The sequence below is a fragment of the Azolla caroliniana genome, unplaced genomic scaffold, assembly GCF_043228905.1.
Source record: "Azolla caroliniana isolate FFs.n. ecotype wild unplaced genomic scaffold, voAzoCaro1.0.p SCAF_7, whole genome shotgun sequence".
Taxonomy (NCBI): Eukaryota; Viridiplantae; Streptophyta; class Polypodiopsida; order Salviniales; family Salviniaceae; genus Azolla; species Azolla caroliniana.
This window is the reverse complement of record NW_028230442.1, coordinates 2,387,273-2,459,361: the sequence shown is the minus strand read 5'-3', so window position 1 is coordinate 2,459,361 and position 72,089 is coordinate 2,387,273. Positions and strand designations below refer to the sequence as shown.

At 38.0% G+C, this 72,089-nt stretch overlaps 6 protein-coding genes across 7 annotated transcripts in view; 5 read left to right on the top strand and 1 right to left on the bottom strand.

Annotated features, from left to right (window-relative positions):
* The first annotated feature begins 12,048 nt into the window (after window positions 1-12,048).
* On the top strand, window positions 12,049-31,752 carry LOC147861512 (uncharacterized). 2 transcript variants are annotated; one of them, XM_087322083.1, is made up of 16 exons: window positions 12,049-13,806; window positions 14,302-15,202; window positions 16,973-17,128; window positions 17,204-17,442; window positions 17,528-17,664; window positions 18,888-19,166; window positions 19,937-20,095; window positions 21,235-21,495; window positions 22,028-22,168; window positions 22,246-22,560; window positions 24,274-24,444; window positions 27,068-28,234; window positions 28,441-28,542; window positions 28,631-30,100; window positions 30,201-30,405; window positions 30,708-31,752. In XM_087322083.1, exons 1-16 carry the CDS (start codon window positions 13,311-13,313, stop codon window positions 31,715-31,717), a joined length of 7,209 nt encoding a protein of 2,402 aa, XP_087178209.1. In that variant the 5' UTR covers window positions 12,049-13,310; the 3' UTR covers window positions 31,718-31,752. The 2 variants fall into 2 exon arrangements, with proteins under 2 accessions (XP_087178209.1, XP_087178208.1); XM_087322082.1 differs by having other exon boundaries at window positions 19,931-20,095.
* A 9,017-nt stretch (window positions 31,753-40,769) lies between these two features.
* On the top strand, window positions 40,770-42,681 carry LOC147861511 (UDP-glycosyltransferase 85A8-like). The gene is made up of 2 exons (XM_087322084.1): window positions 40,770-41,359; window positions 41,611-42,681. The coding sequence occupies exons 1-2, from the start codon at window positions 40,795-40,797 to the stop codon at window positions 42,564-42,566; spliced, it is 1,521 nt and encodes a 506-aa protein (XP_087178210.1). The 5' UTR covers window positions 40,770-40,794; the 3' UTR covers window positions 42,567-42,681.
* Window positions 42,682-45,720: 3,039 nt separating this feature from the next.
* LOC147861510 (UDP-glycosyltransferase 85A8-like) lies at window positions 45,721-48,481 on the top strand. The gene is made up of 2 exons (XM_087322085.1): window positions 45,721-46,260; window positions 47,334-48,481. The coding sequence occupies exons 1-2, from the start codon at window positions 45,762-45,764 to the stop codon at window positions 48,287-48,289; spliced, it is 1,455 nt and encodes a 484-aa protein (XP_087178211.1). The 5' UTR covers window positions 45,721-45,761; the 3' UTR covers window positions 48,290-48,481.
* A 5,002-nt stretch (window positions 48,482-53,483) lies between these two features.
* LOC147861509 ((R)-mandelonitrile beta-glucosyltransferase-like) lies at window positions 53,484-56,142 on the top strand. Its single transcript, XM_087322134.1, has 2 exons — window positions 53,484-54,066; window positions 54,851-56,142. The coding sequence occupies exons 1-2, from the start codon at window positions 53,535-53,537 to the stop codon at window positions 55,801-55,803; spliced, it is 1,485 nt and encodes a 494-aa protein (XP_087178260.1). The 5' UTR covers window positions 53,484-53,534; the 3' UTR covers window positions 55,804-56,142.
* Window positions 56,143-57,840: 1,698 nt separating this feature from the next.
* On the bottom strand, window positions 57,841-58,998 carry LOC147861508 (pentatricopeptide repeat-containing protein At4g18520, chloroplastic-like). Its single transcript, XM_087322400.1, has 3 exons — window positions 58,961-58,998; window positions 58,492-58,506; window positions 57,841-58,315 (listed from the first exon to the last, which is right to left on the bottom strand). The coding sequence occupies exons 1-3, from the start codon at window positions 58,996-58,998 to the stop codon at window positions 57,841-57,843; spliced, it is 528 nt and encodes a 175-aa protein (XP_087178526.1).
* Window positions 58,999-70,661: 11,663 nt separating this feature from the next.
* The window catches only part of LOC147861507 ((R)-mandelonitrile beta-glucosyltransferase-like), a 2,258-nt gene continuing 830 nt past the window's right edge, over window positions 70,662-72,089 (top strand). Inside the window, exons 1-2 of the mRNA XM_087322135.1 lie at window positions 70,662-71,241; window positions 71,960-72,089. The exon at window positions 71,960-72,089 is cut by the window's right edge and continues 830 nt beyond it. Coding sequence (XP_087178261.1) covers window positions 70,728-71,241; window positions 71,960-72,089 — 644 coding nt within the window. The 5' untranslated portion in view covers window positions 70,662-70,727. The remainder of the gene's footprint in view (window positions 71,242-71,959) is intronic.

Below are 72,089 nucleotides of genomic sequence, written 5' to 3'. Positions count from 1 at the left end.
GCAAACAATATTCGAGAAAGGTAGTACTTATCCAGACCTCCTCACTCTTTCAAATGCAATTGTTGTTAAAAACAACGTATTATATATCTAAAATATGCATGTTCAATCTGAATACAAAATCTTATTCTCACAATAAAAGGTTGTGTTTCCCAATTGCTATCTTCTAGATCATTTAATGTACCATGAATCCTTCCCAAATGAATGCATAACACTTGAAAACACTCTCTAATTTGTCTAAATCTTTACCATAATACTTTGTAGTAAACGATTGCATGAAAAAATTATCAATCTTTTTATATATCTTTGACATAAAGAAATCATTGGAGCATGTCACATGTTACAAGCTTCAAGGGTATGCACTTTATCAACTTTATGCATTAGACTCACATGTAGGCAATGTCAATTGAGAAAGGGCTTCAATAACAACAATGGTGAATCTATTATTGTTAAGTATCTTTTCTCATGAAAAGCCCAGTGTGAAATACATCTATAGCAAATTTATCACTAAAAAGTGACAAATAGGAAGTTTCAATAGTTGATTTGAGAACCAATATGTTCTTCAATGTTAATAATATTTGGAAGTGACTCTAGAAATTTACTATTCAAGATGTCATACAACTCTCTATAGTGATAGCAAATCAACAAAAATGGAATCGACGTTAATGGAAACTATTTTAATTACTTACAGTATAGATAGTTTTCTTTTTATACTAGATAATAGTTTAATTTAGTAGTATCGAGGACAACTTTGAAATCATGATATAATTAAATGTTTGATACATATTGCAGATATTTTCTGATGTACTACTTATCTCTAGATCTTGAGATTCACTCTTTTTAATTACTACCATAGATACAAACAAATATAATCATTATAATCATTATATAGTTGAAGTATAAACCATATCAAATATGAGACATTGACATATATTTTTATGGTTTGTTTTGGATGAACACTTTATAATGTTATGCGTCTATGTATGACAAATGTAATTTCTCTAGCACTAATGTTGGTTGTGTCGTGTGGATACCTTTCCATGGGTGGAACCAATGGGGTTATGATCTAGGAGACGATTGTGACCTACAAAATAGTGTAGAGGAACGTGTAAGAAATGTTAAGGAAAATATTATTTAAGATAAAAATTACTCGTGAGAATTCAAACCAATCACCTCAAAATGTCCTCATTGGGGAAGTATGGCTAAGAATTGACACTAAAAAAAACAAGATGAGTAACTAATAAATATGTCACTAGTGAGTGGATTGTTTATGAGTTTTTCATAAGAGGTGTTTAGTATTTACATATCCTCGTACATGTTTCATGGATATGTCTACATGATGCAATTTGATGTTCATGCTTTTGGCTTAGATTATAGACTAAGTTCAATGTATTTCTGCATTAACTTTCCATCATCTTCAAGACTTCATCTTTTACAACTACACCCCTATCTTTCTTTTCTAACAAATTTACCCTTGTTTTTCTTTTCAATGTCACACTTATTTTTCTTTTGGACGTTATCACTCAAATAGTTATTAATATCAACATGAATATGAACATCATCATCCATATCACTAATCACATCACTATTCAAATCAACATCAATCGCATCATCATGCACATAACTCACACCATCCACATTCTTTTTTTTTTCCAAAAAAAAACTCATTCCATTTGTTATAAAATTTTACAAATGAGACGATTATGTACAAATCCCTAAAGGGACGCGATAGTTCCATCTAATGTGGAAGCCCACTGACTCAAGAAAGGGAGAAGACGACCATTGTTGGATGAAGGCTATGCGTTTTCTTTCAACTCCCTCGGAGCCACCTTTAAGGCCATCATATTGGCTCTTTAGAGTGGCTACAATTTCACTCCATATCTCTTGCAGTAACCTTGTTGGATGGGCGGTTTGGTTTGAGAAGACTCGCCTACATCTTTGTTTCCATAGAATCCAAAGGGTTATTGGGCTGACCAATTCCAACACCTCTTGAGATTTGTCATTAAGAGGAATAGAGTGGACATTGCCGTTGGAGGAGAAAAGGACCTCTTGTGCTTTTATCACCAAAGTCATCCCCTCCTCCTGATGCTCGTATCGGCCAATTGCAGCCTGCCACGATAGCCAACATATATTTCCCCACTTGATTGAACCTTGCACCTGGCATAATTGCAACAAGTGGCCAAACCCCCGCCATATTCTATGGGACGTTGGGCAGTCCCACAAAGTGTGTCGTATGGATTCTACTACATGTGGGCACTCTGCACGATTAAGAGAGCTAAGGTTCCCACGTTGTCATGCTCCCACCGGTAGGGACTTATGTATTAACAGCCATTGGAAAGTGGTAATTCGCCTCGTGTGTTGTTGCTTCCAGATTTTTAGCCAAAACTTGGTGATTATTGCGGAGGGAACTTGAAATGTGTGTCAGACCTTTGCAGCAGCCGGTTCTCGGGCGGCTTGAGCAGCTAGAATGTGGTGACCCAATCTAGTTGTGAATCACATCTTACACAACACTTGTATCATTATCCACAACCACATCAACATCACACATATAATCTACATTAATATCAATTGCTTCCATTGTCATTCATTCAATGATGACTTCCCACTTCAGAGATCCTCGTTGGATGCTCTCCATCATTCCATCACCTATGTAAGATTTAATGTGGCCTTGTAGAATTCTCTCAAAGTTGATCATCAAATGACTTAAAACATATATTGTCATATGAAACAATTAATACCTCTATCACTCTTGATCTCTCCCTCCTACATATGCATGGGTGGAACAACCATCAAGGTTCTTAACTATGAGACAAGTGTCACCTACCAAGATGTCTCAAGGTAGGCATATGAAAGGTCGAGTAAAAGATTATATGAGATCAAACTTAGCTTGTGAACTTTGAATGTGCCATCTTGACATGTTGCAACCATAGATAGGCACATACATATTCATGATATATCACAATATTTGAGAATAAGAAATGGCCCCAAGAATATTTTTACATATAAATTTATTTAATTCACTATAAAATAATTAATTCGCTAATAGTTAATTAGTTAGGGTTTCAATAAAACCCTTAGTTTGTAGGTCAAGAACAAGATGTAGGCGTTGCAGAGAGGATGCATGGGGAGGCAAGGGATGCAAGTTGTGAAGAGGAAATATGGTTGAAATCAGGGTTTTGATAAAAAATAGGGTTTTCAACTGAAACCCTAATTTGCAAGCCAAGAACAAGATGCAAGGGGAGGCGACGACCCTAATTTCTCACCTCTGAAAGAGGTGTTTATGTACCCTCATATATGTTTAAAAGATATATCTATATAAGAGATGTTTTCCCTCGTATATGTTTAAAGGATATATGATCATATATCTATATTTTGACATTTGTTGTTCATGTTTTTGCCTCTCATAACATATTATGGTTAATGTATTTATGCATGGACTTTCCCGTTAAACTTCCTTTCATGTCGCCTCAAGGTGTCTAACGCCAAGGGCGTGTCTATATTTTCCACAAGAGGTTCTCTTCTCTTGTTGAAATTTTGTCTTAATGAGTTTAGACCATTGTATACCTTAATGGCAATGATTCAGACAGGGATAGATGTCAATTGTCCTCGAGCTGCTAGAATGTCTACCCTAATTCACATCGCTCATGCAATAGTTTAGATAAGACCTTTCAACTAATGCCTCATTTGGACTTAAATGTTAAAAATTACTATCAATAAAATAAAGTCAATAGTAAAATGATAACCACGTTGTCGCAAAGATCCACCATTAAGGTCATGAGGCAAAACCGTTATGGTTTTGGACGGGAAGGAACCCAAGTCACAAGATGAACATACACACGAGAGGAAGGCTCGCACACAAGGCATGAATGTTCAAACGTCTTTGTGAAAAGGAGAGGTGCATTGGCAAGCCTAAATCAACCCCAAGTCACAAGACAAATGAACATGCGAGAGGGAGGTTTACACACAAGATATGGTTGTTTGAATGCCTTGTGAAAAGGGGAGAAGCTTGGGCAAACTCAAATCGCTCCCCAAGTCACAAGACAAACGAACACACAAGAGGAAGGCTTACACATAAGATATGGATGTTCGAATGCCTTTGTAAAAAAGAGAGGATCATGGGCAAGCCCGAATTGCTCCCCAAGTCACAATACAAATAAACACACGAGGGGGATGCTTACACACAAGATATGATTGTTTGAACACCTTTGTGAAAAGGAAGGAGCATGGGCAAGCTTGAATCGCTCCCCAAGTCACAAGACAAACAAACACACGAGGGGAAGGCTTCCACACAAGATATGAATAACGTTGGCTAAAAGAAACAACACTTGATCACAAAGCAAGAGCACCCTTTATAAATATAAGTTTTTTCAAGTTACAATGGATTCTTGTTTATAAGAGAGATAGTTCGCAAATATAAGGGAAAGAAAATGGAGTAAAGAATTGAGTGGGACAAAAGAGGGGAGATCCTTGAGTTTGGTGAATAGACCCAACGATCGGCGACTTCATTGCCTCTTCTCGATGTTGATATCTCATGTTCTCTTGATTGAGATTCCTCTTCTAGCTCTTCCCTCATTCAAAACCAAGGAGCTCACACATCCTATTCCCCTCTCTTCCTTTTGGTAAAGAATATGCTCTTATTTATAGGTAACTTTTTGGTTGCGTTTTTTTTCTTCTTAAAAAATTATTTGAGTCTATGTAAGGCATTTTTTTTATATCACTATTTCTCCTTTGTAATCTCAAATTTAGCAACAGTACATTTTTGGAAATCTCTAGTAACAATCGGCAACGGTTCGGTTCGGTTCGAGAGAGTCCAAACCGAACCGTTTAAATTTTTTGAAACCTGAACCAAACCACAAAACCGTTAAACCGAACCGTTAAACATTTTTCAAACCGTAAAAACCGTGGTTTCGTGGTTCGGTTTCGGTTTTCAACATAAATCAAAATTTTAATTTTTTAAAATTTATAATATTTTATTATTTAAAATTTTTACAATATTTAAGATATTCCTAAAATGTGAGAATATGGTCTAAAAATGAAAAGATTGTTTAAAAACAAAATTTTTTTAAAATTACAAATTTTTTTTATAAAAAATAAAAAAGCGTTAAACCGTTCAAACCACGATTTTTGGTTGTTAAAACCAAACTGAACCGTTGAAACTGTTAAGCAGCGGTTCGGTTCCGAACCGTTGCCGATTGTTAATCTCTAGTTGTTACCTTTTTTATGAACATTTTCTTTCGAAATTTGGATATCGGATGAAAAAGTTATGAGCTTTTTTCACTACCTAGATTGTCATATCCACGTCTTGGTTTTTTTTTCCTACTTTTATTCTACTTTTTTCTGCTTTTAAAAAATGTTTCTAACTTTATATCCCTTCAAGTTCCTTCGTTCTTTGAATCTTTCATATCCCGCTTTATTCTTAGACATCTTTGCATCCAATGTATTTAGTATTTACAACGTATTTTCTCATGAACAAAATTGACTTCACAATATCGATGTACCTTGCATGAGTTCATCTTTGTGGCACGTTTGGTTTATTTGAACTACTATTTTATTTCCTATCTAGGGTAGTTTAAAACTATGTGTCGAAAACATCACCACAACGCGTCAACTGAGTTAAACACTATGTTAAATATGTCAAACATTACTATTCGTAAGATGAAGTCAATAATAAAACGATAATCGCACCTCGATTGAGTTGAATACTTAATCGTAATCACTCATGTTTTAATTAAGGGAAAAGAAGAGAATGAACAATCTAGATTAGACGATAGGAAAGGGACTCTAGAGTTATGTTTGCCGAAAAAGAAACTAAAAAGTTGGAAAAGGTGACTTTTATAGCTTTTTTTTACAATTGTCCCCTTCACATTAGACTGGCCATTTGGCATAAAACTTTATGAAAAAATATGTTATATTGCCCCCATTTCTTAGTATTGCCCTTAGTGTAGTACCCATGTGGATGCACATATATTCATAGGTCATGCAATGTATGACGAACATTTAACATCCTCCCCAACCTAATGAGTGCCCACTCCTAGTTCCATTATACTTAAATGTTGACCACATGGATGGATAAGGTTTTAGAGGAAAGGAAGAAGAAACAAGGTTTTCAAGTGTGGAGGAAGAGGGAAGATTGTTGAGAATTGGTTTGTGGGAGAGGTAGAGGTGGGTGGTGGGTAATTTAGTGAAAATATGGGTGAGGGAAAGGGAGACACATTGATTAGGCAACAAGGAGCACTATATGTGTTTAATGTGGAGGAGGGAGGGAGGAAGATTGGGTGTCTGATATGTGTGTGGTGATTGTGGAGGGTTATGTCACCTCGAAGTCTTATTGGTATAATGAGGGTCGATGGTTAGTTGTGTCTAAACACCGATCTTGGGATGTTAAAGGGCACTTACTAAGGACGAAGGCGAGGCTCCCACTGAGGTGGTAAGATGTTTGGAAGTGTGGAGTGTCATATGCAAATGACAAGTTGGTGCAATGTCAAGAAATGAGGAGTTGCATGTGAGTCATTGTCAATGATCACATTAAAGGTGTTGATGGAGTCCATTTTGGCACAGAGCCTCTTATCTTCACTACATTCATGGTCACACAAACATGATAAGCTTGGCCAATGAAAAAAGAGGGTTGGCTACAACCTCATGGAGTTAAGGTAGTTAGGCCAAGACCAACACGGAGGGAGAAGGTAGTGAACATGGTTCCAACTGGCGGTGGTTCGGGAATCTTAGTAGACCGGGTGGTCATTGAACCGATATCCAAAACAACAAAGATATTTAAAAAAAATAAGTGAATGATATGCTTAGTTATGGATTTATGAGTCGTGTATTTATGACAAGATATGTCTAATATGATTATGGGTAGGTAGTAGTATAGGGAGTATGATTATTAGTAGTAGGAGTACAACATTTAGTATATTTAAAAATAGACTTATTATTACCAAGATTGATATTTATATTTGTATGATTAGGACTAATGAGTGACTCTACTTTACATAAGGATATTTTATGATGGTTAGGGAGTGATGCAAAGAAAATAGGGTAGGGGTGTGTAAGAGGTTTGTGTTGCTTGGGTGTTGTTCTTTGTCTATTTAGTTTGTGAGTTGAGAGCTCTCCTCTAGAATTTTGGTGGACGATATCTTTTCTCTGGTTGTCTACATATAGTCTCATCATACACTCATTCTAGGGGTGCTTATACACTAACTTGACCCATTTGTTATATTTGTAACTCGAGTTTTGGGTTTCAAACCATAAGTGACATTCGTGAGCCCTTGTTGTGGGTGTTCATTACTTAGAGGGGTGTGTCTGGTGCTTATGTTCTCTTAGATGGAGATGCATGTAGTGGTGGAGATGAAGAGGAAGATGGAATTGAAGATGGGGATGGAGGTGGAGATAGAAGGAGAGTTTATAGGAGATGTGAGTGCAACAAGAGAGCTAAAGATGTGAAATTGAGGAGTGGCAATAAGGATCGAAAAAAATGTTTACCCAATACTATCTATACATACTATGTATAAAGGGATATATTCAAAGGTCGAGGTAGAAAACTTAAGTGATATACAACCTAGTATACGCAACAAAAATGATATATGTACACAACCCTATACATTGTACATCCATGGGTAGAAGTTAGCATGAATAGCAGACATAAGGAAAACTTGGACTCGTGTGAGGGTGTTTTTGAGGGGAACCAATCACAAGGGCCATTAAGTCACCGAAAGAAAATGGTGGCTATTGAAACTATTGTGGTTGAATACCTTGGGAGTTGTTTAGCCTAGGTGACTCTTCATGGGGACCTTGTGGTGGTGGGTGGACCTTGGTCGAGGGATTTAGAAATGGTTTAGCTCATAGGTAGGCATTGACCTACGCCTAGGTCACTCACTATGTGAATAGATGTTTATGGTGGATGGACTAGCTTGTTGACCTTACACACACTACATACAAGAGTGCTTAATGGTAATCACTAACTCTTAAAGCGAGTAAACGAAGAGAAGATAATGAATTTTCTAGTTTCATTATAAGAAAGGGGCTCTAGACTTAATCACTCTTATTTCTAAACTTACGTAAGGAAAGTGATTAAAGGTTTGGCTAATGAATGCTTAACCTTACATTTTCACTCTTAAAGTAAGTAAGGGGAGAGAAGAGAATGAACACTCTATTTTAGACTATAAGAAAGGGGATCTAGACTCAATCACTATCCTTTCTAGACTTAAGAAAGAATGGTGATTAATGTTTGGCTAATGAGCGCTTAACCTTAATCAACTCATTCTTAAAGTAATGATATAGAAGAGATTAAATTGCAACAAAAAATATTCCAAGAGAATAAATGGGAGTGAGATGTTGATGCTCCCATTTGAGATTCCCATTGCAATTGATTAGACGAAAGTTGTTAAAGAGAATAAATATGGGTGTTACATGGACATCAATTGCATATGCACTTCAATAACCATTATTTTGGACATCCCAATGCAATGGTAGTGATAATAAGGGCAATTCAAATTAGTAACCTAAATTAATAAAGACATTTATGCTTGTAAGAAAGGGGCTTGTATTCAACCATATGGATTTCACTATTGGGTGCTTGTAGGAAATGGGGAAATATGAAGCTTGGGAGATTTTGTTTTGATCAAGCCATACAACTAGATAATAATGGTGTGGCGGCATATGTTCTCATGGCTGATATATTTGGAAGTTTTGGTATGTTAGAGGATGAAAAAAAATCAAAAACATGATTCTTGGACAATGCAAAAATATGAACATGCCATGGATGTCTATGCCAATGAGCATATTATGGATGCCTATATTGATCATGGATGAGTTGATAGATTTGGTGGGTTTTATCAACACATAAACATGAACATAGCATTAATATCTATATCAATGAACATGTCATGGATATATTTACTGATGAGATTAACATGGATTTGTATATCGATGGTGGTTGTATATGAGGGAACCTAAATTTGCAACCTATGAACATGCAATGAAATTTCTGCCCATATTGCATATATCAAGGGGAACTGGAGTTCACAAATCAAGGGTCATGAACCCAAGCTCAGGGCTTGGAGAAAGCAAGGAATATTGACATCAATGTACAAAAAACTATGTGTGGTTATTGTATATACACATCAAATCGGCCATGTTGAGAGTACAAGGGAATCGGTTGGTATATCCAACACAACATTTGTATTTCTTATGATTTTATAATACGAGGGTGTATCTTTTTGTCAAAAAGAAAGAAAGAAAGAAAGGGGTTAAAATGTTATGTGAGGATTTGGAGGACGTAGTTTTGATCATTTTCGAAACTCATTTGGGTTGCATAAATCCTTGAGTGGAAGAGGCAACGAAAAAGTGTATGGAGGGAAAAACTCAACGCTCGTTGAAATTGGTTTTCGTGCATAGGATTTGTAAATTCGGAAAAAGAAAACCATATGCATATTTACAATAGTTCTCTTATGACGAAAAAACATAGTTCATGATTGCACATGGTTTTGTATTTCCGAGAAGAACAAATCGAGTTCCTACTTACTCATCCATAGATTCTCTATTTTTAGGAAAACAATTAGAGTTCAGGGTCACATAATATGGTTCTCTAATTTTAGGATAAAAGCAAAGCTCGTGCTCAGACATAGGCTCTCTAATTTTAGAAACAAACACGAGGTCACGTGACATGTAGGCTCTCTAATATTAGAAGAAAATACAACTTCATGCTCACACACATGTAATGTTAAAAAATTTATTTGCAATCTAAACAATTCGTCATATGTCATTGTAACCTTATCTCCTCTATATTTCCGTTGCTTATTGTCACTTGCCACTCTTGAGCCAGCTTGTCAAATTTAGTCCATTGATTAATCTTGCATGAATTTTATCTCCTTCTCAATGCTCATCTAACCTTTCAACCATCCCTTGATCACGATAGATGTATATCCTCTAGATAGGTCTTCTGATGTTCATCGTGATAGTGTATGTGTGCGCTCACAAAATATAAGTCAATAATCGACACATAATATTATTAAGGCAATAAGTTAAAGGAATAATGGACGAAGTCAACATGAACTTAAAAGAATGATTGTTACAACATGTTGTTTTCATGTGTTCATCAATAGAGTTATATTAGTTACGAAAAGAAAACTACCATATATAAGTCAAAGACAATGATTTTGGGATCTCAATCAAGATCCTAAAGGCATTAGAAGTTGCGTGTCGAAAAGGCCAACACAAAATGTGAGTGTGATGCCTTTGCAGCTCACATATTTGTATATCCACAAGTGATAACATCCCAAATGTTTCCAACAACATGATTTGCCAGAGTAACTCATCTTTCCATGGCCTATGGATTTGCATTTGTCCCCAAGATTGTGCCTCACATATGAAGGTGTTACACATACATGCCATAACTTGTGTCACCTTGAGAGCTCAAAAACTAATTGAAGTGCAACGAAGGGAAACTAGAGTCTGACGTAGGGAAAGAAGGCTCATGGGAAGAAAAAGGGTCTGGGTGGGGGTTGGTTGGATTATTGGCCATGGAAGCCGAAGGCGTAAAAAGATTTTTATCTAAATAATAGATGTCAAACTTATCCATTTTTTGTCTTTAAAATATCATGGCCGTTTTTGGCATGCTCAACCACCAAGATGGGTTTATTTATTTATTTGTTATATAAAGATATCTTGTCATTAGTATAACCAATTTACAAGATTTTAAAACCTCAATGTGATCGGCGGGGGAAACAACCATTTCGGTGGCTGAAAATGCCAATAAGGAGTGTCGTAATTGGATGTCATGAATGGAGTCGTTGTCCAGATAATAAGAAACTCATTCCGTTGACCAATTTTAGCCTTAGAATCTCCAACTATACCATCCCATTGACCCTTCAAAGTATGAACTATCTCCAACCAAATGTTTGAAACCACTTCACTTGGTGGTGTTTCGAGTTGATGAAAAACGAGAGAGCACCAAGCCTTCCAAATGTGATATACAATGGTATTACTCAGTATCTCCCATACTGGCTGGACTTCCTTCCTTACTCTTGAAAATTGTAATGATAGCAGTGGTAATGTATGAAGACTTCCATATTTAGTGTAAAACCCATGGTCCATAGATTCATTGTCATAATGGAACGCATCACGGACAAGTGATGTCCAAACCACCATGCCCCAAGTGAAAACCAATGGGGGAAAATAATTAGCGAAAACTCTAAGGAGTCGTTGCCATATCTATTGAGACTCAATGCATTCCCAAGATGGGTTGTTCCCCTTGCCATCAATCAGTCTTGATAATTACAATCTAAGTATATCTGACTATACTAAATTACACTGTAAGTATATTTGTTTATACTAATGAATGGATATCCTTAAACGATAAAATAAAAATTATACGAGTCTTTAGCCTCTAATTAATACATACAAACCTCTCAATTTTCCCACTCTCTCAAAGAAAAGCAAGAGAAGGAGCATGTATGTATCTCGCTACACATATGTATACATACATAAACATAAACATAAACATACATGTACATACATCATATGCAATACACGCATACATACATACATACATACATGCATGCATGTGTACATATGTATATACATGTACCTACATCATACATACATACATACATACATACATGGATACATACATAACATAACATAACATAACATAACATAACATAACATAACATAACATAACATAACATAACATAACATAACATAACATAACATAACATAACATAACATAACATAACATAACATAACATAACATAACATAACATAACACAACATAACATAACATAACGTAACCATACTTATACATACATCATATTCACCGCACATGCACGCACATACATACATACATACATACATACATACATACATACATACATACATACATACATACATACATACATACATACAACACATATATACATGCATGCATACATACATACATACATACAACACATATATGTATACATACATACATACATGATGTATGTAATCTCTGTGCACATGGATGCATCACCTCACATGGCCATATTTATAAATTTGTTTTGGTCATTCTCTGTGCGAAGGCGGGCGGGCGGACGGACGATCGATTGATCCATGGTGCCTGCATGATTTTCCACAGCAACCACTACGGCCATCGCCATCGCCAGACTTTCTCAGAGAATCTCCGTGAAGCATCTGTGAAGCAGAAGAAAGCATAGAAAGAAAGCAGAGAGACGTTTTGTACAGGTTTTTCGTTGCTCTCCATAGCTTGATTTGTTCACAGAGTTCCTTAATACATCCTTGCAACAGACAGAAGAAAGAAAGAAAAAGAAGAAAATAAAAAGAACGCAATAAGAAGGACGGATGATATTTATCTGGCAAGACTATCAAAGGTCTTTTCTGCCATAGCCAGATGTCCTAGCAGAGTTAAATTAAAAATTTCTGGAGAAAAAAGAAGAAAGGAAGAGGAAACGAAGATGCTTTTGCAGGTTTTTCTGGAATGTACGATTCAAAGGTCTGTTTGCCATTGGGAGATTTGCTCACGTAATTCCTTGACATTCCTGAAACCGAAATAAGAGGGATGAAAGGAGACATATATACAGGTTTTTCTGGAAAAGACAATTATAGGTCCTCTCGCCTCAGGCTCACTTATTCAAAGAATTGCTTGTGTTTCTGCTTTCTGGTGGAAAGAAAACGCACCAGATAAGATTGAAGTTTGTTTTTCTGTTCCATTCACTGAGTACAAATCCTGCGTTTGCTCCCCACAGCCGTACTTGCTAGCACAAATTATTACATTCCTGACACTAACAGGAGTAAAGGAAGGTTTTTTTTTCTTTTCTGTAAGAAGCCTTCATGATTTATATCCTGATTGGACGAAACCTAGCTCAAAATCTTCGGGCTGCCAGGAGTATGATTAAGCCACATCAGAGCAGGATTTTCGACAGCTTTTTCACTGGATACAAATTAAAACCTTGATATCCATAGCCAGATATTCCCACAGAAATCCTCAACGTATTTTTCTCGTACTCCTGACGTTTTCTTGCCAGAAGCTGTGCCAGAGAAAGATTTACCCTGAAGAAATTGTTATATGCTCTGCAATATTTAGGATTTCTGGGGATCCTTCAGTGCGCCAGGTTCCCTCTTGCAGCATTGCATTTCGTTTTGCTTCATTTCCTTGAGTGTTCAGAACCATTTCTGTTTCTTCTGTTATTCAAATGATTTTACTTCCATTGATCAAAGATTGCCGAGAAAATGGAATTGTGATTAATTTGAACTAGAACTATACTTCGTCATTTCTAGTTGTGAGAAACTCACACAGTTTGCTTGCCCAAATAGAAACCATGGCTCGGCAGCCTGAGGCAGAGGATTCTGCTGGAAATGTGTATTTTCTGCACGGTTGGAGGGATGATGAGGATGAAGATGTGAATGTGGAGAGCTCGAAAGGAAGCAGTAGGGATGAAATATTGCCGAAGTCTGTTGAGCCAACACCAGTTAACTTAAGTAAGACATTGGATTCAGCAGAGGTTTCAGGTGAAGAAGAAAATGCCGAAGGAGGAGAGGATGAATGTGATTCTGCTCTCATAAAGACACGATCATCGAACATAGCAAGAAAAGGAAGTCTCAATTTCTCCAAGAGGAAAATTGTCATTGATGACAAGGTTACAGAAGATGCAGGAAATACACGGGTTTTACCAGAAGAAACATCAAAAATGAAACTGTTATCAGAGCTGACACAGCAACAGAAGAAATTGAATGAGAGGAAAAGGTTAGATGCAAGGAAATTCAGGAACCATTTTGCAGCGAAACTTAGCAGATCCAATAGATCTAATATTGAAGGTAAGTAAGTCGAGAGTCTGGTATTATGACATTATGATGATCTTGCATTATAGTTGTTATTGTAAGAAGCTCGATTTCTCATGCTCTTACAATACTGATGTGAGGACCATGGTAGTCCGGTTATACTACCATGTGTGTACATGGAGATTAGGGATTAATATATAATCTTGGTACTAACTTTTAGTGAATCCCCACATGTGAATGCTATGTTTAGAAATAGGGCTTGCGGTGGATGACTACATATTGAATATGGATGCTTGGATTAAAGTTGGTGTCATCTGTTAGGATAGTGATGCCTATATTGATAGGGTTATCATGACTATTTTTTCAGATACTCTTTATAAGCTTTGTGCCATCAATTTTGGATGGACGATATTAATTAGATTCTGTGAAATACTCAAAGATTTTCTTGTTATTTCGTATAGAAACTGAAAAACTTTACATTTGAAACTAGGGCCTTCTTTTCTTATGAAATGCCATGTGGTAATGATGCAGGTGAAAAGCAGGGTGTTAGTTCAGCTGAATCTGGAAAAGTTAAGGGTTCTGTGGACGTATCAGTAGGAAAATCTTTTATGGTGACCAGATCAATGCCCCAGAGAAGTAGCTCAAGTGAACAAGAACAAGAAGCATTGACGTTGCATGTAAATCTCACAGTTGAACAGGACAAATCATCTGATCTAGTATGTGATGTGGACTCCGAGGAAGATGGAAATAGCAAAACTGCTACCAGAAAACCAAACCAAGTACGCAGAAAAGAAATACAGGGTAGAGAAAATATTCAGGTTGGAAAGACAAGAGCGTCTGCTAGGAAAGCTGGATTGGACCCTGAAATAAATAGAGAAAATATTGTCAAGTCAACTGATTGCTATGAGAAGTTTGAAGCGAATGTGTATGGGCGCTTAAAGCGGGCAAGGAAGGATAACAAGCAGAAAGGTTATATTCCATGGTCAGATTTTGGAAGAATTTCTCTGGAAAAGGGTGTATGTCCTAAAGTTGAGGCTGTTGAAGACAGTATATCTGGTACAGAAATCAATATTAGTTCCAAGGAATCAAGGGAAGGTCTTGACAAAAAAAAGGTGACTATTCCAGCCAATTGTCAGAATGGTGGATCAGTGGATGTTAGTGATTTTAACGATGTCGTGAACTTGGATGATGGTCATGATATTAAAGCTTTGAAACTGGGTACTGAGGCTTTATTGCAGCTTACTGAACAAAATACAAGTCCAGAGATCCAAGATCATGTGATGCAATGTAGTGAATCTCCAGAAGCCACAGAAGCAGGATTATTAACTCAAACTGAAGTATCAGGGCAGAAGAGCGATATCTGTTTGAAGGATGGAGAAACTGAAGAGATATTGTCTGATAACCAGAATGAGCATCCTCAGAAGCATTTTAGGTAATTATTCTTTACTTACCCTATTTTAGTTGTTTGAGTGCATACTTTATCTTAATTATTTATTGTTTTATTATTATTATGTATCCTTCATGACTTATTACAAATGATTATGAGAGTCTCGTTTTAAATATGATTGAAATTTTGTCTTTCACTTACTTGGCTTCGAAAGGAGGACAATGTTTCCCTGATTAATTATTTGCATACATTTTTCTCTTATATCCCCTTGGACACGGAAAAGCTTAAATTCTTGTTGATCATTTAAGATAAGAATCTTAGGGGACAAAAGAGGTGCTTGGGCCCTAAGAGTGATTCTAAATGCATCTGAATCTAGTTTTTGAAAGAGGCTGGGATGTGCAATCCATATGCCTACAGGATTTCCTTTGAAACATCACAATTGTACAAAATGTGTGCTTGAGCCCCAGAATTGATTCTAGCTGAAGCTGAGTCTAGTTTCCAAAAGAGATTGAGATGCATCATGCCCATGTGTGTGATATTTCATTGGAAATATCACAATTGTCCATAATTACTAATAAATAAAACTATTTTTCAGAATTTTTGTAGCGAATTGTTTTTGTACTCCAGTATGATAAGGGATCAGGAAATTTATGTGTCAAGCATATGCATCTTATGCCTTCTTTCTGAAATCTATTCTAACTTCATAAATCAGTTGAGCAATTTCACGTATTACAGTCATCAAAATATGCAATGACAAGAAGTGATACATATATGCCTTTGTCTTGGATGAGTTATGGAATATGATAAAATAAGACAAGTTGAGAATTTTGATGCAAGTACTGGTCACATATATGGTACCCTCTCTTGGCATTGACTAATTGATGTTTTGATATGCGCTTTTGAGGCTACCAAGTTATTCTGTACAAGAAAGATCTAATCAAGAGTAAAACCACCCAAGTTTACACCCTCCATGAGGTATGTCTTAGTTGAGCAAATAATAAAGCTATTGAGTAGGGTAAGGAAAATGCTTTGAGACTCAAGCTCAAAAACTGATATAAAAATGGACCATTCATGGTTCTAGGAGTTCTTGTCAGTACAGAATTCTTGCATATTGGACCTATGAGTTGCATTTCACCTTTATTGCCGTATGATGAAGTCGGAGGCGTCTACCCTTATTACTAGAAATTTAACAGAGGAAGCATCAACTTAAAATTTGCAGGAATCTTGACTAATCTCATAGCAGCAACCATAAACTGAAACTTCTTATACAGAATACTTAGCTGTACAGGTTCCACGAAATATCAGATCCAAGACAAGGATCTCTACATGTTCAGACTATTTCAAAATCCGGGGATGCCATGGACAAGATAAATAATACGGAGTTTGAGAAGAAGCATACCTTTTCTACATGAGCTTTTAGAAATCACTCATATTGGAAAAATACAAGTTTGGTTTGGAATGACTTTTTTGACACTAATAAACAGGCAAGAATCACACAGTGCACAATATTCGGTACAATCTCTCCCATGCCAAATATGGAGCCATGTGTGCAAAAGGGAAGGTTTAGATAACAAAAGTCCAAATTTGTACAATAGCAATCTTAATTGTATGTGCTTGAGTCATTGTTATACTTGAGTTGATGAAAGATTCATCATTGCCAATATACCTGTCTTTTATTAACACCTCATTATTTTTACTATCTTAATCTCCTTGTATATTAATATTAATATTTATTGAGTATCACATTTTAGATGTTTTCCAACAATAACCCTTGCATTTATTTTACAACTTTTGATGGAGGAAATTTTTCTACAGGAATAATTCACCAGTAAGAACAATGCTGAAAACAGAGTCAGGAAAGGAAACAGGATTTGACAGTGTACAACCTGGAATTCAGATTATTCAACAATGGGGTGTCAGAGATAATCATGACAGTGTCTGTAATAAATGCAAACAAGAAGGAAAGCTCATGTAAGTTTTCTCGTTTGTTTCTTTAAATAGGTATAATAGTAGTCCATGAACATACTGACTGAAAACATTATGCAGATGTTGTGACGGGAAGGATTGTAAAATAACATTTCACATAGGATGTTTGGATCCTCCTCTGAAGGATGTACCCCCAAATGATTGGTATTGTCCTGATTGTGCTTATAAGAGGATTGCTTTTGGAGTGCATTCTGTTTCAGAGGGTATAGAGTCGATTTGGGATGTAAAAGAAGATGAAAGCTGCATCAGTGAAGGGGAAAACAACATACACCAAAGAAAAATAAATGAAAATGTTCCTGGTATCTACACGACTCCTCTTTGTTGTGCTTTACAGTTCAAAAGAATCATTATTGTTCACTGAAGCACATTGTCTGCATGAAACAGAACTTGGTAGCACTGTATATTTTGTGAAGTATAGGGGTGTGTCCCATTCTCAAAACATATGGCTGGCTGAGGCCACGGTTCTCAAAGAAGCTCCCAAGCTTCTTAGCAGTTTCAAGAAAAAGCTTGAACAAGGCAAGGTAATATGCGACTGCATTTTATGTGGATTCTTTGCTATGCAAAATATTTGAAACTTCAACAGCATTTACAAATCGTTAAGATGATGGCAGTAACTATATGAGGTCTTAGTTTCTTCTTTACTGTTCGTTGAGTATGATAAACAACTACATCTTGTATTTCAAGTTCCCTACTCTAAAAAGACAAATAATCTCAAATGGTAGTATCGCTAATAACTTTCTCTGAGTCTATAGTGGGATATGTGAGTGTAATTATTGCTGGAATTTCATAGGTATTTCCATTTTTCTGCATTATTGCAACCATTTGTATATTTGTGATGAACTGATTTACTATTGTATATTTGAAGAGGCTGATATTTTCATCATATGCCATCAAATCTGTATTGGCTGTTATCTTAGAAAATCTGTAGTTATCTCTTCCTTTGATGCTTGCGATTTTCGTATGAATTTTCATTTAGAAAAAGCTGGTGCAACATGTGGCACTTTGTATTACTGACTTCATATTGGTTTAAAAGATTTAATATGCTTATTGAAATATGAATCTTAATGCTACATTGTGCGTGAGCGCTGTAATAAGTATGTGCACCCCACGAGTTGAACTTCTCATGTTTAGGCTTGTATATTCATCTGTGTGTACATATAATTTATTTTCTTTGATTAATAAGTTTGAGTGTGCTTCCTCTTCTAATGTTCGTGGTTTCATGTAAGCGAATCTGTATTGATTTAGGCTATTAACCTGCATGTATTATATATTTGTTTTACACAGCTAAATTTTGCAATCAGGTCTTCATAAACTGTTTTGTTCATTGCCCCCTCCCTCCCTAGAGGCATGGGTAGTCTTCTTGTCTTGTCTTATAATTACAAATGTTTAGACTTAAATGATGCTCTTCCACTCCCATTAGAGAACTGCATCTGCCAGCTTTGAAATCATCATATATGTCATTGCCTGGTTCAATTAGAGATGACAGATATATTCCAGCATTTTTAGTTTTAATGATCAGGCACTGAAGCTGGGTAGTGTTGGTCACACCTGATCACATATGTTCAGCTGTTTAGTTTTAGAAGCTAGAGGTGAGCTATTATTCTTTCGCTACAGCCATTGATAGAGTTGTCAACGATTGTGCGTTTCATAAGCTCTCATAGGCCATTCTAGATTATTTAGTCATATAAAGGTATACACTAAGGGTTGAAAGTGCTAGAATAATCATTTTGTCTGTTTTCTACAGACGGCCAAGTGGGATCCAGACTGGGCTAACCCAGACAGAGTAATTGGAAAACGAATAACAATGCTCTCCAAGAGACTTGAAGAACACATCGGAGAATCTTCTCTGGGTGAATCTGCCAGTTGTGTGGAATGGTGCATTAAATGGAAAAATTTGGGATATGAGTTCTGCACTTGGGAATTTGCAGACAGGACTCCTCTTGATAGCATCCAGATGCGAGAGTTAATAAAAGACTATGAAGCTCGATCTGGGAGAGTAAGAGAGCGTAACAAGTCTGTGAAGGTATACATGATTACTATTTCGGTATTTTCAATTGTGCTCTAATTACACAGCAAATATAGAGAAATGCATTAGGAAGTTTGTAAGAGTGCCTTAATGCTCATGCTAATGCATAGTGTTGATGCTTAGTTCTTCATTTATGAACATCCATTTAGCTTCATTATCAGAATTTGTCTACCCATATTGTCATATCTACGTTGTGGAAGCCGAAAATTTGCCAAATGTGACTAATAAGAACCACTAATGTCTATTTTAACTCGTGCTCATAGATAAGATAATAGATAGATGGAATTCAAAAATAGCGGTTACCCTAATTGACAAAACAATGAATATGTGTCATCAACACTGAAGATCCTTAAATTTTAGTGATGCTAGACTTATTTACTTATATTGTTTCAGAAAATTGAGAATTATGACACATTGGAATTCAAATTTCTTTTAACGAATATGAGAAATATACACATCTAAACCAGTGGTTAGGCATGTAAACAGCCTCTGATACATGTGTCATAAAATTTTCACACTTCTAAATATGTTTTATGTTCTTCACCACTGCACCTTCTCAGAAATTGCTGATTCATGGTAATATCAGTGGTATATGCATGAGATGGACTATACTGCTTCAATTTTTAATGATCTCTTTAAAATTTCCAGTAACAAATTCCATAAAATTATCCTTGTTGAAATGTTAATAAGAAAACTTAATGGTTACTTGATCTCGGAAGAGCTTGCACTCTAATTTTATAGCTGATCTAGTTGACTGCTAGTTGCAGAGTGGGAATCTGTCTGCAAGTGCTCTTTCAAATCTCCGAATACAATATCCTTGGATGAGGGGAGAAAATTTTCAACATGACCAAACAGAGATAATACCGAGGCTCTGTCGTTTCTGGCAAAAACGCACACATGGCATTTTCATGAATGAGATACAGCAGGTATGTTTTAGGGTGTGTAAATGTAAACTAGCTTTTCCACAGAAAAGAACTTAAAAGCATAGAAGCTGTATTTAGTATTGTCTTCCCACATCATAAAGTGGATCAATATTATCCCCATGAGTGCTGGGTCTTGGTTGTTCAAGAAGATCTAGGAGTGCAGTTTCTTTATCTAACAATCATGCAATGAAGCATATTGGTAAGGGAACATGGAAAGTTTAATATTTCCCTGGAATCCTCAGAACTCATGAGATACTTGCATGTCATTGATTCCTCACTTTTTGGATGAGAATTGAGCTTTGCATTAAAAGACCTGCACAAACCAATGTCTCATGTATCACATGTTTGTACATATACTCTGTGCATGTGCGAATCCCCTGGGGCACATATTTTTCTTGTATGTTTTCTACATGGTCACTAGCATTAGCATGCGCACATTCTCACCCATATAGTTTACAAATGCATACTGTCACAAGGGTCAGAATGTAACCTCCTGCAAACATGCTCGACACTTTTAGAGACACTCAAGCAAGGCTAACACCTGGACCCAGTAAATTCAAAAACCGTGGCTTAATGCATAGAGGTCTCTATACCATTAAAAACTTTTCTTTTAAAACTGAAATTTGCTTTTGTGGCACTTTATACCACCCATTGCAGTTAAGAGTCAGAAGTTGAATCTGGGAATGAGAAATGAGAAAAATTTAATGAGTGAAAATATTGCAGCTTTAGGTAGTTGAGTATCCCAGGGCTGAGATGCAACAAAATATTTGAAATTGTGAGGATGTGATATACAAGAAATAGTAGAAATATGTAGACTATATCTGTCTGTGGAATACTGCCTGGGAATGCAACAAAATTGTTTGTTAATGGGGGAGGATGTTCTTCCTTACGCACATGCATTTGGAAACATTTGTGCCTAGAATAGAAGCGATCTAGGGGTTAGTACATAGAGGGATATTAACATGAATGCTCTTCTTTAATGAGTACTGATTGCATATAATTGTATGTAATGCAAACTGCTATTTCCTAGAGAAAATATTAGCATGAATACAGTTATATCTAATGACGTATTTCATCTGACTTCAGTAAATTCTGCTTGTATACATTTTTGTTTATGACACTATGTGTTTTTTCTTTTATAGGAGAGAATCACGGCAACCCTAGGGTTTCTGTTGTGCTTACTAAAAGAATTTCAGGTGGCAAATCCTTGTTTAGTTATTGTTCCACCACCTGTCTTGGAACAGTGGAGTGATGCTTTTCAGAAATTTATGCCAGCAGCAAATGTTATTGTATATGCTGGATCCAAAGAGGCACGGGAAATTATTCAAAGATATGAATTTTATAATGAGGATGGAATCTGCATGGTGCAGATTGCTCTTACGACCTTTGATACTCTGAATCTGGTAATGTACAAACACTAGCCTTGGTAAAAGCCTTTTCTTTTAAGCTCATAATACTAATTTGCGTACAGTTTCTGAACTTGAATGACAGTTAATTCTGTGATTATGATCGTGTACCTTCTCCTTAGGTGTTATCAACTTCTCGTACATGTTCTTGAAGTACTTGCATTTTTAGATTTCTTTATGTGTCCTCAAATATTCACCCAATTTTTTATATTTATACCAGACTGGCAATTTATGAGTATTGTCCAATTTCTTAAAATCCATCATCTCTGCCCACAATTTTGGTGGAATTTCAAATCATTGATTTCTTAGAACTGAGCTACTGGGTAGGGAACTTGAACAATCCCTGACAAATTTGAATTATGTATCTTATAACATTTTGAGCTCGAGCATGTCCTATTTGTATTTCAGTTTCTTTGGTTTAGTTTTGCAGGTTTATTCTTGTTTCTTCCTTGTGTATTTTGATCTAATTTTTCCCCCAATTATTTATTCTATCACTGATTTGTTTTTGGGGTAATATTTTATGTATCAGGATGTAGAATTCTTGAAAGGACTGGATTTTGAAGTTGTGATTGTGGATGAATCCCAACGTCTGAAAGGAGCCAAAACCAGTAAATCTCTCCGGCAACTGGCGTCTGTCTTCCGCTTACTTCTTTATAGTGAGCCTATTAAGGTCAGAGTTTTGCTTCTAATCTATCATCATTGGAAAAGTTAAAAAAATCTCAATTATTGGTTGGTTTTCTGGAACAGGAAACTGTAGATGAGTACCAGCACTTGTTGTCTGTTCTCTCTAACTTGGCAGGTGCAGCAAAAGAAAAGTCACATGAGGAAGATATGCTAGTTGAACTGAAGGCACGGGTAGCGAAACACATTGTGTATGAGTCTAAGCAAGACAATACTGAACCAACATATCCTAAAGAATTTTGGGTTCCAATGAAAATGACACTGTTTCAGCTGAAGCAATATTGTAAGTTCCTTGTAGAAAAGGCGGATACACTCACTCGTAGCAAACGTGGCAGTGATATTGTTTCAACACCAAACGAACTTTTGTTGAAGCTTCGTGAGGTACTTTCGCAAACTGACTTATGCTGAACCTCATCTATACAAAAGGAGTTAGTTTAGCTGCACAAGGCTTAGTCTTTTAATTAAAAGCCTATAATCACCCCAGCTGGTGGCCTGCTGCTCTTCTAAAACATCTCTCTTTTTCTTAAGTGAACATATTTTCTCCTGCCTAGATTTTTCATTTATCAAATGTGCTTCAGCAAGCTTTACATTTGTCACCACGTTTCCCTTCCTCATATCTAACCATCAGCAACTAGCATGGAGTGTTCCACTACATCAGCTCTTTAACTAACTCTTCCTTAGTTGATAACTTGATTCATAAATGTGAGAAATTTATCAGTGTAAACTTTACAGTTTCTTTCACCTCATCCCTAATGATAAAGTTGGAAGCTCAGATGGATATGATACGACTGACTTATTGGATTCATAAGCAAACAAGTTGCTTTCAAGTTTCCAACACTGTAGATCTGAGGCTGCGAACATGTTGCCATCAGTTATACGTCAAAAGCTTAGAATCATATTATTTAGTGGTAGCAAACATGGAGGAACATGGGTCAAAGCATTTAAAGTCATATAAGAACATTTCTAAATTTTGACAAATAACATGAAAGTGTTAGAAATATTGAGAATCGATTAGATAGGTATATAGAGTTACAATTACAGAGATGGATATATGAAAACAAAATTTCTATTACATATGAGAGTAGCTCACAATGGTAGTTTACCCATGCGCTCACACCTTAGAGCTTAGATAGGATATGGACCAACTCACTACAAAATTAGTGGGGACTGATGATCAATCCAATCACTGTGTAAGAAAGTGGATTATATTCTATGTTTGGTCTGAGTATAACATTAAATGTGCAAGTCAGTTGATAGTAGTGGAGATATTCCTTTTTTGTCAACTGACTTGTCATTTAATATGATCCAATTCCCTAGATATAGGCCAATGCTAGATAGTACTTATCTTGAAGTCAATGGCACATACTTCAAGACTAAGTACATCGTAATTTGCTCACAAAATATTCTAGTTGACTTGATTAGCCAATCCTATTACCTATTTCGCTCTTTCCTAAATACATTGTGTCCTACACATCTACGGTTTCCTAGATTAACACCTTATCAACCCATATGGTCGAGTTGCACACTAGCCACTCCTCATTTGGGGCGCTATCACAAAATGTGCACTCTAAAAGCACATTTGGGGATAGATTTACAACTTTAGGCTGATCATTGATTATATCTAACAAAAAGGCCATAAAATGAATAACAAGAAATTTAATAATAATAATTTTTTGAAATTTAATAACTCTAATGATAATAAATTAAATGATAAAATATATGATATAATGATAATAAATTGGATATATTGTAATGTGGAAGCTAGTAGATGCTGAATATATGTATCCTCACACTTGGTCACACCCCCTACCCCTCATGGCGGTACTCAACTTGCCCCAGCCATTTTGCCAAATTTGAAGTTCCTGTTCTCTAATTCCGTTTTTCAATGTGACAATGCATGCCGAGTTTGAATTTCACATTTTGATTTTCCATTGTAATGAGAGAGAGAGAGAAAGAAAGATATATTAACGTCTTTTAAGAGAGAGAGAGAGAGAGAGAGAGAGAGAGAGAGATTAACGTCTTCTAAGGCCAAAATTGGCCCATGAGTACACTGAGATCCTCTGACTAAATTCAGTGGCCATTTTGTTTTGGCAGTTTTGTAACCATCCTTTTTTGGTGAATACATCATATCAAGAGACTCTACTTAACCTCACAGCAGAGCAGTTACTGGATTTTGGAATTGAAGCGAGTGGAAAATTGAAACTTTTAGATAAGATACTTCATGCAGCAAAATCTTCAGCAAAACGAGTGTTGATTATTACACAGGTTAGATAATAGATCAGAATAACTACATGCAATAAAGTATGACAGACAAAAATATTTAGGTCATTATTTAAATACAGAATTTTGGATTCTTTTTCTGTGCTGTGCTTTATGCTGTTTAGGAGGTTTGATATTTTCATTACTGTATTTTCATTCTACCATAAACCTATTGTTTGACCATGCTCGATCCCTCCGGTATCTTAGTGAATTTCCATTTGGTTTTCCTATCCAGGGACAATAACACTACCATTAGCATTGTGGTTTACATTAGGTATGTTGTGGTTTATATTAGGTATATCCAGGGTTTACAACACGATTGCTTTGATGTTGCATTCGAAATATATGGCTTTACAACATTGTGCTACATTATTAAGATGAAGCGATGTCATTACTGACATACCTTACTCGTAATGAATTTCACAATGCACCCATGTCGTCTCCAAACATAGGTATAACTTTATTCTCAGGTATAAGCCTCTGGCCTTCAATTCAAGGGGCCTGTAACTTCAAGATACAGAAAATGAAGTCAACAGTTAGGAGATCCTGAGAGATCTTATAGGTTTTCATAAACGGTATTTTAACTCTTCATAAAATTCTTGTGAGACTGTAAATCTTAGTGACCTTATGAAATATACATTCACCGGACATTTCTGAGAAGTACTAGGGGTATCCCATCTTGTGGAATCCACAATTCAGGAACTTAAGTGAGTGAGGTATATTGATTCTACCGCTTTGTATCATAGGTTCCATCACAGCTGGGAAAGGGGAAAGAGTTTCCAAAACTAGAAATAAAATGGAGACACTCTGTTAACTTCTGGATATATATAGATATATGTATATTTGCATACATATACACATAGGTACACACATGTACCACATATAGTTAGCGCAATATACATATAATATGTGCTTATATTTAACTACCTGAGAATATTTAAAATGAGTATATATTCTATAGATTAGTTGGGATCCTACATCATATTCTTCATATGCATCATGTTTTTCAAATTCTGTGTCTATCACATACAAATTCAGGGATTGAGAGGAGTGGCATATATTGGTTCAGCCACTTTATATCATTATACATAGAGCTTCCTTGTCATTTCAGGTTGGGTCTAGAGTCTTAGTAAGTTTGTGAGTTTGGGCAATACTTCATGTTGATATACTCAAATGGGATTGTGGTTTGACTCATTTTTTCAGCATAGATAAACCACCTCACAAGGTCTGCACCACATCACATTTGTTGGAGATAGAGACTCAAATATAGGAGTGCATATGAGGAGCACGAACTATGCCACTGCACAATTTACTATGAGACCTGAGGACACTTTACTTCTTTAAGGAGGGTGATGGACTAGCCTTGTTGCACCTTTACTTTCCTCATTGTGAATGGGCAGGGATCAGCTTTGCCACATCTTTCACCTAGAACTCAACGAGCTCTCTTAGTGGGGTAGGGTATCCACAAGAATGATCTCCCTACCTTCACAGATGAAAACCACTTTATGAGAAATCTTCCACAGTCCACTCGACGAGTGTATTAAAAGATATCATATTGGTGGGGGACTTAAATGCTTGTACAGATAATAGTTAGTCATCCTTTCAGAAGGCAATACTACAATTAAATCACAATTTTTGTGGCAGATAAGAATAGATAGATTTCAAGAGTTTTTTTATTGATTCAGGCTACTTTCTACCACTGGAGTAAAAATGTTTTCCACACATGAAGTCCCTGTGCTCTACATTCAATAAGTATATGATAAGATATTCAAGGATGGAGACCTCTTATTGATGGGAAACTTCAATACTTGTACATGTAATAAATCAGTCATCCTTTCACGCTACCATATCATGAATATATAAATTGTTCATGATTTAATCACAAATTTGGCAGCTCTATTTCTAACTGTTGAATCACCATGTTCGTTACAGCCTTTATTTTGGATAGGTATAATACTTATCTAAATATCCTGCTATATCAAATTTAAAGATTCTAAAACATCTTAGAGAAAGCATCTAAAAATATGGTTGGCCAGCTATGACAAAAACATGACATTACATTGCCTTTATGAATCATATCAGAGACTTTGGATGTTTTATCAATTATTCCGAAAATTCAAATTCAAATATACATACATACATACATACATACATACATACATACATACATACATACATATATATATATATATATATATATGCTGTGTAGTTGTATCAGGCAAAGCTTTTCCCTTGCAATATTAAGGTTGCATGCTCAATGTTCAAATTCTGGGCAATAGGTTATTATAAAAATGCTATTATTATTGTTTAAGTTCATAAACACTACTAGTTTGCTCCTGAAAATGGCCCTCCAACATTGACATGCTAATAACAAGAGAGAAAACATATGGATAAAAGACCAAAGAAAACATTCAATAAAAAATGCAGGTAAACATTTTCTGATTCCCACATTGTAAACCCTCTGGAATGTATCCGGAAACTGTTATATTATAATGTGTTTACCCCCTTACGTTGCTTGTACAGTTCCTCAACACAGGGAAATATCTTTTTGCCATAAATGAATTGGCGCTTGAATTTTAATCATTGTCCAAGAATTATAGTTTTGATAAAGATGATTTTCATGATGCAGATACATTTGAGAAGTGGAAAAGGCAGTCAAATGGACATTTTAGATGACTATGTGCGTCAGCAGTTTGGAGTGAACTGTTATGAACGTCTTGATGGAGGTCTTCTTAGCAGCAAGAAGACAGCTGCCTTGCAGCGCTTTAATGCTACCGAATCTGAATGCTTTGTATTTTTACTTGATAGGAGGGCATGTGTACCTTCTATCAAACTTCGTTCTATAAACTGTATAGTAATATTTGATAGTGATTGGAATCCTCAGAATGATGTACATGCTCTCCTGAGAATGTATTCAGTTAGGGACTTGGAGCATGTTCCGATATGCAGGCTTTATTGTCCTCACACAATTGAGGAAAGAGCTCTCATTTCAGCTAGAAGGAACTCAGAACTTGATTCCAGCCACTATAACTTTACACTTGCATTGTGCCAAAGATTATTGAGATGGGGAGCTCAGAGGAACTTTGAAGTACTTGATAAACACAAGGAACAGGAATTACCATCTGAGGAGTTAGCTTACCCTATAGAAAGCATAAATTTTCTCCTTGGGATTGAAACCTGTCAATCAGGGATTGAAGTTGGTCCACATTGGAAGACTGGAATTTATCCGAGACAAGCTAATCAGTATAGTAAAGGACTTCCTCTTTTTGGAGAGAATGAGGAGGAGCTTCTAGAGGAAGAAGTTTCTCCTATAGAGTTTTGGATGGAATTGCTGAAGGATAGGCAAGCTGAAGCTACAGATGGACATGTTAGGGGACTGAGGACTCGAAAGAAAGTGCAATACCGGGAAGATCCTGTTGTCATTTCACATAACATGGAAGATTCTCAGGAAGAGGAAGAAGAGTCTCAAAGAAAGAAGCGGAAACTTGCTGACCCCCTCGAGCATAATGCAGTGAAAGGCGTGAAAGGGACTTCTGGTGAGACGGATTTACATTCTATAGATAATGAGTTGCATGAAAATTCAAGAGTGGGGAGCACAGGTGTAGTTAACACAGTGGTTGATAATGAAGAAAGAGGGGCTCAGGGAGTTACAGCAGGTGGTATCAATGGTGAACCTATTTCAAGTAGTGATGGCTTGAGTGAGACTGGTGTTGGTGGTGGAAAATCAGAACAGCAACAGCTGCTGCTAAGCATGAAGCCTGATCTTGAAAAGCTCTGTCTGGCATTGCAATTCCAGGTACTATCACAAAAGTATAGTTTGGGTTATATCTTTTTTCATTTGGGTGAGATTAGATGAGTGTTGGGAAGATTTTAACCATCAACAATCTTCTTCTAGTCAATATAATGCTTCAGTTCCTATTTTACAGTGTTACTCTGTGTTGAAGAGAAGAATTGAATGAATAGTAAAAATTCTTATGATGTTTGGTATGTTTCGTTTCCCAGTCAGACACTGCAGTACTTGTGGAGCAGCTGCTTTATTCAGTTGGGAGTTTTTTCAAGCTCCCCAAGGAGAAGAGTCTTTTACATGCTATTGAGTTATCACTGGTATTGGGTTATAAGTGATTACGAGCTTTCTTAACTATGGTTCTCCTTCATATTGTAATTCACATGACTGTTTATGTTTGTTAATCAGTGTTGGCTAGCTGCTGAGCGTCAACATTATTCAATAGATCGACATGCTACATTGGAACTAGCAGAGTCATGTTTTGGAGTACAACTTGATAAAATCGACACTGTTTATACCAGGTTAGAAGAGCGATTGAAAAAGTGGTTTGAACATGGAGGACACCAGTCTCAGGGTTCTAAATTGCGAGACTGTGATTTGGCTGTGGGAAAGATGAACCAACGTCCTCCATTGGATCAGCAGCAGCCCATGATGACTGAATGTGTGCCAACTGTCTCTAATTCAAGAGAACAGATTCCGCAGACATGTATGGTATCCACTTCTCAAGATCTGGGAGAGATTCTTGTTGATGCTCATAGACCTCAAATAGAACATGAGCTTCTGCTTTCTCAAAAAAGAGCCGCTATGCAAGAAAGAAAGAGGAGTCAACGACTGCAACTCCTTATAAATGCCCAGAAAGCTCAGATAATGAAACTAGATTCTATTGAGCAGTCTTACAAGGATAAACTGAAACGATGGTATGAAACAGCATGTTTCAAGGCAAGAACATTAAAGAAAGGAATCTCTACTGAGGCACAAATCTCTGCGATGTTTACAAGTGGTGTTGCAATGCTAGAAGCTGCTTTTAGGGCTACTCGGATTAATTTAGTAAATAAACAATATGAAGAGCGGGAAAAGGGTAACAAGGTTCTTGTTGCACAACATGATGAAGATGAAGATCCAAATATAGCTCTGGAAACTGGTGTAAGAAAGATCAATGAGAGAGAAATCTTTAATTCTCTTCCTCAGGTTTTAAAGGAAGTTTTAGAGAGTGGTGAGTCCTGTGGTGTTGATCAAACTGTCATTGGTTCCACAGTTGCAGGAGCTCGTGCGAGTAGCATTATATTAAACCCTAGAGGTGGGTCCAATGCATCAGTGCCATCATCACAACCTCAGCCGCATCCACCTCCACCTCCACGGCCATCATCACCATCCACACTACCTCAAGCCCAAACCCACACCCCACCTCAACCTCAACCTCAACCTCAACCTCAACCTCAACCTCAACCTCAATCTCAACCTCAACTTCAACCTCAACCTCAAGCTCAAATCCAACCCCAGCCTCAGCCTCAACCTTCACCTCCACTTCAACCTCAATCTCTACTTCGCTCTCAATCTCAACCACATTCTTTTACACGACAAACTCAGCTGTCACATGAAATATCTCAAGCTTCACCTTCTAATGTGAGGCAACATCATTTGAATGGGCTTCAAACTCCATTGGATTCCTCAAATGAGAGCACTCGAACTTTATCAAGTAATTTAACCTCTGTTCCTGCAATTTCACGGGTTGCTTCTAATAGGAATGTTCCAAGTAATCGAGTTTTACAAACTGTTCAGCCACGGACAACCCAGACATACCAAAATGATCCTTTGGCGCAAGAGTTTATTAGGCTGAGAAAAGAACAAGAAAAATTAAGGAACATCCATGAAGCAGAGGTGGCTATCTTGTTTAGACATAATGCTTGCTTTCATATTTTAAATCACTGGCTGTAGCTGATGATCACTCTTCTCTCTTTTTTTTGATGTGCTGCCACAGAAGGATAGAATAAAAGCGCAGTTTATGAAGGAGTTAGAACTCCTTTCAAAGAAGTATGAGGCTATGTTGCAAGAAGAAGATTCGACGTACACAAACAAGGTATCATCTCTGGAAGTCAACTTAAAGAAGGTAGAGATGAATCGTCGTTTGGCAGAGGTTTTTCGGCTGAAAAACTCAATGGACTCGTCCCCAACCACTACAACAGGTTTGTACTACCAAACTGTTCTGGTGTGTAGGTGGTGTCCTGTTTACTTAATTATGTCTAATATTTGCCAAAAGCTATAATTCAAAGTGTTTTAAAAATTGTTGGCTATTATCTAGGAAGAAATTAACATGTTTCTGGTTTCATTCATCAGCAATGAGATGAAAATTGGAGATCTTAGCCCAAAAATTCTGTACTTCGAGTTCTCGTAATAAATCAAATTGCCCAATCATTTATACTCACTAAATCTTCAAGGTTAAATTTTTTCCCTGCTTACCGTGTGCACTGTTGCTTCTGTTTTGCAGCTGCTACTGTAGTCAGTCTGACACAGAATCATCAGCAAACTCTGCCTATACATACAAGGGTCCCTTTGATAACACAGAGTATGGTGACAGCACCTGTTAGTAGTGGAGACCAAGGAAGGTTCATATTACCAAGTGTAGTGCGACCATCATTTGCAAATTCCACTATATCTCAGGGTGGTACTGTAGGAGTAAGTACAGGGACTGCAGCTAATTCACTTCAACCTCAAAGGCAAAATATTCAGCCTCAGTTATCCTCCTCCCAAGCCGTTCATGTGGCTACAACACCTGGTATAGGTTTTGGTCAATCAAGGACAAGTTCATATTCACCACATGAAACTAGAAATAGGGTTACAGTGCCTCTACCCCATAATCACTCCATGCAGAGATTGGTTGGACCTGTTGCTGGAGTGGTTATCAATAATGTGCCACAACCACCTTTGGTTACTACCAATGTAACTCAAAGTTCTTTGTCTACGAGTCATCACTCCAGGGGTGGTTATTCTCACCCCACATCAAATCAGATTGGTAGTGGCAACTCATTAGTTCAAGATTCCACACACAATGGCACTTCCACTTTCACGACGGCAGGTACACCTCATTGTAGCACTAATTCCCAAATGGATGCAGCAGCTGTTGGCTCTCTCCCGAACTCTAGCAATGCAGTGATTCCACAAGAAAACCATGGATCTTCAGGTGTAACCATTTTACCAGAAATCCCTTCAAATGCTAGTGAGAGTGAAAGGCCTGCATGTGACAACATTATTGTAGAGAATATGGCAAGGCCACCAGATTTGAATGTTGAAGAGGTTCTCCTAGCTCATGAAAACAGGTGTACAATATCAACTAGGCAAGTTATATTTGAGCATGCTAACCAGGATACCCTTATACAAACATCAATGCCATCACCCAATTTCCAGCCGAATGTAATTAATGTGATACCCCCTCCTTGTCCTGAGGCTAATAGGAACAACACTATTCTTGATGTAATTTGTTTATCAGATGATGACTAATTTAATGCAACCATTTATGGAATGTATTTTTACCATCTGTACCCAAATTAAATTGTAGGTTCTGTAGTTATCTTAACAGGGGAATGCTTGGTCCCATACGCCAATGAAGGTAGACATTCAATTATTTGTATTTTTTTTCTCTCCATGCTTTGTACATACAAGAAACATATGTAGATTAAATGGTAGAGAGTTTTGCAGAATGGAAAAGCGTGGAACTGAAAATGACCTCTTGGGAAAACTCTCGGGCACAATTTGTCCAATTGAAAATATAAACGTATATTTATGTTCATAAAGTAGTCATGGATATACAGCTCCATTTCCCTGTTCAGCTGAGCTAGTGTAGAGGGGTGAAAATTATAATTTATAACCATTTAAAAATGACTCCAATATAGCCTTTGTTGAAGGGGTTGGATTGATGGTATAATTGCTCAACTAGAATGTTACAGGGGGTGGAGCAAGGACAGTTGCTGAAATAAAGAAAAAGAGATGTATGAGAATATGCTCTATAAGTGGTACATAATACTATTTTGTGTAAGCTGTTGTAAGCCCATTTTATTGCAAAGTTCATGATCAGCCTAATGAAAAAACACATATGTGATGTAGATGTGAGGAGTGTATTATAACTACAATATCTGCATTTGAGCATGTGATGGAGCTGGCCTTTTTAGGTATACCTTAAACGACATACCTTTAGTGGCTTTAGAGACATTTCTATGGCATTTAACGCTAAGATATACATATTGTGTGTTGGAACTGTAAACAACATATATTGCATTGTTTATATATACATCAGTAAAGTGGAGCACTTTTGTATCATGCGTTAAGGTTGTAATGAACCGATTCTTGTTATATGTTTTGGCTCTCCATCAAATAATATCTTTCATTAGAATGTTAAGAGCAAAAAATAATACGCTATCAAGTGAGCCACTGAATATCAATGTTTGGATGCTTGAGATGCTTATGCACTTTTGGATAAAGATTTCTATAGCTTAGAAAACCTTTGTGATGAAGTATTTTTTGTGACCTAGAAACCAAGTGGCAATGTTAGTAAACTTCTCAATTGCAAAATGTTTAAATTCAATGATGTTGAAGCACTTTGGAAAGTATGATGCACTCCCATGATTCAACTTGGCATCATATAGTAGGACTAGAATTGGAATCTTTTAGTGTTCACAGAGAAGCCACTTAGATTTAAAATGTTTTGGCATCCACAAAGAGGCCATTTGGAATTAGAAAATTTTGGCGTCCCCTATCTAGAGCATGAGGGGTGGGAGATTATGCCTCAGGGCATAACAAATGGTACCATAAAGTTATTTAGGTCTTATGTGAGTGGTACTATAAAGCCATTATTGAGAGCATAACAAATGGTTCATTTGTAGAGGTACTTACTTAATGGGGACACCATGAAAAGACACATAGTAGTCTATAGAATAACTTTCAGATTAGTTTTTCCTCTATTTTGGAGTACATAGATTTGTTTCCTTAACCATCGTCTTATAAAGATGAGTTGGGAAAAAATATTTTGTATGTTGCAGTTGTTATGACTTTTCTAAAAACTAATGGGAGGATATTTTGGTTTTGGTAATAAAAAAAGAAGAAGACACATAGAAGCTCAAGTCAATGTAGGTGCATCATTCTGTTTTTCGTTATGTTTTTCTCTCTGTGTTCTTCCTCTTTCAGGAAGAATTTCAGTGGTCTCCTCTTGGTCATTTTTTATGCTGACCCTTCTTGTTATGCTACTTGTAGTTGTAATCTTTGTCCTATCCTTAGTAAGAACTATAATAGATAGACAATGCACACATAGTGCCATATCCATATACGGTAGAATGCACATGCACCCAAGAACCTTCTCACTTCCAAAGACATCTCACATTCTTTCATATCTTGTGAATGGCATCGATTTTTTCCACAGGACAACATAAGGTCCGCATAAGTGTTCAATGAATGATAAGGATTGTTGATCGGATAAATGCTAACTTCGAGTTAGGCGTGCTTCATTGAGCCTCTCCAATACCTTCTCACAATTGGACATGTGATAAGCTTATAGGAACTTTTGACATACAAATCAATCTTGGATCTCTTCCTTAACTAACTTTGCACATCCATTCATAGGGAAGTTGTTTAAGGATGATATTATTATGACCGAAATGCAATCAATTCCTTGTACTTCGTTCATGATGCTCATCATATTAGTGAAAACATTTGTTCAGTCCTAGTGGTAGATTGCACATTCACACTAGCCTGATTGGACCTTGCATTGTCATAATGGCACAATTGTTTATGGCTAGATTGGAATTGATTTTAGTTTGAGTATAAATTGATGTTCACCTACATAGCCCAATCCATGAATGACGCGTCTACAATCGGCTCAACGATTCAATACTCTTAGGAATCATAACCATCGGTTAGAGCATGGCACATTGGACAACTCAAGAATTTCCATCATGACATCTTCTTCTAATAGTCGATTAGCTTCAGATATCACATGTGAGCTTGAATGATAGCCCTCTATTTTGCTCCTCACATGCCATTGTGCTCATTAGGTCTAGCACCAATTCATCCTTCTTCGATGTGGATGTCCCTACCTCATACATACCCTTTGTTCTCGAGGTTTTTATTGTGACCATGAGATTCTTGCTCAATTGTTAGATGTGGCCAAGATGATGCCTTGGGCTTGTTCATCTATGTGCAAGGATTTTGCTTCAACAATGTCTTTGTTGGCAAGGTTGATGCCTGCTTTTTGTGGGGTGAGAGGGTGGGAGTTGTGCATGTGTGGAGCAATAAAATCTTTGTATGGTACACCTTGTGGTGGTGTTGGGACACGAGAACTCTTCTGGATGACAATTAATTACATGTTCATATGTTTTTCTTTTTTCCCAATCCATCTTGACCAATACCATTGAAAATGGTGCTCAAAATTTTGATTGAATCCTCTCTATTGAAATATGTTTAGTGCCATTTACAAAGGTTAAGAAACCTACATAACACTATAAATGTTTTGACGATAATCGAAATACCCATATATTTTGTGAAATGACCAAAATAACCTCCAGTTTGTCAGCTCGACAAGAATGATCAAGAATACGCCTAGGTTTTTTAATATGCATGAAAATCACCTCAACCATTGACTAAATTTACTCGAATACCCCTGCGTTAGAGTTAGATCAAAATAACGTCATTATTACTACTATTATTATCATCGCATTATCAACTTGCATTTGCTTATTATGATAAATTATGAATCTAGTTCCCTGTTAATGAAAGTAACATTCTCGGGTAAAAGTAAAATTTGACAATTCGAAAAGTATTGGTTTGAGACTTACAAATGAAGAGTTTCAAGAGAAAGAGTAACTTAAAACTTATAAGTTACTTATTTTATGTGTGAATGGTAGACCGTAGCTACATCATGAGCCTATTGGGAATAATTTAAAGAACCATATTAATTTATAATCTTGTATACATGAAGTGCCACATCAATAATAGAGATCACAATTGAAGAGAAGGGTCAATGTGCAGGTGGGATGCGATCAATAACCATAAGTTTTGAGATTGCACCAATGTGTAGGTCGGGGCCACGTGTCAACGTCCTTGGCCAATGTAAGGGTGATCTGGCGTTTCGTTGTCACGTATGCTTGGCCCATGTGTCAGCGGGTTCCTGGCCACGTGAGCGATCTGGCGGTTTGCTGCCACGTATGCTTGGCAGCGCAGCAGGCAGCCACGTCAACATCTGGCCTTTTTCCTTGGGCATGTGATGAAAAGAACGAGATGTGGAAAATAAGGAAATATGGAATGGAAAGGGAGGGAGAGGGAGAGAGAGAAAGGTAGGAAGAAATTTTATTGAATGATAGTTCCTTTTGTCTCTCTCTACAACCAATGCACCCTATTTTTGGGGTGCACCTTTTCATATCATTTAACTTTTCGTCTTATTATTTATTTATTCTAAACTAATTAGATTATTACAACAACCCCCCATAAACTAATTAGTTGTGAATCATTGTAATCCTAAATTTTCACAACAAGCTTCAAATTTGTCCGGAGGGAGAGCCTTTGTTAGAAAATCAGCCCACATATGATTTGTTGATGTAAACTCTAAGGTAAGCTTGTTTTCTTCGGCAAACTCTCGTATAAAGTGATATTTTAAATCCATGTGCTGTTTTCTCTGAGTGCTTTGGATTCTTTGTTAAGTAGATACATGATATATTGTCGCAAAAGATTTTTTCAATTGAAGCGGTTCACATAGTTGGAGTTCTTTTAACACTGTTTGCAACCATAGTCCTTCTTTAGCAGCCAACGCCATTGCTACGAATTCAGCTTCAACAGATGAGAGTGTCACAGACTCTTGTTTTTTGATTGCCACGTCATTGCTGCTCCTGCCATTATAAAAGAAAAACCAGCAGTAGATCTTCGAGAATCAACGTCCCCCCCCAATCCGAATTAGACCAACCAACAAGTGATTTGATTGGTCTTTCGGATTGGGATCGTTTATATGTTAATCCATAGTTAGATGTGTGTTTTAGATATCGCATAACTCGTTGAAGTGATTTCCAATGCATAAGGCCGAGGTTATGCATAAAGCGCAATAGATAATTAATTGCAAAACAAAGGTCAGGACGAGTTCCTGTGACTAAATATCGAAGTTTTCCTATTAATTGTTTAAAGGGAAATTGTTGGACCATCGGATATGCTTAAGTTACATGTTAGTGATAAGGGAGTAGGGCAAGGTTTAATGTTTTACATTCCGAAGGATTTCAAAATTTCATTAATGAATTTATTTTGATGAATGATTAAGGTGCCCATACTACGATTAAGCGTAACTTGCATGCCCAGGAAATAAGATAGGGGACCTAAATCTGTTATTGAAAATGCTCTGGAAAGTTCTAGCTTTGCTTGAGTAATTTCAGATGGTGTTCCGACTATAGGAATGTCATCCACATATAGTGCTACCACTAACAACCGATTAGATGTATGATTATGCCTAATGTATATATTTGGTTCTGATAACAATCTAGAATAGCCATGTAAGAGCATAAAATTGTTAAATTTTTGAAACCATAACCTAGGAGATTGTTTGAGTCCATAAAGTGACCAATGTAACCGACACACATAGTTTGGTTGAGAGTGTGACTCAAACCCAGGAGGTTGTGACATGTAGATTTCTTCGGATAAATCACAAAGTAGAAATGCCGTTTGTACATCCAAATGATGTACCTCGAGGTCAAGAATGGTGGCCAGAGCCATTAGGAGCCGAAAAGATGCCATGCGAAGAACGGGTGAGAATGTCTCAGAATAGTCAAGTCCTTCAACTTGAGAAAAACCACAAGTGACAAGTCGAGCTTTGTAACGTGCAACAATACCATTAGGGTTTAGTTTTTTCTTCAACACCCATTTGCATGAAATAGGTGAGCGTCCCATTGGGAGTGGTACTAGGGTCCACGTTTTGTTGGCCTCAAGAGATTCAAGTTCTTTTGCCATCGCAGCTTGCCATTCATTATGATCTGGACTTTGCAATGCCTCATTGATAGTTAAGGGATCATCAGAAATGTCTGATGTGGTTGAGGGGGAACCAAGAGCCGAAAATGCAAACTTAGGTTCAAATTGATGGTCCGCAACAAGAGCCTCTATTTTTTTTGTGCGATCATAAAGATCTTGAATAGTACGAACTTTCTTTGAAGTAGATGTAGAGCTAAGTGAACTAGGTGATTTCGCAATGTCAGAACTACTTGTATGTTCTACATGTTGATTATTAGTGGAATATGAAGTCTTTCTACATCCTATTTTAATTACTTTTGCATCATTGTGACCAATGGTTTTCAATTTGACATTAAGGCGTGAGGATCGTCGTAGTGGAATAAGGAGATTTTTGATAGGATGGGAACATGAATAATCAATATGAGTTAGTTGTGTTCCATCTAAAAGTTTTTCCTTATGAGTGCTATGGTGATTATTAAGGCTCTTTTTACTTTGGTTAGGGTTACTATTTAAAATTGGAGTATGTACATTAGTTTGTTGGGATTGTTTGGTTATTAGAGGCAATAAGTTGGAGTCATTGGTTGAACCTGCGACTTGTGGGCGGATCTCTAGAGATGAGGGCATTAATGGAGGAGAGTTAATTGTGACTTGTTGAATTTCCGAGGACATTTGTGGAGCCCGTCAAGAATTAGTAGGTGATGATATTACTTCTTTATTGGATTCAGTGTTAGACATGGTAGTCGCGTCTTGTATCTTTTCATAGCCATGATGTGAATGAGGATTAGATATCAGTTTGTCTTCATCAAATATCACTCGTCGGCTAAATATAAATCTTTTTTATTTTGGGTCGTATAATCAATAACCCTTATAGCCCTGAGGTTCGCCATACCCAACAAATATTGTGCGAACTGCGTGATTATCTAATTTTGATTGAGTTTCTAACGGTACGAGTGCATATGATGGACATCCAAAGATTCTTAGATGTTTATAATTTGGATTTTTTCCAAACCACAAGGAAAATGAAGTTGTCCTAATTGATCGACTATATGTTCTATTGAATATATAACAAGCAGTCGAAACAGCCTCTTCCCAGTATGTTCGGGGAAGGTTTGCATCGGCGAGCATGCAACGAGTGGCATCCATATACAACCGGTTTCGTCGTTCAACCCTTGAATTGTGTTGGGGTGTATATGGAATGGTAAACCGTTGTTGAATCCCACGATTTTGGCAATACGTTTGGAAGTTTTGGGACTTGAATTCTCCACCATTATCTGATTGGAGTACTTTAAGGGGCAATTCTTGTTGATTTGTTGCAAGTTTATGATAGGCTTTGAATTTCTCAAGGACTTGATCACTACATTTTGTCTTGAGAAATATGACCATCGTGAAACGAGTAAAGTCATCGATAAATGTTAAGAAATATACATTTCCAGATAGGGATGGGGTAGACAAAGGACCACATATATCTGTGTGCACTAGTTGGAGGGGTTTAGTGGTCGTTGTAGGATGGGATGGAAATGGTGAGTTACAGAGTTTTCCAAATATACACCCTTCGTAAAGGGATAGTTTTGATTTACTTGGAAGAGTAAAACCAACTGCTATATGTTGTCAGGCCATGTGAACCATTGTTTGATTGTTTAAGTGGCCTAATCGATAGTGCCATAATAAGGTCATATAGTTGGATGTGTTTGAATCATCCATGTGGTGTGCTTCTTCGGCAGGTACCACAGAGTGACCTAAAAGGTAAAGACATCCTTGTCTTGGACAGTTAACGACATAGCCTCGTCCAGAGGGTGTCTTATGACGAATGATACAATATTTGTGATAAAACTCGACGGATGTATTATCATTTGTGAGTTTATTGACAGATATCAAGTTTTTTGCTATGTTAGGTATATAGTAAACTTCATTGATTTCAATGAAGTTCCCATCAGAAAGTTCAAGATGGGCAGTCCCATGTCCAAGGGCATATTTAACCCCATTGTTCCCAAATCTAACCGGGAAAGGATGCTCTAAGACCTTATAATCTTTGAGCCATTCAACTCTTGAGGTGAGGTGACATGTGACACCTGTATCAAGAATCCACGTTGAAGTGGGAGAGTTGTTAAATGAAGTGAGGGCCATGAAGGCAATGAAAGAGACTTCATTATCCTCATCGGAATTTTGGTCACTATGACATATGTCATTATTTTGATCGTAGTCATCATGTGATGCATTGTAAGATTGGTCTTCTTTATATGTTCTTTTCCCATTGTTAGGATTCCTATAACAATCTTTTGTTTCATGTCCACTCCTTTGACAATTTTTACAAAAGGATCTAAGGAACCTAGATTTGTTATGATTCCTTGAATCATTAAATTTAGAAGTCCATGAATAAAATTTGGAGTTATTAGGTTGGTATGTTGATCTAGGTTTATTGTAAGGTTTTTTATTGTAATTTGGATGTTTGATATAAAGTGCGGTGTGATTTATTGCCCTATGAAATATGTTTTCTTGTGAGATTGATGCCACTAATGTTGGGACACTAATGTTGACTGATGTGGATTTTGTACTTATAAATGGTTGCCATGATGGGGGTAGGGCGGCTAACAAGAGGGCGGATTGAACGGAACTTGGCAAACTAAGTCCTGAAAGGATCACATCATCAAGTCGGTCTCCAATTTTTAACAAATGTATCAACATCATCATTTTCATTCATATTCATATTTATTAAAGTTTTTAAATTTGCAACTTGGGACGTAACGTTCGTATGGAGGTAATCAGCCTCTAATCTATCCCATATTTGTTTGGAGGTAGTCAAGGTTCTCACACTTTGCTTAAGTGTGTCCTCCATATGAAGGAGAAGTTCTAAGCGAGCGTTTAAATCACGTTGCTTCCATGTTTGCACGTCAAGCACATTTGTGGGGACATTAATGTCGGGGCACATGTCGGTTCCATTCGGCGATATTTAACAAGTCATGTTGTTCTAATATAATTTCCATGGTCATACGGCATGGTTTATAGTTTTTATCATTTAATTTTTCAATGTGATAAGTGCGAGACGATACCTGGGCGGCATTTGTAACCACATTTGCTATCACTCCACCTTTTGACATGGTCGAAAAACGTTTCTTTAATTCACACGTTCGTTATTAACACCACGACACAATTCTTGGTGGGGTTGGACTCCTTCACCGCTCTAATACCATGTGGAAAATAAGGAAATATGGAATGGAAATAGAGGGAGAGGGAGACAGAGAGAAAGGTAGGAAGAAATTTGATTGAATGATAGTTCCTTTTGTCTGTCTCTACAACCAACCGACCACACAACCAACCGACCACACAGAGAGGAAATGTGGTTGTTATAGATTTTTGGGGTGCACCTGTTCATATCATTTAACTTTTCGTCTTCTTCTTCTTATTATTATTTTATTTACTTATTCTAAACTAATTAGTTTATTACAACACGGGTGGTGAATTAGCACACGCAGTTGGCAAAGAAAGTGTGGCTCTCATCATGTCACGACAGCTGGCGTCCTTGTCGTTGTTGTTAAAGCCCTGCTTTCCACAATGTCCTTGCCAAGGGAAATGGGCGGGCGGACAAAAGACAAGAGAGAGAGAGAGAGAGGATGAAGAAGCCTCATGCCTTGGTGGTGGCCTTCCCGGCCCAAGGGCACATAGGGCCATTCATGGACCTCTGCATAAGCCTAGCCACAATGGGCGGCTTCCGAATAACCTTCGCCAACTACCCCGAAAGCCACGCCGCCATACGCCACTTGGAGCCCCTCCTCCTCCTCCTCCACTCTCGGCATCATCCCGGGACCGGAGGAGGAGGAGCTGGCATCCACCTCATCGAGATCCCGCCCAATCCGTCTTTGTCCGCCCCGACACATCAGCCTAGTAATGCGGTGCCCGGCCGGGCCGACCAAACACCCAGCCAAAGGCACCTCCTCCTGGCCCAAACTTGCCAAGACCTCCGAGACATCGGGATGCAAGGGCCTTTGGTCGAGATCGTTAGATCTCTCCTCCGATCCGACCCGCCCCTCACTTGCATCCTCTCCGACTTCTATGCGCCTTTCACACTCGCCCTCGCCCGCTCCTTCGGCCTCCCCCGCATCGTCTTCTGTCCGCAATCGGCCGGAACCCTCGCTTCCTACATGTCTATTATGCGGCGCGACCCCCGGCCGTCTCCAGGTATACACATATACACCGCCTAATAACAAATCCTCCGTTTTGTGGGGGGGTGTTATTTAGTTTTCTTATCGGTATTTTACGCTTCTTCCATCCCCCCAAAGGGGTGAACCTGATTGTCCGGCCGTACGACTTCGTCTTGGTCTCGTAGAGAACAACAATGTTGATAGATATCCTTGTGTAGTAATCGATCCATCGGCCCGATTTGGGTTTGGTGTTGTTTACTGACCGGATATGCATATCTTATTTTGCAGGAGATGTGATCGATTATATCCCCGGAGTGACAACACTTAAGTGGAATGAGATCACAGCTACTCTTCAATCTGGTGACCCAAATGATCCCAAGTTCCAATACTTATTTGAATGCTTTCACACCCTAGAAGACACCCCTTACATTCTAATGAACACATTTCAAGAGCTGGAGAATGTGTCTCTATCGAGCCTGGAGGAAGGCTTGAAGAAGAAATTGTTCTCTATAGGGCCTATATTGCCTCCGTGGTACTTTGATAATGTCGGGAAACATAATGTACACGAAACGAATAAAAGAATGGCAGCTTCATTATGGCAAGAGGACTACAGTTGCTTGCAATGGTTAGATGAACAAATAGACAAGTCAGTATTGTATGTTTCCTTTGGAAGCATCACAATTCTCACATGCAAGCAATTCGTTGAGATTGCATTAGGGTTAGAAATGAGCCTGAAGCCCATTCTTTGGGTTATTCGGCCCAACCTAATGATCGAGGAAATGCCAGTTGCTTTCCCAAATGGTTATCTCGAAAGAATGCATGGTCGTTCGTGTTTTGTTTCTTGGGCTCCACAAAAACAAGTCCTTATTCATAGATCGATTGGAGGGTTTTTCACACATTGTGGGTGGAATTCCACTCTTGAAAGCATTAGTGCTGGTGTTCCTATACTTGGGTGGCCTTATTTTGCAGACCAAATGCTCAATTGTCGACAATGTGTCGATCGATGGGGGATAGGGCTCGAGATTGAGACCAATGAGTTAGGATTTGTTACAAAAGAAGAGGTATGTAAAAAGGTGAAAATGCTTATGCAACCGTCGGAGATACTCGTGAGAGAGAATAGTCACAAATGGAAGAACAGTGCGCACCAAGCAATTGGACAAGGAGGTTCTTCACATAGTCATTGGAAAGAATTTTTGCAAACTTTCTCACAATTTGCATCTAAGGAAAACCAATTGCCTCCATAACTTGGTTGTTGTTCCATGTAGGGAGGTACTATGGAGGCACTCATAAAATGTTCATGATGTGTATTTTTATCACTAGAACCTTGTGCCTTCTTCATCTACAAAGGCAAATTATAATGTCAAAGCGTTGTAGACGAGTTAAGGCTAATGGAAAATGTTCTTTTCGTCAACTAATTGAAATGTTTGCCATACCCTAGATCTTTGCTGAAATATTTAGTGTGTGCAAATCGTTGTTTTTATTCAATATGAATGAGTTTCACAAAACCCTAGTTACTTGCATAAAGAATAAAGTCTATTTTTTCTTAAGGGAGTAGAGGAGGGAATTATTTTTGAGATGGTCGGTTCTAATCAGATTCAAAGCAATCATTTACAAATTCTATCGAGAATCAAGTTTTAAAAAAACAATTTAGATTCTTGTGTTTTTGTATTCATGCTTACATTTTATTTTTATAGAGATGCCAACTAGTTCTAAAGTCTTTTCAGTGCTTATTCAATACTTCGTGATGTAATTGTGTTCTAATCATACGGTGGTCTAAATAGGTTCTCAATGTGCTCTATAGTCTTGTGGATATGATTATGTTCTCTATATTCTTGTGGATATAACTATGTTTGTGCTCTATTAATAGGTTTCTGAATAGTTTAGCCTCCTTGTTCAAGCAATCCCGTAATAGATGCCCATTTTATTCAATTGATTTTGTGCTTGTCGATCATGCAAGTATCAATTGAATCCATTAGTTACCAAAGGAAATGCTTTCAATGTAAAAAGAATCAATAGATAAGATGTAAAATTTGAGTTAAATTTTGAAACATGGATGTAGTTATTTGAAACCAAATAAATGATCATTGTATTAACTTAAGCAAAATGTACTATTATTAATACAATATTGTTGTCTAGGTATGCTTATTATTTCGAATTGGGGGTGGTGATCATTTTTACCTTTTCCACAAAAGCATTGTTCCACCACAAGTTTGTAACTTATGCCATATAGTTATCACAACAACATCAAACTAGGGTATCCAATCTTCGATTATGCGCGGTCTAAGATCAACTCATGCCATTAGGCAACATTGTTCTCAAAAACATTAGAAAGTGTGGAACCAACCCAAGAGCCTATTTCTAAAAAAGGATAATCCCTACCATGGAAAACAATGCTAAAGCAAAATGTATGCAAGGTCTAACGAGCATATTCCTACATTATGAATGATGTTATAGTGAATAAACCGAGTAACTATTATAATTCGCAAAAGTATATACAAATGGGAAGCTTGGATGGGTAGAAGATTTTGATTCCCATGGTATATTCATTAATTTTAAGGGTATAAAAAGATCACTCTTTAGATAATTAAATGTGTAAGCATTGCCGATGTCGGCTTCAAATGTGACATACTTTGTGTTGGAAGCCATAGATTTTGGGGTGTCAACCTTGGAACTCATCTTCACCAAGTTACTACCCACAGCCGCCCTCATATTGGGGGCCTCCATACAATTCTTGTTCCAAGCAATTCCCTCTTTTTTCACAAGTGCTCAACGACATCGTCTCATTGGAAATTCCGTCAATGACTACGATGTTGATGAGGATTATTCGTATGAGCAATCTGATCAAACACACCACTCTAATAACCACAATGTTGAAACATATGACCTATTTTCCATGAATGGCCATGATATTAACCCATATGAAGGCATTTGGGAAAGAAGAAGGAACCAATCACACTTACATCCTCACACATCATTTGATAGATCTCATCGCAATGTGCCACAATCTAGTGGCATAGGTGGTTCGAAACATATTGGTACATCCAATAGTAGGTCTCATAATATTCGGTCACATTCCAATGCATTACATGGTTCAAGATATAATGAAACGAATACAAGCCATATGAGAGGTAATTCTAGAGATAGGCAAACGTCTAATGCTATGCTAGATGATTCTCCTTCTAGACCCCAATTAAACTCTTACAACTCACACCATGAATTAGACACCACTTCCACTCGTACTTCACGACAATCACCTTCCCGACATGTTCATCAACAGAATCACAACATTCCAAGTCGTCGATTCTTATCTTCACCTAAAACATTGTCGTGGAGTACCATTCAAAAGACCTTGCACAAATATGCTCGCAACATTTCATTGTTCTTCATGGCCCACTCTTGGCCATAGTCTCCTTAATTGTTAGTAAATCAAATGGGAATTGCTTTACTTTGCAATTAAGGTTCATTTTTTAACTTATACCTTATAAACCCATTAATGTAATACATTTGTCAACATGGCGCACCATGTATGTTTTTTTCCTACATATGTATCCTTATGCTCATATTAATGTTATTGTTTTAAATTAATCATAGAATAGTCTTGACTACAAACCAAATCTTCATTACATATTTTATGCAAGAAGTTGTGAATTGGGGGATATCCTTACTTGAATGATGGTACCATGTTAAACTTGGTTTCAAAAAGCATATTTTTTTAAGAGCTTGGCATGGTTCCTGATGTTATATACTTTAAAGATCCTTCGCATCAAATGTATATAGGGGATTAGATGTCTATATGTATCTTGATATGTAGTATGTACATGTAGCCCTATTAGGTGAGAGTAAAGCTTAATGCAAGACTTTCAAGGCTCATGGATAAATAAGAGCGCGCCGCACGCAGGCACGCAGGCACACACAATGACAATGACATTGGCACATAATTGACATGAGTGTCACTGACCAAATTATAGAGACGTGAGAGCAAACAAGTGCTTATATGTGATGTTGATGTTATGATATATTTATTTGGGCGCTTTTTATATTAAAAAACATGACCAAAATACACATGGTTTAGAAGGTAACAAAGAAGTGAGGGTACTTTCGGAATTATTGAAAACCTCACTAAATCGAAGGATATCTTGCCCTCTCTTTAATATTCGATGTGAATTAAGAAGGGATCTTTTTGTGTGTGTGTTGTCTCTTTCCAACTAGCTAATGACACGTCAGCGACATCCCCTGAGCCACGTGTCAACGCACATAAGGCAAGCGCTTTTGGCCACGTAAAGAAAAAGGGTAAAAAGGGGGGAAAACGTGTGGCTCTCATCATGCCACGTAAAGAAAAAGGGTAAGAAGGGTTTTTTTTTCTTGAATGGGGGGGGGGGGGGAAGGGAGGTTGGGACTTGAGAGAGAGAGAGAGAGAGAGAGAGAGAGAGAGAGAGAGGATGAAGAAGCCTCATGCCTTGGTAGTGGCCTTCCCGGCCCAAGGCCACATAGGGCCACTCATGGAGCTTTGCATAAGCCTCGCCACCATGGGCGGCTTCCGAATCACCGTGGCTAACCACCCGGACAACCACGCCGCCATACGCCAATTGGAGCCCCTCCTCCACTCTCCGCATCTCGGGGTCGGAGCCGACATCCACCTCATCGAGATCCCGCCCAATCTCTTCCCATCCTCTCATGACATGGGGAGGTACTCTGTCGTCACGCACATGTGCCTCTCTCTCCGAGACCTCGCAGCCCAAGAGCCTTTCGTCAAGATCGTCACGGATTTGCTCCAGTCCGACCCGCCCCTCACTTGCATCCTCTCCGACTTCTATGTCCCTTTCACACACGCCCTCGCCCGCGCTTTCAACCTCCCGCGGATCGTCTTCTTTCCTCAATCCGCCGGGTCCCTTGCTAGCTATATGTCTATATTCCGCCGCAACCCCCTGCCATCTCCAGGTACAAATGCCTAACAACTTGAATAACGAACATTAGGTTACGTATTAGTTGGGGAACATAGCATACATTTTTCATGGTAAGATGAGAACCATCACTAGATGAGATATCTCCAATACCAATCACATCACACCAATGTGAGTATCAAAGTCTCACTTTGCCAAGTGATTTGATTTCTCTATGTGGAGTCACATGAAATGAAATGATGCACCAGAGACCAATAACCATGTATGGGCGAGAGAAAAAACCACATTCTGGTGATAGCATCTAAGACCAAAATGTTTATCTTGTCACACATTGCATTTATTTCTTCTATTTCCGTTGAGGATGAGGGACCACTAGATTGTCTTGCATGCCCATCATCTTTTGATTTAGCATTATCCTTTTCCTTACGTTTCAAAGGCATAACAATCATTTTTGCATATTAAAAGGAAAACACATTTTAGCTCATCGTTCATAGTCATATTTTGAGCTTGTAGTTGGAACCATAATGCATCAAAGTCATTCAAATTAGAGGTGACACTATCGAAGTCCTTCATCCAAAGATCATGGAGTTTTCTTGTTAGATAGATTTTATTTGATGCAATCTCCTTCTCATAGGTACTACATAATGTAGTCCATAGTTTTTCAGCCTAGTCACAGTTCAAGATTATGGAGTATACATTGGCTGTTAGGTGCAACCTTATGGTGGACCTTGCCAAGAGATCAAGCTCTTCCCAATCATAATTGGTCGTGCCTTTAGGTGTCTTGGCTTCACCACTCAATGGCCTAAATTACCTTCTTTGAATCAAAACATTTCTCATCTAATTATTCCACAAGGCAAAATCTAGATTTGTGTCCATATCATAGCTATCCAAACTCTTGGCAGCTCTTGATAACCCGACCATCATTCATGAACTAATGTGCCTATGTCAATCTTAATTAAATCCATCCATAAAGCCATGCTTACTTCTATGTCGTTCATGTGAGTTTATATTTAAGTTTCTAAGAGAGCATAATGTAGATATTCTTGTTATAATCGATCTGGGGGCTCGATTTGGGTTGTGTTTATAATGTATTCATGTGTTACCTTGCAGGAGATGTGGTCGACTATATCCCAGGTGTGACAACCCTCAAGTGGAATGAGATCACTACTTCACTTCAATCTGCTGACCCAAATAATCCCATGTTCCAATATCTAATTGGATGCTTTGATACACTGAAAGACACCCCATACATTATAATAAACACATTTCAAGAGTTGGAGGAAGTCTCTCTATCAAGTGTCGAGGAAGATTTGAAGAAAAAATTGTTTTCCATAGGGCCTATTTTGCCTCAATGGTACTTTGATGATGTTGGTAGACATTATGAACACGAAACCAAGAAAAGGGCAATAGCTTTGTTATGGGAAGAGGACAATAGTTGCTTGCAGTGGTTAGATGAGCAAATAGACAAGTCAGTGTTGTATGTTTCCTTTGGAAGCCTCACAATTCTCACATGCGAGCAAATCATAGAGATTGCATTAGGGTTAGAAATGAGCTTAAAACCCGTCCTTTGGGTCCTTAGGCCCAACCTTATGACCGAGAAAAAGCCAATTGCTTTCCCCGATGGTTATCTTGAAAGAATGAATGGTCGTTCATGTTTTGTTCCTTGGGCTCCACAAAAACAAGTTCTTACTCATAGAGCTATTGGAGGGTTTTTAACTCATTGTGGCTGGAATTCCACCCTTGAAAGCATCAGTGCTGGTGTTCCTATACTCGGGTGGCCTTATTATGGAGACCAAATGCTCAATTGTCGTCAATGTGTGGATCGATGGGGGATTGGGTTCGAGATTGAGACAAATGAGTTAGGATTTGCTACGAAAGAGGAGGTATGTAAAAAGGTGAAAATGCTTATGGAACCATCAGAGCTATTGGTGACAGGGAATATTCAAAAATGGAAGAAAAGTGCCCACAAAGCAATTGGACAAGGGGGCTCTTCCAGTGGTCATTGGAAAGACTTTTTGCAAATTTTCACACAATTTCCATCTAAGGAAAACCAATCAACATCTTAACTTGCTAAAACATTCTTTGTTGTTCCATGCAATTAGAGGCTAACTATTTAGGAACAGATAAAATGTTCTTGATCCACACATATATCACAAGAAGCCTATGAGTATGTAATTGTTTGCTATACCCTAGATCTTTGTTCATTATATCATTTTTGTACATAAAACCTTGTATTTATATAACACGAGTATTAATTTCATGAACCCTTAGTTACATATAAAATGAAATAGATCTTTTTGCCGGAAGAAGAGAAGGATATATTTCGAAGTGTCCTTTTCTCATCAATTTCATTGGTAAAAATACTACTATCAAATATATTGAACTAGTGTTTTATCATTGTTGTTCGAATCCAGGCATGTGTGCGAAGTGAGAGAAAGACCACAAGGGGCTTGAATCAAGGAAGATGGGTTTCCATGGGGTTGTGAATCGTGATGTGATTTGGTCACAAAGAAAAATTGGCCAAATTCATTAAATTTGAGAAGTTAAAGAAAGGTAGGAAGGGAAATTGTGCTAAAAAACATGTCAAATGAAGCATCAACAAAACATGATAGCTCAAGTCGTCAATGCTCCTAATTTCCTTTTCATCTTCTTCCTTTCAAAAAAATATCACAATATCCCGAGAGACAAATTATCCAATTGTTGAGCTACATTTTGAACAATTATTACACTTGGCTTAAATTAACACCTTTCACACACACCACATCAAGCATTGTTAATAATGTTTCCTTCATAAATTACATCTTATTCTCTTTTTTGTCTTCACACATATACTTAATTTTTTACTTACACTGATTTTGAAGTCTTTTTATTGCTAATTGAATACTTCTTAATGTAATTGTGCTCTAAATGATGCATGTATAGTCTATAATAGGTTTCTACAATACGTCCCTATATTGTTGTGATACATACATCTAATGGTAGGTCGGATTTTTCTCCCTATAGAGCTCAAGTAAACTCGTAACAACTCACATCATGGAACTTACACCACTTCCACCGGTAGTTCACAAAAATCCCGCTCTCAACATTTTCATCGACATAATCACCACCTTCAAAGTGGTCACTCCTTATCTTCACCTACAACATTATCTCGGAACACCATTGAGAAAACCTTTAGCAAATGTGCTTACAACATTTCATGGCTCACCCTTGCCTCCAGTCACCTTAATGGTTGGCAAATCAAATACATCCGGTTTATGTTTGCAAGCACAGTTCATGTTCTTATAAAATGCTTTAATGCAATATTTTTAGAGTTCCTATTTTGTATACATGGTATAAATATGTAGTAGATGTGCGTTTTTCTTGAATATATATGTATCCCGAAACTTATATTAATGTTACTCTCTTGAATTAATGGTACAATGACCATTTTGTAAACCAAATTTTGCATTGGCATGGGGTTTAGGGCCAAATCCATAACCAGACATATCATGTCCAATCTATTACCCATTATCAATGCTAGAAATTGAGAATTACTTTCTTGGATAAGTATTTAAATTGTTCCAAGTAAATGCAAGAATTGCTTATGTTGCAACATTTGATCAATTTTGATTTCAAATCCAGGTTTCTTCTATCTTGCTTCCTCGATGGAGATTAACATTCTTACAATCCAAGCCTATGAAGAAAATCATTCCTCTCATTGATTCGTCAACCACAAATAAGTTGAATGCCATATTCTAGGGGATAGCAATATTTCGAACCAATCAAGCATTGTTTCTCCTTGGGCTATTCGACAATGGTTGTGCTACGGCCAATGGTGTTCGTAAAGGGTTCTCTACTTCAGCCAGCGGTTTTCGTACATGGGTCTCTACTTCCCGTACGTCCGGAGTGCCGTGACTGGAACGATAGTAAGACTGGACACTTCGGTTGTCCGACGAATCTTCGTCCGAACAGAAATTGCTAAGCATCTCCTCCAATCCGGAGAACCGGTTGAATCCTCCTCTCATGCCGCTGGCACTAATGTTTGCAAGGTCGATTCGGCATCGGCAAGGTCAGTCATGCCAATCTCACCTTTGTTTTGGCTGTGATTGTGTGAGTGAAAAACGCTTGTTCGGCTATCCGCCGAATACTTTGGGAAAACGATCAATCCCGTCGAATTGCCTCTGCCGCTCTTCGATACTCCTTCTGAGCACATACCCTCTTTTCTCATTCCATTAGTACGTCGTCGGTCTGTCTAGACGACATTAATCCTCCGTCATTCGCTGTCTCTCGCAGAACGAATCGTGGTTGCCAAATTGTGTTTACCCTCTCAATAGGACACGGTTCCGATACCCAATTACTAGATAACCGTCACCGAAGATCGTGGCTGGAGAGATGGATAGTTGGACTGCAACTAATCACTTGTCGGCTATTGTCAAATCAGCTTGATGTAATCGGTAAAGAACTATGCTTGTCCGATCGGCTTATACTAAAACAGCTGTTGGTTATGAATTAACTATCAGAATCGGCTAACACTCAGCACAACAATTACGAAACTTAATCACAACTCCACCTATATAACAATTCACACAAGCATCGTATACTCAAAATCTCTCTATATTAAAACTTATACACAATATACAACCGCACTCAATACCAAGCTCATGCCCCATTCTTATAGGTGAAGCATATATGGTTACATTGTTGGATCGGCACATCCTTTCAAATAAGTTCTCCTAAAGTCATATACATCATGGCTATTCATATCTAACTTCTATTACATTGTTCCATATCTAATATCTAATAATAATCTACAATCGTAATAATATTTCAGCTTCCGGCTTCACACTTCTTGCCGGCTATCCGATCCAGCTTTAACTTTCATACTCCAGCCGGCCTTTGGCTCTTTGACTTATCCAGTCTTCAGCTGTTTCGGCAATCAATCCCTGTGGATAACAAGCGTAGCCTATCGTATTTCGTAGATTCATACATCATTGATTCATGTTTGTTCGACACTTGGATAACTAAATTGTGCATGGTGGTACATGTGCAACCAACAATTCAAAAGTCAGAGTCGGCATTAAAACCACAAATAAAGTGAGTAATGTAATAATTGAAGCGAGTAAGGAGTTACAATGGGCCAGTGAAGTCTGAAATAAGTACGACGATGTTTGAACCAAAGGCAAATGAAGATTGAAAGGAAATTGAATGGACATATGAATTGAAGCCATTAGTGTATGTATGCAAACCAATTGAAACATCAAAGGTATCTCCTAGGCATGCACAATATGATGAGGAGAGAGAGAGAGAGAGAGAGAGAGAGAGAGAGAGAGAGAGAGAGGTATAGGTATGTGATTTAATTGGACCATGAGAAATGGGACTATGGGTGCTTGTTTGATGGACTTTGTGGGGTATGACAACAACTCTAGGCTTAAAAGAAAGAGGGGTTGGCAATTTTTTGCAACCATGTTATATGGGGACATTGTCCCAAGATGAGGTAGATTTATGTGATCTAGTATCGATGTTCAATAACTTTATTAATGAATGTAGCAATCAAGAGCTCACACTGATAGAGATAGATAGATAGATAGATAGATAGATTATATTATCATCTTCGGAGGTCAAATATGACCTATGAGACCAAAAAATATTACATTTCACGTGATATGTGTGAAAGTGAGTAGTGACTCTCGATGCTTAAGAACGTTACCAATGAATGTTGTAATCGAGAGTGCACATTGTGGTTGTGAGAGGAATTCATGCAAAGATTGGGCTCGGTCGAAGAGATGTGGAAAGCATGGTCGAATATTATCAAAGGCAGAGCATTGTATCAAAGTGTGATAATTAGACTCGCAAACTTGTTTAGGGCAAAGTGTGCATAGCCGACCACTCTCATCACTTGTGCCCCAACGCCCTGTTTCACATCACAATGCATGTGAGCTAAGTCGAATAGAAGCAATGGTTCGAATGGCAGATAACGGTATGAGCTCTAACATGTATCGATGTGTACGATTTCCCCATTCCGCAAAGAATATGGTTTTGTAATTAGGTGCAACATGTGTAGTATAATGTGTGAAGCGTGAGCCTCCACATTTGTCCCATGTCATGATACATTGGCGTTGCAAGAAGGCCTCATTTACAGAGGATTCTAATGATGCATCATGAAGCAAGTATCTCGCATCCCATCTACCAAACCATTTTTCTATATCTTGTATCCAACCGGAACACAAAATTTTGCTTTTATGCGTCTTTTTGATCTTTTTGCTTGCTTCCCACGGAATTCTAAGAAGTCGATGTGAGGGACTTTTTTGAACCTTAAGCGTGTATTCAACAACCCTTTCCATGGCCATGATCTCAATGGGAAGCGATCCCGTCTCAAGGAGGAGGAGGGTGTAGGGCGTTTGTTTCTTAACTTGTAGAGAGAGAGAGAGAAAGACAGAAAGAACGCCCCTCTCCCTACATAGGCATATGATAGGTAGAGGAGACTAAGAAGTGTTGTAACTAAGTGAAATTTACATACAATTAATATAATTGTGTGCTTTTACGAGAGAGAGAGAGAGAGAGAGAGAGAGAGAGAGAGAGAGAGAGAGAGAGAGAGAGTCGGTTCGATCATCCTGAGCTCAGTTGGTAAGGTTGCCCAATGGAGACCAGGTGGTCATGGGTTCAACCCCTACATTCCACAGTGGCATCTAGTGAAGTATATAATAGAGATGTGAGGAAATTGGGTTTCGAACCCATGACGCAGTGCTTGTAGTGTTAACAACTTACCATTAGGTTTAGGTAACTACTAAGAAAAAAAGAGAGAGTGCCGGTTTGATCATCCTGAGCTCTCTGATTGGACCACCTTGTATATAGTTTTGCCCATCGTTCTAGTGTCACGATGGTGAAAACTGCGAAAGTGTGAAAAGGGCTTCCGGTCGCACGTGCACACACACACACACACACAAGATCTCTCAAGTTCGAGTGTGGAAGCTTGTCTGATCGGAGATATGTCCGGAGTTCTGGTAATAGGCGCGTGTGTTGAGTGTTTTTGTCCGGAAAGATAAGGACAAGAGTGATTGAAGATAGGTCTTTTTCCCTACTGATACTGATACATATATGTATACAATGTCAATGGTGGACCCCCTGCAGTTAAGAGCCACTTCATCTCTTTCCATGGCAAGTTGCCACCGATCACTCCTTCTGCTGGTAGGTAGGGTACACACACAAAAACCATAGACTGAGCTCTAATCTGTAGACCCACATAGAGAGGGAGAGAGAATTGTAGACCAAGAAAAACCTCTGATTAGTCCATAGATCGAGTGAAAGAGAGAGAGGGAGAGGGAGAGGGAGAAGATGAAAACCAAGTTAGCACATGGATTAGTCATGGCCTTTCCTGCACAGGGCCACATAGGTCCATTAACGGAACTTTGCATCAAGCTTACTACTGGTAGAATTTGTGAGAGCCATGGCTATGGCTATGGCTATGGCGATGGCGATGGTGATGGCGGCATCATCCGAATCACATTTGTGAATGATCACCACACCCACAACACTCTCCTTCAAAATCAGTATGTGCCACATTTCCGAATGGTATCTTTCCAGGACCCGGTACGCAAGGATGGAACCACTAGTGGTAGGGACAGCATCATTCAGACTGTCATGTCTATGTCCACCTTCCTCCATCCCCTCGAAGAATTGGTGGAGAGGCTTCTACAAGATCCCGATGACCCCATCACTTTCATCCTCGCCGATGTCTTCACTCCTCTGGCTCGTAATCTCGCTGCAAGATTCAGCCTTCCGCTCATCGCTGTTTGGCCACAATCTGCGGCTAGCCTTGGATGCATGATCGCTTGTCCGAAACATGGTCACCAAATGACACATCTGGGTAAGATACTTTTTACATGGTTCTAGGTTTTTCTGGTAACTTGTTTTTCTGGTGCACGAGAGCCAACATGAGACCGGAGAGATGGAAGGTGGCGGCGACGTAGAGTTCGATGAAGAGGAAGAGAGTATTTAATGGAATAGAATACCCTTATGTAATAATAGTAATCTGAATCTAAAAAGTTATTGCTAAGGCTGGTAGATGCTGGTTGGATTCATTGATTGTATGATGGAGAAATAGATGTAGATCATCACGGTAAATGCTAATCTAGGCTCTCCAAGTCATGGGAATTGAGTTCATTCATTGACGCCATGATGGAGAAGGTTATGACTATGTTTGGCAACATCCCCATTGTGTTTAAGAGGCCGAGGGCTTATGTTTGTAAAGAAATCATATATAATATAGTCGGTCATTGTTTGGATGTTACCGATCTCAGTTTTAGGTCTTACAAGCATACACCTAATCATGTATTAATAGAGCCATTAAGGGGAAGAAAACAGTATTAGAGTACCAATATTTGGAGTAAATTATGGAATTGTGCCATCAGTCCTACCATCATGTATAATAGGTACAACATCTTGTTGATGACATGATTTGGATAGAAGTCTTGACAAATATATTCAAATCCATATGAATTCTTACACAAAGTCAGATCAATAGCAACATATTCCATATGATATCTCCAAAAAATCATATCCATTGCATTTACTCAGGCGTAGGTTGATTATGAATTTCCATTCAGCAGCTTCCCCTCTTATTTGTCTCCATATGTATTTTGTTTTTGCAGAAGATTGTGTCCCTAACCTATCACCGCTCAAATGGATGGACTTGTCCACATATTGGCAATGTGCTGACCCAAACAACCCCATTTACCAATATGTTATTCAATGCTGTGAATTATTGGATAATGCCACATGCATAATCATAAACACATCTGATGAATTGGAGAAGGATTATGTGGAACACATCCGGGAAACCTTTCGGAAGGATGTACTCACAATCGGTCCAGTGTTACCAAATTGGTGTTTTAATGGTCACATAGAAGAGCAAATTTCATCACATAACATTGGACCTAGTCTATGGATTGAAGATCGCAGTTGCTTTCAATGGCTAGATTTGCAACCGGAAAAGTCGGTACTATATGTTTCATTAGGAAGTGTCACAATACTTAGTGTTGAGCAATTCACGGAATTGGCACTAGGATTGGAGTTGTGCCAACAACCTATATTGTGGGTTGTTAGGGCCGACCTTATGAATGACAAAACACCCATAGGATTTCCAGATGGATATTTAGACCGAATGCAAAAACATTCTTGTTTTGTTTCATGGGCTCCTCAAAAGGAAGTACTCTTTCATAGAGCTATTGGAGGTTTTCTCACACATCATGGATGGAATTCCACCATTGAGAGCATTGCAGCTGGTGTTCCTATGCTTGGTTTGCCCTACTTTGCGGACCAAATGATCAATGGTAGACTATGTGCGGAGGTATGGAATGTGGCCCTTAAATTTGATGAACCTAAGAAGGATTTGATTGGGAGACAAGCGGTGGATGAGAAGGTGAGATTGCTTATGCAGTCAAGGAGTGTAATAAGGGAGAACATTGAGAAATGTAAGAAATTTCTTCACCAAGGAATTTCTGAAGGGGGCTCCTCTAGTCTTCATTTTAAACAAGTACTAGGAGAAATATCTCGGCTATCCCTAAACCCTAGTGGCAAATTTACCTTGTTCAAAATTCTTTAAAGATTTGCTTTTCTAAATGAAATGATCGTCTTTCTACTCCGAGTGAAAAACTTCATGGAATCAGGAAGAGTGATTCAAAATTTAATCATAAAGTGTCAGCTTTAGGATGTGTTTCTTTGGAAAAGCCTTGCTAGGTCAGGCTCAATCGCTTGGCCTTTGCAAACTTTCATATTGAGTCCGTGAGTAGATGTGAGAGTGTATGTCATACATGATACTACATCTAATTGATGTTATTGATAAATATTTCAACTTGACATGACTTGTTTCCACAAAGTCAAGATAACATTGACATATATACAACCTATTCTATTGTCAATTAGCCATTTTATTTTACGTGTTTTCTTTTCCATAATAAATATCCTCCATTGGTATTAAAATTGAAGTGGCTAGATGCAATATACAAATAGTATATAATATTTTCCATCTCAACAAGTATAGATCATCATAGAAAGAACCAAAGATAAGTGATGTCATTTGGCAAGATACCTTATTGCTTTATTTGATCAAAGCATTTAATTGCCTCGTCATGAACACCGTGTTCTATAAAGATAAAGACCAAAGTGTTAACCAACAAGAGGTTCTATATAAAGTCCTTTTAACACTACTTCATTATTTATTGGTTGGCCTTGGGCCACCATACTTGAGAACCCACATGTTTTTAAGTCACAAACAATAGTTATAGAATTTGGAGATGCACCTTTTTCTTGCATTTGATCAAAACATTCAATGGCCTCTTCACTATGTTTGCATTTGGCATATATTGCTATGATTGCATTTCATTCAAAGCCTTTATTATAAAATGGAAACTTAACAAACACTTTTTGTGCTTCTTTTAGTAATCCACACTTTCCATACATATCAACCAAGGTGTTACCAAAGGGATCATCCATCTCAAATAGGGATTATAGTTTATAATCCATGAATGCATCTCTCTGCCTTTGTCAGTAGCACCTTTGCTATGACAAGCTTGGAGACCACATATAAAGGTGATAGAATCGGCTATACCATCAAGCTCCATTATTTCATCAAAACATCCATGTTCTATGAGCCATGTCATCATTGCATTCCATGAGACCACATATGTAGTTAGGAGCCTCTAGAACACATCTTCTGCTTCAACAATCAAAACAAAATTTTCATACATATCAACTACAATATTTCCGACAATTGTCTTTTTTTTGAGACTTAATTTAACAATTGGACAATGTACCCCTTGCCCCTTGTTGGGACTTTGAACTTGGGGATACACCCTTTGTTTGTATTTGGTTTAATATAATACTGAAGCTCTTCAACATAACCATACTCAACATATCCACAAATTAATGCAACCCAAGATACTACATCTCTAAATGGTAGTCGTGTCTGTGAGATTGATGCGATCAATTTCTAACCCCTTTTTGCAAATTTGAGAATGTGAAATCTGGCCTTGTAATTGTGTTGTAGCAACGACATATGCTTTCAACAGGCAAACATATGCAAGGACATTTGCAACCATACCATCTGTCATGACCTGAGAGTAGGAGAGAGAAAGATGAAAAAGATAATGCTAGAAAGTAGAGAGAGAGAGAGAGAGAGAGAGAGAGAGAGAGAGAGAGAGAACACGAGAAATGGAAAGGAATTTATAATATTATAAGAGAACAAAGGTTACAAAGAGTAGGCTAAGGGGCTAAAGACTAGGCGTTGAACTAAATGAGTTTGTATGAATTAGTAGACACCTATTTATAGGTCCTTTGGAGTATTCTAGATTATTATAGATATTTTGGACAACAATGGAATATTCTAGAATCTTATAAATATCTTATAATAACTAATAATATAATTATTATGACTATATATCATATATCTTATGTATATGTTATCATATTGGTTTAAGGTTTGACATATCTATCAAGAGGTTGTGGGATTGAATGCTTGTAAGCCAAAATTCATGTAATCATGACACCATCTACCAACATTTAATCCCAATATGTGAGCACTTCTTCTCCTAACCCATGCTCAACATACCCTGAGATAAGTGTTTGTCCACGCGATGATGTCTCACACTGGAAGCTCAAAGAATGTTTCTTTTGCTTCAAGTAGTACTAGTAACCCATGTTTTGAATACTGATCTATCATAGTGCTCATCACACACATATCTGCTTTGAAACCCTCTTTAACAATCTCACAACGACAAATTAGAGCCAAACATGTAGAACCTACAATGTCACAAACTTTCAAGTTGCAAACTAACATTGCAACATCTAAAGCCAAGTTCTCTAATAGCATTTGCTCTAAACACTTAACCGCTTCCTCAGTAAAACTATGATTAGCATAGCCTTCAACAAGAGCAGCCCATGAAACACCATTATGAACATGTAGTTCATCGAACAATACTTGTGCTTCAACTAGCAAGCCACATTTCGCATACATAACAACTAATGAATTTGTAATGAAGACATCTTTGTCAAAAGCATGCAAAATAATCTGTGAGTGTATTTCTTGACCATATACTATGTTGCTACATGCTTTCAAGCTACAAGCAAGTGAAAATTCAAATTGATTATTATGAAACTATCCATTTTCTTGCCAAAACTACTCTATGTTTTCTTTCCTTAACAACTCATTATTGTCCTCTAGTTGTCATCATATCTTTACCCGTGTATTTATGTGAATGGACTGACATCATTTTTTCCAATAGAGGGGTATTACCTGTAACCAAGGATACTGTAGAAAAAGAGAAATCATTATTATACTAAGGAATCATCGTCTCCTTAACCAAGAGAGACTTTTGTTTTGATGTATCCTCCTCATAGATTACTAAAGATAACTACTTTTCACAATCCATGACAATACCCGAACAATCAATCTGTCTCCCCTTGTCTTGAGGCATCGAGTAAGGCATGGATTGAAGGATCTGCTTACCGTTATCCCCTAATTGATTACCTTTGTTCGGCACACTAGAAGAAACCTCTAACTTATAATGTCTTGTAGGGGAGACCTTCGAAGGAATTTCAAATACATAATCCTCTAGGACAATGATTCCTTATTTTCCGACAGATTCGGTAACAAAATCAAGATGGTAATACACTATTCCTAGGTGTGTAGATCCTCACAATTGGTGCTCCTCATATATGATCATCCTCCGGAGAAGCCTCGTCTTTAATAGTTATTACTTTACCAAGAAGAGAGCCTATCTGGGGTAGCACTTGACGCCATAATTTCTTCAATCCCGGGAAAACGGGTGTAGAGATCATATGTGCCTCTTTGTTCTGCAAGATATCGTCTGCAACCACATTATGAGTCCATTTGTAAAACGATATCCAAGCACCTTGCAACGATGTATTCTTGATCTTCAGCAAACAGGCAACATATGAAGGATCAATAAACTCCAAATGGTAACATGCTTTGCCCATGAATTGGATGTCCACAACATTGTTGATTTCTTCGAGGAAGTTCGCGTACAACATAGGACTGAATTCAAACCTATGCAGCCTTGATCCTTCGATATGCGTCACTAAAGAGACTGTGCCTCTAGTTGTTATATTTCTGTTGACACTAGAATCCTATCTTAATTTGACAACAAGAGTGTGGCAAACATACTTGAAATATGGGGAGAGGTGATAGGCAAATCGAGGGGAGTTGCATCGGAACCCCTTCTATGTGTTGAATCAGGTGTCACTTGTCGCTCTAGCATCACTGATCTTCTTGGGGAGATTGCTGACAAAGATTTGACCGGTTATTATTTTATGTGTTTTTATTTATCTTGTCTATTGGTTTCCTTTTTCAAATGGTTAAAGTTTTAAGTGAACATTATAAACCCCTAACCAACTGGCTTACATGGGGAAGGCTCTTTTTGTCTATAAATGTAACATATATATTTAAACACAACAATATCCAACACTTGATGAATTTGACTCTTTTGGTCTTCATGTCAACTATAATTTTGTAGGGATGAATTTGACATTTCCGTTGTGTGACCAAAACGATGTTACCATCATAAGTGGCACCATCACCACACTGAAGCTCTATCTTCAATCAATTTATGATATACATCATGGGTATGTGATGCAACATATCTTTGCTTTTGAATAACCAATCTCTTTCTAGTTTTGCCAAGGGTTAAAACAAAAAATAATACTAAATTGAGAAAGGAAATTAAGTTTTTATTGCAAAAAAAGAAAAAAGATGTTACAAGACTACATTGAATATTCGTGTTCAACTAGAATGGCTTAGCAATATTGAGATCTCCCCATATATAGTACTCCAAGCCTTATGCATGCTTGTCACCTCATTATGATGCATGTTTCTCATTTGGCTATCATACATATTTGCCATCCAACAATCATAGTTATCACATAGTATGTTATGGTAGCTATAACGTAATCTATTACTTTGAAGATGTTCAATAAATACTACATGTGTTACAATGATTAAAGTCTATTGTGCACATTGGGGTGATCATGAGTTCAAGTTCCTCATAACCTATGACATTTTGTATGCCCATGACACCATAGCCTTGTGTTGAGGATGACTTGCATGAATTGCAATTTACCAACTAAGTCTTGCATTATTAGCATGCCAATGTCGAAAAGTTTCTACTAGAGCTGAGCATTAACAAAATTCTTAGCAAGCCCTTACGTTCGATCTTTAGTCCTATTACCTAACTGATATGAGAGTATAACTTGTTACACATAATCTTGGAGTCCAAAGCAATTTCCACCTTGCAGTTTCATCTATCAACAAGTCGAACAAGAGATGGAGGCAAAACCACTTGATCCAAAATGGAACTAGAAGCACAAGGTTTTAACTTTCAAACATGGAATACTAAGTGGAGATGCATATATGAAGGAAATGTTTTTAAGTGGAGATGCATATATGAAGGAAATGTTTTTAAGTGGAGATGCATATATGAAGGAAATGTTTTCAAAGTTCTATCGGTGAGGCCAAGCTCTCTTCTTTAGATCTGTTATTCAAAACCAATGCATAACATAACATAAAATTCAAGAATATGGATCAATGAGGATGATTGTCAATGCTTTAAGTCATGTTCACGAAGTTAACATACTTAATATCATTGAATTCAAATATAGTTTTTTTATGAAATTTTAGGGATATAACTTGAAGATGGTTTCTTCAAAAGATATTGGATGAAAGCTTAATTTGGTGAAGATGCCACTAAAATCACCATACCCTCAAAGTCAATCTTTCACATTTCTAACTATTTGGTCTATCATAATGGAACGTTTGTATTCTAGATGTAAAGAATAAATTTTTTCGAAGTGTAACGATACACCCTTCTCAGCACGTTGTTAACAACTTACCACTAGGGTAAGCTACTTACGATAGAGAGAGAGAGAGAGAGAGAGAGAGAGAGAGAGAGAGAGAGAGAGAGAGAGAGAGCCTTATCGTGGTTGGCATGGGATCATGTTTGCACTCTGAAGCGTCATGGTGGGCCATCAATACTGAATCTATATGAGCATATGGTGGCTCGTCGATTTACTTTCATGCGATTTATGTTTGAAGATGTACAAACCCTGGACAGAAATGAACCATGAAAAATGGGTTCTTGTTTGGCATGGGATCATGTTTGCACTCTGAAGCGTCATGGTGGGGCATCAATACTGAATCTATATGAGCATATGGTGGCTCGTCGATTTACTTTGATGCGATTTATGTTTGAAGGTGTACAAACCTTGGACACAAATGGACCATGAAAAATGGGTTCTTGTTTGGCATGGGATCATGTTTGCACTCTGAAGCGTCATGGTGGGCCATCAATACTGAATCTATATGAGCATATGGTGGCTCGTCGATTTACTTTGATGCGATTTATGTTTGAAGGTGTACAAACCTTGGACACAAATGGACCATGAAAAATGGGTTCTTGTTTGGCATGGGATCATGTTTGCACTCTGAAGCGTCATGGTGGGGCATCAATACTGAATCTATATGAGCATATGGTGGTTCGTTGATTTACTTTCATGCGATTTATGTTTGAAGGTGTACAAACCTTGGACACAAATGGACCATGAAAAATGGGTTCTTGTTTGGTGGAGTTTGTTGGGGGTATCGCAACAACTCCATAGTCTTAAAAGACAAATGGTATGGCAATTTTTCACAACCATGTTATATGTGGATGTTGTCCCAAGATGATGTAGATTTATAACATTTAGTATTACAACACTTGAGATGGTTTACGATAATATGCCGTATATCGCCACCAATGAGGTAGTGGAGATAACAAGGGTAGTATTATCATGGAAGTTACACCACTTCCACCCGTAGTTCACGAAAAATCGTGGTTTCAGACATGTTCATCAACAGAATCACCACCTTCAAAGCGGTCACTCCTTATCTTCACCTCAACACCATCTCGGAACACCATTTTAGAAAACCTTGAGTAGATGTACCTACAACATTTCATGGCTCACTCTTTCCCCTATTCACTTAATTGTGCATGCTGGTGCATGTGCAACCAACAATTCAAAGGTGAGAAGTTGCATTAAAACCACAAAATGAAGTGAGTAATGCAATTATTGAAGCGATTAAGGAGTTAGAACTAGCCATTTAAGTCTGAAATAAAGACAAAGATGTTTGAGCCAAAGTGAAATGAAGATTGAAAGGAAATTGAATGGACATATGATGAATTGAAGCCATTACTATATGTATGCAAACCAATTGAAACATCAAAGGTGTCTCCTAGGGTTGCACAATATGATGGGGCTGGAGAGAGAGAGAGAGGTATGTGGTTTAACTAGACCATGAGAAATGGGTACTTATTTGTTGGACTTTGTGGGGTATTGCAACAACTCTCTAGGCTTAAAAGAAAGATGGTTTGGCAATTTTTCGGGACCATGTTGTTTGTGGATGTTATCCCAAGATGAGGTATATTTATGTCATCTAGTATTACAACACTTGAGATGGTTTACGTTAATGCGCCATATATCGCTACTAAAGAAGTAGTGGAGATAGCAAGGGTTGTATTATCATGGAACTTACAACACTCCCTCCCATAGTTTACAAAAATCCCGCTCTTGACATGTTCATCAACATAATCACCACCTTCAAAGTGGTCGCTCTTTATGTTCACCTCAACATCATCTTGAAACACCATTTAGAAAACCTTGAGCAAATGTGTGTGCAACATTTCATGGCTCGATCTTGCCCTTATTCACCTTAATGGTTGGCAAATCAAATGCTTTCAGCTTATGTTTGTAAGCAAGGTTCATGTTCTTTTGTGATAAATGCTTTAATCAATATTTTAGGGTTTCTTATTCTGTATACATGCCAGGTATAAATATGTAGTAGATGTGTGCTTTTCTTGAACATATATGTATCCCGAAACTTATATTAATGTTACTCTCTAGAATTAATGGTACAATGACCTTGTTGTAAACCATATTTTGCATTGGCATGAATTTGTATCCAAATCCATAAGCTATCATATCATGGCCAACCTATCACAAGTTATCAATCCTAGAAATTGAGAGTTAATTTCTTGGATAAGTTTTTAAATTGTTCCAACCAAATGCAAGAATTGCTTATGTTGCAGTTACATTCGAGATTAACATTCTTACAATTCAAGCCTATGAAGAAAAGCATTGCCCTCATTGATTCATCTTGCGACCACACATAAAGTTGAACACTGATATTCTCGGGGATAGAAATATTAGGAAAAAATCATGCGTACTCTATCATGTTTCGTAGATTCATACATGATTGATTCATGTTTGTTCGATACTCGGATAACTAAAAATTGTGCATCGTGGTGCTTCTGCAACCAATAATTCAAAAGTCACAAGTTGCATTAAAACCACAAACCTAAAGTGAGTAATGTAATTGATTGAAGCTGGGGTTAGAACTAGGGATTGAAGTCTGAAGTAATGATGATTGAACCAAACGCAAATGAAGATTGGAAGGAAATTGATTGGGCAAATGATGAATTGAAACCATTATTGTATGTATGTATTGTATGTATCACTGCTAATCTGCAAGATGACCAGAGCTTCACAGGTATATCAGGATGTGAGAGTATGTCAGCATCTTACAAGTACGTGTCACAAGCTATGGAAAGAGCATTGGTATGTGATTCAAGAAAGGTAGGGATAGGGAAGGTGATGATGATGCAATGGTGGATCACCATGAAAGGCTTGGTGAGGAATCATCACCATGGGAAGTTGAATCATCAGTAAGAATGCAGCCTGCGAAGATTTCTTCCTGAGTGTTGATGGCCGAACTATGTTAATTTTTTCATGTTCAAATCGTAATCATCGTCACAATTGTTTTTGGAGATTAATTTTCCTTCCCCAACAAATATGTTAATTCGTTGTGCGATTGATGATGATAAAGTTGCATGTTTCTGAGGTTATGATTCTCAGACTGTATCAAGACTTAGGTATGTTGTTCATGTTTTGTTGTATTCGAGTTTCGTATAATTGTTACAAAGTATGTGAATGATGTATATATTCTGAGGCTGCTTTTCCATGTGAGTAGACTTTAAGCTTCAGATGTTTTCATGTCTGGGATTCGAAATGACACCTACAAATTGAGTGTCTTAATCGAACAAGACATTAAAAAACATAACCTTTTTTAAGAGTAATGAGATTCTTTTTTGTGATGTATGTATTCTGTTGGAAACTGGACTACCAAGTCATGCTTTGGAAAGCAAGAAAATTGGATATAAGCAAGATTTTTTCCTTGAGAATGGCAAAATTGCCAAATGACATGCATATATATCCAGGCGAGAATTGAGTGTTTATTTGACCTCCAAGGTTTGACATATATGATTATAATTGGCATCTATGAACGTGGATTGTGTTTTGATCCAATCATAGTAAATCAAAAGAGCTCCATTGATGAGAGATTACATAAGTTTTTGTTATTGATGAGATTACAATGGAAGAATGACTTATGAGCATCATCATGAATGAAAATAAATCTTCCTGAACTCCAAAAGTTATGCATGTAATGGAATGCTCTCTATCAAGTATGATAGAGTGATGAAATAAAGCCCCATATAGCCATCCAATTTTGTGAGTTTGCTGCACTGGTTTTACCATAGAAAATCTGTAGTATGAGTGATTAAGGCTCCATTGATGAGAGATTACATAAGTTTTTGTTATTGATGAGATTACAATGAAAGAATGGCTGATGAGCATTATTATGAATGAAAATAAATCTTCGTTAAAATCCAAAAGTTATGCATGTAATGGAATGCTCTCTATCAAGTATGATGGAGTGATGCAATAAAGCCCCATAGAGCCATCCAATTTTGTGAGTTTGCTGCACTGGTTTTACCATAGACAATCTGTAGCATGAGTGATTATACATATCTTATGATGAGATAGAGATCTTATTTCTGTTATACATGTTTTCAACAATGATACTAGAATACTGCTTATATCCTTAATTTGGAATACTCAAACTTCTTGGTCTTAGGATGCATTATGGAGACTTAATCTCTCAGCATAGCAACAGACACAGATCCAATCATAACCAATACCAATCCAATCATCATCACCAATCCAACTACATTCACCGTGAGAATAATATGCATCATGGATTTATGTTGCTCCATTGAGGCCTGCTTATATCAATAGGAATGATTAAAGTGTGGATGAGGATGTGCACCATTGATAGAAGTTAGTTACAATGAAAAATGAACAGAGAATGATTGAGAAATCAAGCTGAGATCCTTAGTTTTGGTTGAGGAGGAGTTGGAGGGAGTCGCCGACGCCAAGGTAAAACCCTAAACCCTAAACACGAGAAAGAAAGATATTATTAACGTCTTCAAACCCCAAACCCTAAACACGAGAGAGAAAGAAAGAAAGAAAGATATATTAATGTCTTCTAAGGCCAAATTTGGCCCATGAGACAAATAGGTTACAACAAAAATGAGTGTTTATCCAATCATCAAAACTAAAATAAAAGAAAATACTAAACATTTGGTTCGAGCTGGTATCTTGGCTGCGCGGACAGTACAACTCAATTGAAGGGAACTCGGATGCAGCAGACAGGGCTCGCTCAAAGTTTTTGCTGAAATGGGGTCGCTCTCCTATGATGGTTAATTCAGCGTCTGGTCCTAAATGGAATTACCAAGCACCAAGATGGTTGTTTCCGCCATTGGCTTCGTTGTGAATATGTGGTCACCATGGTGGTCACTATGTGAAAAGAGGCAGTGGGTTACTCTTGTTGTAAATAGTTAGGTGAGGATTATGTTGTTTTGATTATGGCTGTTCTTCGATGTAATTCTTTTGCTAACTAATGGGAAGTAGTGTTTTTTTTTGGAAAAAATAAAAATAAAAAAAAATAAAAGAAAATAGCTTAAGCTATGAAAGTTCTAGTAGTATACAAAACTTTGCACTAAGCCTAATCTCATTTCCACCCAAGTCTCTCAAAAAGAAGTGGGAGGTCAAAAGTTTTTGGTGTGGGTGTGACCCATGGTCCCGATACATAGAGTGCCCTAGCCATGGCTTCTAGGCGGTGTAGTTCACGTTCCCTTATTTTCTTTATTGCTTCTACATCTTGTCGAGTTGCTTTGAAACCCGGCATCCGAGGGCGTTTGGTTCTTCTTTGATTTTTTGCTTCATCAAGGAGAAGTCCGAGTGGTGCAGGTGTGTCGACATTCATTGTCTCCCCTTGTTCCTGAAAAACTTCATTTGTTATATGTTGGTAAACATTAGCAACATTATTATCAACGTTTTGTAATTTATTCTCTCTGTGTTGTTTCAATTCTAAGATGTATCTACCTAATTTCTTTATATCTAGTGTATCTAATAGTTTCGGGAGGGTGGGAGAGGAACCAAGTATGTCTTGGTATTTTGCCCTTATCTCGGCATAGGTAGGGCATTTGCATGTAAAATGGTACTCATCCTCTATCTCTATGTGGCATAACCTACATATCCTTTCCTCCCTAGGGACTCCATTAGTACGTCCATTCTCAATCTCAAGTTGGTGAGATGATATTCTAAGTTGACCAATGGCAACCTTTAGTGCATGTGGTAAGAATACATCTAGATATTTTGGGCGCGTGATAAAACCTAACTCAGAGAAGTGCATAAAGTGTTCCTTATAGTACGACATTTTGCATGTAAAATGGTACTCATCCTCTATCTCTATGTGGCATAACCTACATATCCTTTCCTCCCTAGGGACTCCATTAGTACGTCCATTCTCAATCTCAAGTTGGTGAGATGATGTTCTAAGTTGACCAATGGCAACCCTTAGTGCATGTGGTAAGAATACATCTAGATATTTTGGGCGCGTGATAAAACCTAACTCAGAGAAGTGCATAAAGTGTTCCTTATAGTACGACATTTTGCATGTAAAATGGTACTCATCCTCTATCTCTATGTGGCATAACCTACATATCCTTTCCTCCCTAGGGACTCCATTAGTACGTCCATTCTCAATCTCAAGTTGCTGAGATGATGTTCTAAGTTGACCAATGGCAACCCTTAGTGCATGTGGTAAGAATACATCTAGATATTTTGGGCGCGTGATAAAACCTAACTCAGAGAAGTGCATAAAGTGTTCCTTATAGTACGACATTTTAGATGGGAGTGGCTCTAGTGGGGTGATCCATTTATACCGAGTATAAATTTGCCATATTTCTTGGCGTATTACTTTATTACGGTCCTCATGAGAGATTAAAGTGTTATTAATTGTGTGGTCGTACTTAAGGGGGGGGAGGTTAGTAATGTCTAGACCGTTGGCAAGAAGCCAACTCACCATCATGCCATACCATGAGCTAGTATAGCCGGACTCATACAGTGCTCGAGAAGCCTTAAAGGCTTGGTGGGATATTTTGTCAAGTGGTTGGTTATGTATCCTGTGTATAAAGACTACCAGTTGAAAAAGTGCTTCTACTAACATAGGGGGTAGAGTGAACTCAGCCCTAATAATGTCATGTGGGACCGACGATTTGCTTCGGAGTTGGCGTGATAACATCATCACCAATGGTCTCTCTAATTGCGTCCACATGAAAGATGGTAGTCCTGGGGCCCAAACCGGTGATGCATACATGAGAGAGGGAGTCACTAATGAGTCAAAGAGCGGGCACTGAAAGTGACTCCGAGATAGACATATGATCCAACCACCTCAACTGGGCTATGGGAGATAGTTAGGTGACACTTAGCTCTAACTTGGGCCGACATGTGGAAGATAAGGACTTTAGTTTTCCCTAGATTCACTACCAATCCTCGTTGTGTGCAAAAGTCATCTAAGGCATTAAGGTGCCTTTGTAGGTCGTGTTCAGATTCAGAGAGCAAAACTATGTCATCTGCATAGAGCAAGATACGCACCTGCATATCCCCAAGGACTACTCCATTGCCTCCCTTACGAACAATAAAATCTGTGATCTCATCAATGTAGATCCCAAAAAGAGTCGGAGATAAGGGGCAACCTTGTTTTACACCAATAGTGCTAGTGAAACTATCGGATATGCCGCCTGGGCATCGAACACACCCGGACACTTGTTCATATAGTGCGTAGATGGCCCAAACCATGTCATCTGGTATCCTCAAGCTCTTAAGCCTATGAAACAACCGCTCTCTAGGGACCGTGTCAAAGGCTTTGCGGAAGTCCACAAAACAACAATATAGTTTCTTCTTGCAAGCCTTAGTGTGGTCAATTAAGCATCTAAGTGTGAAGATATGGTCAATAGTGGAGAAGGCTCGTCTAAAGCCAGCTTGTTCAGGTGCACGAAGATTTAAGGTCTCCATATACTCACTAAGCTCTGCCTCCATTATTGCACCATATAATTTAGCAAGGGTATGACCTATCATAATGGTCCTATAAGTATTTGGGTCCATGGGGTCCCCCCCTTTATGTATGGGGGCTACTGTGTTCATGGTCCATTGTGATGGAAAACCCTCTGTGAGGGCACGATTGAAGATTAGAGTTAGCAAGGGAGCTAGGCACTCTCTCGCGTATATGATGTGTTCTACTCGCAATCCTGTGTGGTCCATGGACTTCCTATGTTGTAATTTCTTTATGACCTTCGTGACCCTAGAGGTTGTGAAGAGTGTCCCCACAGTAGGTCGGGGTGTAGAAGGCATTGGAATGGGTGGTTGGTTTGGGATGTGGTAAAGTCTCTCTGTATAAGTGTGCCAAGTTTCAGGATCTTCGATGGGTGTTTGTGGTCTTGGTTCCTGTAATCTCTTCCATGCAGTGGCACAATCGCTACTCATGAGCATGTGGTAGAGTTCCCAATATTGGGATGCCTCCCATGCTCGTCTCTTACGACGTGTCATCTTGCGCATTTCTTTACGAGCTTGTACTGAGGTAATAATACCACTGAGTTGCGATATTGTAAGTTGTCGATGTAAGCACCTACAATCCTCATCATACCATCTATTTTGTGGCATAGATCCTACTTTACCTTGATTGGAGTGTTTCGTGTATGGGAAACTGCTAACTGTTGCAGAATGAAGGATGTGTGTGAGTTTCGTACTAAGGCTCTCTAAAGGTAGGGAGGGATCAAGGGAGGAGAGATGGGCTTGAACATGTCGAGCATATATGACAGAGACCTCATGTGTGAAATGTATTGTGATGTCATGGCGTGGTTGACTAGAGTTGGTGACGTTAGAGATATCGCATTTTATCTCGAAGTATAAGAAACTATGGTCCGCGCCAATAGGACATGGGGCCACTCGGAAGGAGTTAATCATGTGGGTAGCTTCAGGGCGTCCTATTAGATAATCGAATGTGCTTTCCCCTCCTCCATGTGGGAAACATGTGAGCTCTTCCGAACCTGGCCACTTGGCTAAACCATTATATATGACCATCTAGTGCCGACTACCAAGTTTGAGCAAATGATGGCCAAAGCTCGTGGCGTCTGCACCTTGATCCTTTGATCTACGTGTGGTGTCTATGTCTGAAGGATCGACATTTACCATTTCTAGGTTTCTATTCATTTGAAATATTGTGCATTGTTGGGATTGGGTTCTCGCATTAAAGTCTCCTACAAGGAATACTTCGCCTTGGGAAGAATATCGGATTATGTCATCCGATAGAGGTTCATATGGGGAAGGCCCATGTGGCACTCCGTCATCAACTAATCTCACCTCGCCAGCCAGATTATAACAAGAGCCTTTCGAGGGGGAGTAACAAATGGCGAAAATTACTGCCTTGTCCTTGCTTGTGGAGACTTTCACCCACATAAAACGAGCTTCTGGGACTATGCTCAGTATTTCTATCCTATTATGTAGCTCCCTCCGAAACAATATTGCGACACCTCCAGATCCCCTGGTAGTGCATCGACGTGAGGTTTGTTTAAAAGCCGACTCCCAACGAAATCCTTCGACTCGTGGGAGTCCCCTATTTGGGCTTTGGTGTGTTTCTACTAGGCAAACTATATCTGATTCCTTTAATATCCCCTCTAAGCGGTCAGGGTGTGTCCAGAGTGCGCCAGAGAGGAAATAGCAGAAGAGAGAGACAGAGAGAAACACAAACACAAAGACCACACATAGAGCGGGGAAGAGACAGATGGATTTCAAATTTCCCCCCCCCCAAAAAGGATCCTTTCTCTCATTTCTTTTCATTTTCATTTTCATTTGCTTTAGATGTAAACATAGTGGACGGCCCTGATCGTCTAGAATTCCCGAAACGAGTTCACAGGCCGTCCAAGCCCTAGATTGACAGGCTTTCACTTTTTAATGATTCTCCATCAAATTGTGACGAGAATGAAAAGGTATACATTTTATAGAATTTCAATGGTGGTCCCCTGCAGTTAAGAGCCATAGAATGAGGTCTAATCTGTAGACCTACATATAAAGAGGGAGAGGATTGCAGACCCAGAAAAACTTCTCATTACACCACAGACTTATGTCTAATCTGTAGACCTATCTGGAGAGAGGTAGAAGATTGTAGGCCAAGATAAACCTCTCATTAGTCCATAGATTGAGTAACAGAGAGAGAGAGAGAGAGAGAGGCAAAGGGAGAAGATGAAGACCAAGTTAGCACATGGATTAGTCATGGCCTTTCCTGCACAGGGCCACATAGGTCCATTAACGGAGCTTTGCATCAAGCTTACTGCTGGTAGAATTTGTGAGAGCCACGGCTATGGAGATGGCGATGGCGGCATCATCCGAATCACATTTGTGAATGATCACCACACCCACAACACTCTCCTTCAAAATCAGTATGTACCACATTTCCGAATGGTATCATTCCAGGACCCGGTACGCAAGGGTGGAAGCACTAGTGGCAGAGACAGCATCATTGAGACTATCATCTCTATGTCCACCTTCCTGCATCCCCTCGAAGAATTGATCGAGAGGCTTCTACAAGATCCCGATGACCCCATCACTTTCATCCTGGCTGATGCCTTCACTCCTGTGGCCCGTATTCTTGCTGCAAGATTCAGCCTTCCGCTCATCGCCTTTTGGCCACAATGTGCAGGTAGCCTTGCATCCATGATCACTTATCCGAAACTTGGTCACCAAATGACACATCTGGGTAAGATACTTTTTTCATAGCTCTAGGTTTTTCTGATAACTTGTTTTGTGTATTGATTAATAGTAATCTGAATCTAAAAAGTTATTGCTAAGGCTGGTAGATGCTGGTTGGATTCATTGATTGTATGATGGAGAAATAGATGTAGATTCGGCAATCCTTTTAGATCATCACGGTAAATGCTAATCTAGGCTCTCCAAGTCATGGGAATTGAGTTCATTCATTGATGCCATGATGGAGAAGGTTATGACTATGTTTGGCAACATCCCCATTGTGTTTAAGAGGCCGAGGGCTTATGTTTGTAAAGAAATCATATATAATATAGTCGGTCATTGTTTGGATGTTACCGATCTCAGTTTTAGGTCTTACAAGCATACACCTAATCATGTATTAATAGAACCATAAAGGGTAATTCAGGGGAAGAAAACAATATTAGAGTACCAATATTTGGAGTAAATTCTGGAATACTATGTGCCATCAGTCCTACCATCATGTATAATAGGTACAACATCTTGTTGATGACATGATTTGGATAGAAGTCTCGACAAATATATTCAAATCCATATGAATTCCTGCACAAAATCAGGTCAATAGCAACATATTCCATATGATATCTCCAAAAAATCAAATCCATTGCATTTACTCAGGCGTAGGTTGATTTTTAATTTGCATTCAGCAGCTTCCCCTCTTATTTGTCTCCATATTTATTTTGTTTTTGCAGAAGATTGTGTCCCTAACCTATCACCACTCAAATGGATGGACTTGCCCAAATACTGGCAATGTCCTAACCCTGACAACCCCATTAACCAATATTTTGTTCAATGCTGTGAATTATTGGAAGATGCCACATG

What these genes read in the sequence shown, in the direction of transcription:
- LOC147861510 (XM_087322085.1), top strand. Translation starts at nt 45,762, where the DNA reads ATGAAGAAGCCTCATGCCTTGGTAGTGGCCTTCCCGGCCCAAGGCCAC. An exon ending in CAACCCCCTGCCATCTCCAG is followed by an intron (nt 46,261 to 47,333) that starts GTACAAATGCCT and finishes GTTACCTTGCAG; the next exon opens with GAGATGTGGTCGACTATATC.
- LOC147861512 (XM_087322082.1), top strand. Translation starts at nt 13,311, where the DNA reads ATGGCTCGGCAGCCTGAGGCAGAGGATTCTGCTGGAAATGTGTATTTT. An exon ending in CATCCTCAGAAGCATTTTAG is followed by an intron (nt 15,203 to 16,972) that starts GTAATTATTCTT and finishes ATTTTTCTACAG; the next exon opens with GAATAATTCACCAGTAAGAA. An exon ending in AATAAATGAAAATGTTCCTG is followed by an intron (nt 17,443 to 17,527) that starts GTATCTACACGA and finishes TGCATGAAACAG; the next exon opens with AACTTGGTAGCACTGTATAT.
- LOC147861509 (XM_087322134.1), top strand. Translation starts at nt 53,535, where the DNA reads ATGAAAACCAAGTTAGCACATGGATTAGTCATGGCCTTTCCTGCACAG. An exon ending in TCACCAAATGACACATCTGG is followed by an intron (nt 54,067 to 54,850) that starts GTAAGATACTTT and finishes TTGTTTTTGCAG; the next exon opens with AAGATTGTGTCCCTAACCTA.
- LOC147861508 (XM_087322400.1), bottom strand. Translation starts at nt 58,998, where the DNA reads ATGGCGTCAAGTGCTACCCCAGATAGGCTCTCTTCTTG.
- LOC147861511 (XM_087322084.1), top strand. Translation starts at nt 40,795, where the DNA reads ATGAAGAAGCCTCATGCCTTGGTGGTGGCCTTCCCGGCCCAAGGGCAC. An exon ending in CGACCCCCGGCCGTCTCCAG is followed by an intron (nt 41,360 to 41,610) that starts GTATACACATAT and finishes CTTATTTTGCAG; the next exon opens with GAGATGTGATCGATTATATC.